This window comes from Lagenorhynchus albirostris, chromosome 12, assembly GCF_949774975.1.
Source record: "Lagenorhynchus albirostris chromosome 12, mLagAlb1.1, whole genome shotgun sequence".
Taxonomy (NCBI): Eukaryota; Metazoa; Chordata; class Mammalia; order Artiodactyla; family Delphinidae; genus Lagenorhynchus; species Lagenorhynchus albirostris.
In genome coordinates this window covers 92,667,748-92,739,836 of record NC_083106.1, presented here as the reverse complement: position 1 = coordinate 92,739,836, position 72,089 = coordinate 92,667,748, and the positions used below count along the sequence as shown (strand labels likewise).

The 72,089-nt window shown below is 40.9% G+C and overlaps 1 pseudogene; it reads left to right on the top strand.

Annotated features, from left to right (window-relative positions):
- Window positions 1-25,236: 25,236 nt before the first annotated feature.
- LOC132530516 (centrosomal protein of 78 kDa-like) lies at window positions 25,237-54,799 on the top strand (annotated as a pseudogene).
- Window positions 54,800-72,089: the final 17,290 nt, after the last annotated feature.

The following is a 72,089-nucleotide window of genomic DNA, read 5'->3' as shown; positions in this document are numbered from 1 at the left end:
CTTTCTCTAGTTTCGGCGAGCGGGGGTCTATTCTTTGTTGCGGTGAGTAGGCTTCTCATTGCAGCCTTCTGACCCCATGGGCTTCTGACCCCATTCGTCAGTGCTACTTCAGGTCCTCACCCCTTCCCTTCTGACCCTGGGCGGTGAAATCCTCTTTCTGCGGCTGGCGTGCGGCAGAAAGTCAATGAGGCAAGAGTAGGTTTGGAGTATCCAAGGAGCAGAAAGGATGTCAGCGTGTGGAAAACAGAGCGAGCAAATTGGAGAGGAGAACGAAACAGTCAGAGAGGAAACAGAGGCCCAGATTTCTAGGTCTGTGGAGGCACTCTGAGGACTTTGCATTTTCTGTGAAGAAGCCACTGAAGAAATTTGAGTGACATGATCTGACTTATGTTTTAACAAGATCTCTCTGGATGCCACGCTGATTAGAGACTGTAGGAGAGCAAGGACAAGCCCCAGAAGACCAACAGTTGATTCAAAGAAATGATTACTCAAACATGGTCCCCCTCCTCAGTGAAGACGCAGAGCAGCAATTGGCAAATAATGGCCACAAATCAAATCAGGCTCTCAGCCTGGATCTGTGGGACTGTGAGCTAATAATGGTTCTCACGTTTAGAAAGCTTGTTGAAGAGGAAAGAGGAGGAGAAGCTACAGAAACTGTATATGGCCCACAAAGCCTAAGATATTTAAAATCCAGAAAATGCTTTCCAACACCTGACGTAAAGCATGGGGCTGGTAGGAGGTCCTCAACCAAATTTGGAAGAGGAATACATGAGGCAGTTAGTTCCTGAAAACACTGTAAAGTGATAGGTGTCAAGAAACATTTACCCCTTCACCCTTAACCTTCACAAATGATGCCAGTTCCATTGAGCTATTGAAAAATACATTCTGCCTTTCAGAAAAATAACCCAGAGGACATTTTCTCACATACGCAAGGTCATAAACAACTGTCAAGTGAAGTTGAAATAGCAACAAATCAAATAATAACAAAAAACATTTTTACTGATTTTTAAATCTTACAAAGCATTTTCATGTTCATTATCTAATTTAATCCTCCAATCAACGTCATGAGATAGTTATTATTTCCCCATTAGAAATGACCACATATGAAATCCTGAGTGATTGCTCAACAAAAGCTGAAATCTTGAGTGTTACATCTATGAAGGCCATGGTTGGGTGTTTTCCCATGGGAACATTGGATGCTAAAATCCACAGGGATTTTCAGCTCAAGATGGCAGACTAGGAAATATATTTACTTTCTGTTCCTCCTGAAACCATATCTAAATAAAACTGTAGAAATACCAAAATGAATCAACCAATAAAAGCCAAGATATTCTGGAAGTCATCAACCACAGAAAGATTTCAACACATTTCGAGAAGGCAAGCAATGAAATGGAGGAGCCATGAATAAAATAATGGAGAAAAAAAGGCTGAGCCTAAGTAAGGTCTGCACAAAGTCACTCAGCTTTTGCTGAGCTCTGGTTATAGTAAAGGGCAGAGGAAAGAAGAGGGGCTGAAAACAAGGAGACAAACGTCATTTTAGGAAAAACACTTCATTTAATGAGCTCCAGGGAACACTCAGCCTGCTGCCATACTAACTCATGAATTACAATGGATTGTTGGTAAGCAAGACAAGAAAACAGGGAAGAAACAAAAGAAACAAAAATCAAGACACTGTTTCTAACTGAACTCTTCTCAAATGAGATCGAGGAATTATGGTTCAATGCCACAGCTGTAAATCATTTCTGCTCTTGGAGAGGTTACAAAGGGCTTATAATATTTCCCTTGTTTTCAGACAGAATTTAGGTCTGAGCAAAAGCTTTTGTGTCCTCCAACCCCCAAATTTATTGGGGATGGAAGCCCCGATTTGCTGGCACATACCATAAAAAGAATCTCAAGAGCAGAGGGTCAAACTGATTTTGGAATATATGAATTATGCCCAGTGTGAGTTTCAATAGGTTTATATATATATATATATATATACATTTTTACTGATCTATATGATTTTGGGTTCTGAAACTTCTACATGTCACATGCGTGATACATAACAGACAATGTCAGCCCCAGGAGGGAGAAAACACTCCAATGAAGCAAGCCAAAGAAACGAGTTTTAAGCAAGCTCAAGTGATGTGTAGACCAGGATTGTTCAATCCCTACATGTCATGCTGAAGCTTCCAGCGCCTGAATAACAACACATGCTTCCCTTGTCCTAGACAGCCAAGAGTACGTCTCCTCTCTTGGGCATAAGAATCCCTAGAGTTACATATGTGTAGTAAAGAGTGGACCCAGCTGTCATACTCACAATGACCAAATTGTGTTGATCGTACTTTATACCAATACATCGCTCCATGCTGAAGTTGCAATAAATGATATACTTGCTTTCTAGACATGAATGAGACGCCTTACTGGATATACTCCAGGAAGGCCAGAGAAGCTGGCTTCTAATCCATACGGAACAATTCACTGGTGAATTTCTTTCAGGATAGCCCATGATTTATCTAGAATATCATCGTTACATATCTGGATCCTTCAAACTAGACAAAGGGAAAATACGGGCTTCAAGCCTCAGTTAGAAATATGGAATGGTGCCATGCTGACAACTGGTGCTCCCTGACCTGTATCTTCTGAGATTAGAACACAGTGTGGTGGATGACCAATTCATGCGTTGAACAAAAGAAGACCTCCCACAGGGCAGTGTAGCTGTTCGTTACAGGTATGGCACTTAGGGCTAAGTACCATAAGGACTACAAGAAAAAAAGAAAAACAAGTAACACATGAAGCATATACGATAAGGAGGCACCACAGTCCAGAGCACAAGCTCTGGAATCACACAGGCTTGGATCGAATCCCGGCTAAGCCACTACCATCTATATACCCTGAAGGACAGGCCAAGGTTTAAATGTTCTTTTACCAAATTTCAAAAAGGAAGTGAAGAAAGAACCTATCTGCCAGGAAGGGACATCGTGGGCTGCAGCATGCAGTCGGATCAGGGCTCTGCATCTCCTGCTCAGAAACCTTGGCCACCTGGCTCATGGTGATGCTGGCAGCTGAGCAGCCCTGGAGAAGGCGATCCTGTCTCCAGGTCTCGCAGAGGAGCTGGGGAGGTCTGCGGACGAGGTGGCCCACACCCTGGTAAGCTCTGGCTGCCTCCTGCCCTCAGGTCTGAGCAGGCTCTGGCCTCTGGGCCCCGTGGTGGGGAAGGCCTGGCCGATACATACGCAGGGCTGAGGGGCCTGCAGAGCCAGTCCCCAGGCAGGGTGAGCTCTGGAGGAGGCTTCCACAGTCCCCAACAGTCTCCGCATGGTGGCCCATCTGGTGCCAAACACCTGCCACCCACAGCCAGAAGTCCCAGCCACTAGAAAGTCCAGAAGGGGCCCCGCCCTTTGCCTTTGGGCCGGGGTTAAGCCAGCAGCTGGGCTTGCATGTGACCCCTGCCTCACCCCCTGCCCCGCCCGCTCTTTCTGTGACACGTACAATGGATATGTCATAAAGCCAGGCAGAGCCAGTGCTATAAATTCAGAGGAGTTAGAATCTAGGAAGAGGCTCTCCCACTTTCACTCTCTGCTCTCAGATCAGGCAGGCAGTACCTCTAATATGGAAGCTATGGACACCACACCTCCTTCACACGCTGTCCTCTTCCATTCTGCTCCTGTTTTCCCCAGCACCCCATTTACGGCTTTGGCGGGCATCGGTGCTTCAGCAGGAAGCACGTCAGACCCCGAACCTATGGACACCACACCTCCTTCACACGCTGTCATCTTCCATTCTGCTCCTGTTTTCCCCACCACCCCATTTACGGCCCTGGCGGGCATCGGTGCTTCAGCAGGAAGCACGTCAGACCCCGAACCTATGGACACCACACCACCTTCACACGCTGTCATCTTCCATTCTGCTCCTGTTTTCCCCAGCACCCCATTTACGGCTTTGGCGGGCATCGGTGCTTCAACAGGAAGCACGTCAGACCCCGAACCTATGGACACCACACCTCCTTCACACGCTGTCATCTTCCATTCTGCTCCTGTTTTCCCCACCACCCCATTTACGGCCCTGGTGAGCATCGGTGCTTCAGCAGGAAGCACGTCAGACCCCGAACCTATGGACACCACACCACCTTCACATGCTGTCATCTTCCATTCTGCTCCTGTTTTCCCCAGCACCCCATTTACGGCCCTGGCGGGCATCGGTGCTTCAGCAGGAAGCACGTCAGACCCCGAACCTATGGACACCACACCTCCTTCACACGCTGTCATGTACTATTCTGCTCCTGTTTTCTCCAGCAACCCATTTACGCCTTTGGTTGGCATCGGTGCCTCAGCAGTCAGCACCTCAGACCCCGAACCTATGGACACCACACCTCCTTCCCACGCTGTCATCTTCCATCCTGCTCCTCTTTACCCCAGCACCCCATTTACGGCTTAGGCCGGCACTGGTGCTTCAGCAGGCAGCACCTCTAACACCAAAGCTATGGACACCACACTTCCTTCCCAGGCTGTCATTTTCCAGTCTGCCCTGTCTCCAATAGAACCACTACCCATTTCACACCGCTGTTCCAAGTTCTGGGAACACACCACCCAGTGATAGCAATGCCTCAGCCCATGCCTCGACTCATTTACCTGCAACGTGAGCCAACAGACAGACCAACACTTCAAAGTTATGACAGAAAGTTGAGTAAGTTTATACGCTTGGAATTTCATTTATTATTATTAACAAGCACAACTGTAGTGCTTAGACTATAACAAGTACTATTCTAAGGGCTTACCAAATATTAACTCACTTATTCCTCATAATGGCAACCCTAGAGGTAGGTAATATTCATAATGTTCACTTTTCTGGGGGCAACTGAGGCCCAGAGACGTTGAAGAGCTTGCCTAATGCCACACAGTAAGTAGGTGGCAAAACCCGGGATTAAAACCAGACCGTCTAGACTTTCATCACTTTGCTGTGTCGCCGTACTATAAGTTGTGGTTAGGGAAGGAACTCAATTGACAAGACTCTGAACTAAAAGGAGAAGGGAGAAATGAGAAAATGAGTGATCCTAGAAACTAGAGTAGAGTTAGGCTCAGAAATTTCTGGTGATGAGACCCGGAAGAAGAAGAACTTGGTTGGAATATTAACTTGGGGTAGTATCTGAATCCATGGAGAAATGGTTTTGTTTTCTGTAAAATTTAGAAAGGTCAGTTGGATGAAGATTAATGAAGACAAAAGTAGAAAGGAAAAGAAAAAGGTGCCTTAAGGGAGACATAACCGCTTCCCTCTACGTAGCCACAGGTGGGGTCCTGTGGGAAAGGATGGAGCTCTCTCTACCGGGTTGGTCACCAGGCTGAACAAGGAGAAACATGGCAACCATTGTACTGGTTTTGATGATCTCTCAAAACCAAGGCTTCAGTTTCCAAGAACGACCTACGGTAGCATAACTAGTGTGTGTCACACATGCCACTAAGTGTGTTTCCAGTCACACATTTTAATTGGAGAACTACTTCCTATGAGGTAGGCATCAGTTCCCTATGGCTGCTGTAACAAATGACTACAAATGTGCTTGCTTCTAACAAAACACACTTATTTTCTTATGGTTCTGGAAGACAGAGGTCCAAAACCAGTTTCCCTGGGCTGAAACCAGAAGTCGACAGGGCCATCCATCCTCCTTCTAGAGGCTCTAAGCGAGAATCTGTTTGTTTCCTCGCCAGCATTCCTTCACTTCTGGCCACATCAATGCAACCCCAACTTCGTCATCACATTCTCTTTGGAGTACAAATCCCCTCTGCCTCTCTCTTACGAGAACACCAGTGGTTATATTTGGGCCCATCCAGGTAGTCCAGGAGAATCTTCCCATCTGAGAACCATTACTTTCATCCCACTGGCAAAGTGCCTTCTGCCATTTAAGTTGACATCCACAGGTTCTGGAGAGTAGAATGTGGACATTTGGGGGCAATGGTATTATTCAGTCTACTACAAGGTAGATACTATTATCTTTCTCAGATGTAGGAAATGACGTTTAGGGAAGTAGCTTGTCTCAGGTCTACAATTTCCAGAGTAGAGACTTAAATTCTGCCACTGACACTTTAGGACACACCCTAAACAACTTGAATCTGTGTCCTTAACTACTGCATAATCCTTGGTTAAGAGTCACACTTAGGTATCAAGACCCAATTGAATACAACACAAGTACTGTCTCCTCTTTCACTATGTTTGCCTGGTGTACTGATGAATCTTGCCCAGAGCAGAAGAGTTCAGAAAATTGTTATGCAGGTTTACGAAGAGAAAGCATTTACTGTTTGACGTGCCTGGAATAACGGAAGGCTTTTTCAAATAAAATATGCCCCCAAATAGTCAAGTGTCACAACAGAGGTAACCCCGTGGGAGTCACGAGGAGACTAAAATTATCTCCAGTTGTGCAGGAGAGAAAAGTTTCACTGAAGGCAGGTGTAGTTCAGCCAAGCCCTACAGCACAGAAGTAGGAATGTGGGTATGTACGAATGGGAAAGAGTTTAATGCAGAATGGATGAGAAATATGCATTCGACCTATTCTAAAACAACTGGCTTATTAACTCAGTAAATCGATTTAGTCAGTCAAACTAGCTTTAGCTGATTACTTATCCAGGGAATAGCTGTTTAGAGTAATTTTTGTCATAGAACAGTAAATATGGTTGAACTATAGCTTTAGGCTTGCTAAGTGAAATAGATTGCTCTAGATGATTTTCAAGTGACTTACTTGGTAGTACTCACGAAATTGGGGGTTAACAATTGCTTAAGAAAACAAAGAGAATTGATTTTAAATAAAGTACTTACTGTGTGAACTATCTGTTCAGTAGCTCATGTTAAACGGATGTTTATAATCCCCATTGGACAACCAACTACTTTTTTGCAAATGGCAATGTGAATTGCTCTCGCATAAACTATAGCAATGACCACCTATCTAATTTGTTGTCCAAACCAGAAATCTTCTAACAATACTGGTGTCCTAATAAAAATAAGCACGAAGGGAACACACACTGGGTGTCTCCCGTGTGCCTGTGCATGCATCTATATCTCACTGAAGCCCCATAACAGCCCCCAAGAGAGGGACTCTGAGTGTCCCCATGCTGCTTGTGGAGAAACAGGCACAGGAAGGTTCAATAGTCTATCTACCTAATATCACACAGAGGGTGGGAGAGCCCGTTTTTAAAGCACCTGCCTCCAATTCCAGGTGCCAGGAGCCAGGCTCAGCCTACAGCTCTCTTCTGCTCGCCTGGAGGTGAAACAAGGTGTCATGATTAGTCAAATCCCGGTCTTCACTCATCAAGGTAGCTTGAACACCTGCACGTCCTCCAAGTAGCATGTAGCATAAGCAATAAGATGTTTGCCCCGTGATCGTCCAGGAACTTGGAATCAGCTGTGCCTGGTTAGGCTGAGCTGGTTTAGAGTGGAGAGGACCACCCATCTTCCACCTGGGCAAGTGCCTTTTGACCTCCTGCCATCAGAGGGCCGAAAACTCCAGCCTGAGAATGTGCTGAGGCCTGTAGCCTAGTTACGCCAGCTCAGAACAATGATGAGCACACGTTTTTCCAATCACCTTTCCTCATGCTCCCCATGCCTCATACTGCCCTGGCTTCTTTATTCTTTATCCCACAGATACCCAAAGCCCCTTGCCTTTGGGGAGGCGGATTTGAGACCTATTGTCACGTCACGTCCTCGCTTGGCTGCCCTGTGAATAAACCTCCTCTTTGCTGCAAACCTCAGCATTTCAGTGTTTTGGCTTGCTGCGCCTCAGACGGAAAGGTTGGGAGCAGTGGTACAGGACCCTTGCATGTGAGGGAAGCTGGTTCCTAGTAGTCACATTGCGGATGTTTTCTCCTCTCGGGGTGGGGGTGGGGCAGACATCCTGCTCTTCCGGAAAGGGAGAAACACAGGTGCCAAACCCTTGCCCTCAGCGTCACCGTCACCTAGGAGCTTGTTAGAAGCACAGAATCCAGGCCCCACCCAGAACTACTGAATACCAGCCTGCATTGAACAAGATCCCCAAGAGAGGCATACCCATATTAAAGTTGGACAGGCACCAAGCTGTCATCGTCTTCTCCGCAGCTAATGAAAACGAAGCAAAGATTCATCCCGAGCCGACTCTGCCTCAGTCACCTGGATATCCCATGAGCTCATTTAATCCTCCCCAGAACCTGCAAATGAGACTGAGGGTCAGAGTGGTCTAGCACCCAAGGTTCCATAAAAGGACATGACCAAGGCTCACTGGAGCCCAGACTTCCAAAAAAGAAGGCCCCTGAGCACAGCATGGCACCACCACAGCCCAAACCGTGGGCCTGGAGGGTAGGCCAGGCTCCCCACGCAGAGTTCACACCATTCGACAGATGCCCACAGCAGACCACAAGGCAATATGAGAAGTAACTTCTGATTGTGGAATCTCTGAATTTTGAGATTGAAAGAAAACAATCTGTTTTCGGGGGATGGTTAAAACAGTTCTACCAAGGAGTAAAGAGAGGGCATCTCAAGGCTCCTTCTGGACTAAGAATTTAAGGCCTACTTATTGAGAAATGCTCCGTGCATTTGCTCAGCCCTACGTCAAGATGAAGTTCTCTGTGCCCTAGAAGCTTAGGTTCTAAAAAGGCCACAGAAATGGGTGAGACCTAAAAAATGCCAGAACAATGCAACGGCCTTAATCAGACTGTCTTTGCTTTGCCTTGCTTACAAGTCACTGACTTTAAACTGAATATGGTGTCATGTCTTTATGTTTCTTGAAGCTTTTTTTTTCAAAAGATCATATAAAGATTTTCTTCCATGGTAAGACTTTTATATTGTATTTTTCTTAAACTGGACTGTGGTACATTTACCCTCCATCAGATGATTGCTTATAACTCACCTTGCTTTGTTAAGAATACCGCTAGAGGCTTCTATGTCCCTACTAAAGAAAATACAATTTCAGGCCCATTGAAACCAATGAAAATCCAAGATTTCAGAGCACAAGATAATGAAAATTCTCTCTATCCGCGTCTTTTACTGCTTTTAATCTGTTAACAGTCCCTAAGTGTGTCAGATGAAAGGTACTGTCGCGGGAATTGACATCATTAACAGCATTCCATACAGGTAAGTCTTGATTGTTCCAAGTTCTCAAAAAGTTGGACATATTTACTGCCTCTATGACATCTCTAGGGTGTGTGGAAGAAATATAAAAGAGGCCTGTACAATGTATTTCTCCAAATATACACACAAATAGTTTGCACATACAAACAGGGAAACCTTATAAATAACGTATGGGGAGCAAAGGATTGTCGGTAACGGAACTACTCATTTCGAAAGACAACACTGTCACCAAGTGTCCCCTCACCAAAACTGACTGGGAATTTTTAGGGGCCACCAAACCAGAGATGGAGATTTTTAGGCACATTCTTGCCAGAAAAGAGAGCCTAGGGCATAAACCACTCAACTTGTTGGCACGAATGCCAGGGCAACCCAAGCAAGTGGATATACAAGCCTACGTAACGCTTGGAAGTAGGAAGCTTTGGGGGACTACACCTGGGCTGGTACTGGCCTCCCTCCCCAAAGGGACAAGGAGAGCAGAAACCTGGATGGAGTCAAGAGAGAGAACAAAGAAAGGCAAGGCTGGGTATGGAGCAACGTGTGGATCCAGGAGCATGTGTCTCAGAACTGCCGGGGCTCTGCAGACCAGCTGCATCCCCATTCTCCTTGACCCTCATGGGTATAATGAACTCAGGATGGGCGCATCCCGGCTGCCAAGTCACTTCCACCTGTCCATGGAGTTGACAGTTACTTGCTCACAGTGAACCAACCTCTCTGGACCTAACAGCTACTGCAGGAGGCGGTAGTGGAGAACAAGGTGACGACAACGACCAGATGCGAAGGAGGAAGAGACGTTCAGCGGACCGACTGGGTGGACTGATGGTGTGGGGTTAAGTCTGCAGAGCTAAAGGGGCCAGATGTAGAAAAGGGAAGGGGAACCATGAGGATATGGTCAAGCCCCATCGTACGGATATTTCATCCATATGTTGTATGCAAATCCCATTCAATTTGCTCTGAGTGAACAAGAGAGAACAAAATTATCCTTTAAACCATGTCAGTGACTTTATTTACCATCTCATTTGATGAGCTCCTAGCCCAGGGTCAGAGGGAAATGGGAGCTGTGAGTCTGCCATCTCTCAGGAAGTCTCAGGCCTCAGAGGCCCCTCAGAGCCAAACTACCTCACCTTTTGCACTTTTCAAGCAACGTTATTCCTAAGTGTGAGTCACCCTCTTCATCAGGTTCTCCAAGAAACAGCAATCTCTCCCAATGAGAGAGGAAAAATGGGCTACTTTGGCTTGCTGAGGCACAATATGTAGTTCTCCAAAATGGTACCTGCCTGGGGATTTTTCAAGAAAATTAAGCATCAGTGGTGATTTGTTTGTCTTCACATAACGTATGACCCAGATGTGCTGAGAAATAAGAAAAGGACGAACGAATCAAGGGCGGCTGATCCAAGGAGGCAAGGGGCAACTTCCACAGCCTACGTGGAAAGCTAGAGGGAGGGAACATCCAGCTGGTGGGAGCTGAAGACAGGGGCCAGTCCTCCTTGGGCTCGGGATGCCACCCCCTCTTCCTACATCTTCATGCTCTCCTTCTCTGTGGCCCCTCCCAGCCATATTAAAGAGCCACAAGGAAATGCTCTCCTCCATTCCATTCTCCTGTCCTCCTATCCACCCCTCCCTTCTTTCCCTTTGCCATCAATTTCTTGACTTGCCCCCCATTTCTCCCCTCCCATCCACACTGCAGTCTGGTTTCTGCCCCACTACTCTCGTGAAACTGATCTCCTTGAAGCCCCCAATGATTTCTCCGTTGACAAGTCCAGGGCACTACTTCTCAATCCTTATCTTTGTGACCGCCACGCCGAGTCAGATCTTAAACAACGTCTCTGTCTTGAAAATCTCTTCCCTTGGCTTCCGCGCCACCTTTCCTTTTCTTTCCATGAGACCGATCACAACCAGTGCTGCGGATTCCATCGAATTAAGGAATGCTGTTGCCTACATGTGTGAATGAGCTCAAGTGAGTAAAGTACTGAAGTAGAGGACAGCGAAAGTGAAACGTCTTCATGAATGTCCACGTGGCTGAGCAGCAAGTTAACCTTTCCTGCATGTGCTAAAGAAGAAGAGTTGGGTTTTATTTTATTTACTTTTCCCTGGACTGTGTTGAATGACTATCATCTACAAGTTCAGGCTCCTTTTGGCTGAGGATTAATGCACTGGGAGAGCTGAGAGAAAACTGAACAATAGAGCTGTCTTTTTCTTGACCAGTTCACCTTAGTTTCCCAAACTCTAAGTCTTTCCCGAATTCTTTCTCCTTTTTAGTGTAGTAAAAGGAACATAACACAACATCCACCATTTGGATCATTTTACAATTCACCGTACCATTCAGTGGAATTTACTACTGTCACAATGTTGTGCAACTATCACCACTGCCGAGCTGCAAAACATTTTCATCAACCAAGAGGAAACCTACACCCATTTTAAGGAGTCATTCCCTATTTCCCTCTCTTCCAAACCCCTGGTAACCACTAATGTAGAATCTTTTCTGTGTGTATGGATTTGCCACTGCTGGACATTTCATATAAATGGAACCATACAATATGTAGCCTTTCATGCCTGACTCCTTTCACTTAGTTGCATCCATCATGTAGCATGTATCAGAAATCCACTCACTGTTATGGCTGAATCCTTCATACCCTTTGAATACAAAATTAAACATACGCTGAGAATGAAGCTCTGTTTTAATGGCACATCTATGAGGCCAATTCATTGAAAGAAGCTGAAGATGGAGATATTGTTGTGAAATGATAATCGTTGAGAAGCCTCAGCCAATTGGATAACGAAAAGTTTGGGAAATGTTGCAAAAAATTATCTGCTTTGTATTAAAAGCCTATTAAACAAGGATGCAGGAGATTGTCTTTTTCTTGCAGGTAACTTAAATGAGGCAGAAAGAAATAACTGCCCTTTAAAACACATTTTGAAAGGATTTTATTTATTCTTAATAGACGAATGGGAGTACAGGAAGTTCACATCCAATATGGACTCCCTGTCCAAACACTGTTTATCGTTCTAGCCACCACTATCGAATTATATTTCTTGAGAGTAAGGCAGCTCAATTCCTGCATATTACTTTCTAAAATTCATCCATCAAATCCATTAATACAGTATAAACAAGAGTTGTTCAAGTTTAAGTGCACTTCAAATATCAGGTATAAAGAACCCCCAGTAAGAAAAAGAATCCTATATCTCTTGCCAGAATGTGGTCAGCTCTGGGGTGCTCTGCTAGCTGAAAGACACATTCATTATTAAGGGGATAGAGGCTGTTTAAGTGGGATGAGAGCCAAAAAATTTTAACTACATATATGTGTGAAGAACAGTGCTAGGTTATCTCATATTCTATATCAGTCAAGGCTCACCATTTTACATACGTGAAAAGCAAAGTTAAAAGTGTATTAGTAGGGCTTCCCTGTTGGCGCGGTGGTTAAGGATCCACCTGCCAGTGCACGGGACACACGTTTGAGCCCTGGTCCGGGAAGATCCCACATGCCACGGAGCAACTAAGACCATGTGCCACAACTACTGAGCCTGCGTGCTAGAGCCCGTGAACCACAGCTACTGAAGCCCACGCACCCAGACCCCGTGCTCAGCAACAACGAGAAGCCACCACAATGAGAAGCCCGCGTACTGCAACAAAGAGTAGCCCCCGCTCACCGCAACTAGAAAAAGCCCGCGCACAGCAACGAAGAGCCTAGGCAGCCAAAGATAAATAAATAAATACGTCTATTTTTAAGAAAAGTGTTTTAGTAACTTACTAAAAGGCACGCAAGCAGGAAACGTGAGCAAGAATTCAATCCCAAATCTGTCACACTGAAGTTTAAGCTAATACTTGAGATTAATAAAAGCAGCACTAATTAAAAGTTCAGAGATATTTTTTATTTCATACTTTCACTAACGCTCTTTGGAGATAAATCATGTCATTTATATGGGCCTTAGTTTTCACAACTTTAATAGTTGGAAGCTTGACTAGATGATCTGTATGTAGTCTTCCAATTCTAAAATGTTCCACTAATTTGGATTGCTACAATAATTGCCCTTGCAATACATGCATGCTGCCACCAAGTAGCAGTAGAGACTACTAGTTCCTTTTTTACCCCTAGTGGGGGTGCATTTTGACAGCAGACTTATCCGTCAATAGTACAACCTGTTAGTATAACTATAAGATAACAAAATAATCTGGTATTCTTTCCTGTAAAAGAGAAGCTTTACATTGTGTCTGTGAATCGTACCAGAATCACCTGTAGGTTTTTAAATATAGAGGAAATCCTGAACCCATTGAATGAGACTCTTCAGAGACAGGACTTGGGCGTCTGGAATTTTGGGTTCCCATCATTTGTATATTTTATTTCATTTCATTTTTGCCTACGTACAATATTTGTCACGTCCTTTTGAATCTTTAAAACTTTCTTTTTGTTTTAAATTTTAGAATATTCCATAATCTTCACCTACTTTTCATAAGGTGTTATCTGTTATGTTTATTCGATCTCGTGCTTCTCCCGGTTAAGACTTCTTTCTTTCCTTTTTTTTTTTGTTTTTTTCGGGGCCCTGCCTCATGTCTTGCAGGATCTTAGTTCCCTGACCTGGGATTGGACCCCAGGGCCCCAGCAGTGAAAGCGTCATGTTCTAAATACTGGACCACCAGGGAAGTCCCAAGATTTCAGTTGTAAATGACTTCTTTCCCCACTCTAATTCATTCCTGGGATCAGTTTCATGTTTGGACATTAAAGCAACCTTGCATTGCCAGAATAAAGCTACTTTGATTCTGATATATGATTGTTTTACATACCATGGATACAGTTTGTGCTTCTCTTTACACATTTTGCATGCATGTTCAAAGGAGAAACTGGCCTGTGATTCTATTCTCGTAATATTCTTTATCGATTTTTTTGTTGCTGTTTTAAGATTCTATACTTTATGTTTTATTTATTTATTTTTGGCTGCATTGGGTCTTCATTGCTGCATGCGAGCTTTCTCTAGTTTCGGCGAGCGGGGGTCTATTCTTTGTTGCGGTGAGTAGGCTTCTCATTGCAGCCTTCTGACCCCATGGGCTTCTGACCCCATTCGTCAGTGCTACTTCAGGTCCTCACCCCTTCCCTTCTGACCCTGGGCGGTGAAATCCTCTTTCTGCGGCTGGCGTGCGGCAGAAAGTCAATGAGGCAAGAGTAGGTTTGGAGTATCCAAGGAGCAGAAAGGATGTCAGCGTGTGGAAAACAGAGCGAGCAAATTGGAGAGGAGAACGAAACAGTCAGAGAGGAAACAGAGGCCCAGATTTCTAGGTCTGTGGAGGCACTCTGAGGACTTTGCATTTTCTGTGAAGAAGCCACTGAAGAAATTTGAGTGACATGATCTGACTTATGTTTTAACAAGATCTCTCTGGATGCCACGCTGATTAGAGACTGTAGGAGAGCAAGGACAAGCCCCAGAAGACCAACAGTTGATTCAAAGAAATGATTACTCAAACATGGTCCCCCTCCTCAGTGAAGACGCAGAGCAGCAATTGGCAAATAATGGCCACGAATCAAATCAGGCTCTCAGCCTGGATCTGTGGGACTGTGAGCTAATAATGGTTCTCACGTTTAGAAAGCTTGTTGAAGAGGAAAGAGGAGGAGAAGCTACAGAAACTGTATATGGCCCACAAAGCCTAAGATATTTAAAATCCAGAAAATGCTTTCCAACACCTGACGTAAAGCATGGGGCTGGTAGGAGGTCCTCAACCAAATTTGGAAGAGGAATACATGAGGCAGTTAGTTCCTGAAAACACTGTAAAGTGATAGGTGTCAAGAAACATTTACCCCTTCACCCTTAACCTTCACAAATGATGCCAGTTCCATTGAGCTATTGAAAAATACATTCTGCCTTTCAGAAAAATAACCCAGAGGACATTTTCTCACATACGCAAGGTCATAAACAACTGTCAAGTGAAGTTGAAATAGCAACAAATCAAATAATAACAAAAAACATTTTTACTGATTTTTAAATCTTACAAAGCATTTTCATGTTCATTATCTAATTTAATCCTCCAATCAACGTCATGAGATAGTTATTATTTCCCCATTAGAAATGACCACATATGAAATCCTGAGTGATTGCTCAACAAAAGCTGAAATCTTGAGTGTTACATCTATGAAGGCCATGGTTGGGTGTTTTCCCATGGGAACATTGGATGCTAAAATCCACAGGGATTTTCAGCTCAAGATGGCAGACTAGGAAATATATTTACTTTCTGTTCCTCCTGAAACCATATCTAAATAAAACTGTAGAAATACCAAAATGAATCAACCAATAAAAGCCAAGATATTCTGGAAGTCATCAACCACAGAAAGATTTCAACACATTTCGAGAAGGCAAGCAATGAAATGGAGGAGCCATGAATAAAATAATGAAGAAAAAAAGGCTGAGCCTAAGTAAGGTCTGCACAAAGTCACTCAGCTTTTGCTGAGCTCTGGTTATAGTAAAGGGCAGAGGAAAGAAGAGGGGCTGAAAACAAGGAGACAAACGTCATTTTAGGAAAAACACTTCATTTAATGAGCTCCAGGGAACACTCAGCCTGCTGCCATACTAACTCATGAATTACAATAGATTGTTGGTAAGCAAGACAAGAAAACAGGGAAGAAACAAAAGAAACAAAAATCAAGACACTGTTTCTAACTGAACTCTTCTCAAATGAGATCGAGGAATTATGGTTCAATGCCACAGCTGTAAATCATTTCTGCTCTTGGAGAGGTTACAAAGGGCTTATAAAATTTCCCTTGTTTTCAGACAGAATTTAGGTCTGAGCAAAAGCTTTTGTGTCCTCCAACCCCCAAATTTATTGGGGATGGAAGCCCAGATTTGCTGGGACATACCATAAAAAGAATCTCATGAGCAGAGGGTCAAACTGATTTTGGAATATATGAATTATGCCCAGTGTGAGTTTCAATAGGTTTATATATATATATATATACATTTTTACTGATCTATATGATTTTGGGTTCTGAAACTTCTACATGTCACATGCGTGATACATAACAGACAATGTCAGCCCCAGGAGGGAGAAAACACTCCAATGAAGCAAGCCAAAGAAACGAGTTTTAAGCAAGCTCAAGTGATGTGTAGACCAGGATTGTTCAATCCCTACATGTCATGCTGAAGCTTCCAGCGCCTGAATAACAACACATGCTTCCCTTGTCCTAGACAGCCAAGAGTACGTCTCCTCTCTTGGGCATAAGAATCCCTAGAGTTACATATGTGTAGTAAAGAGTGGACCCAGCTGTCATACTCACAATGACCAAATTGTGTTGATCGTACTTTATACCAATACATCGCTCCACGCTGAAGTTGCAATAAATGATATACTTGCTTTCTAGACATGAATGAGACGCCTTACTGGATATACTCCAGGAAGGCCAGAGAAGCTGGCTTCTAATCCATACGGAACAATTCACTGGTGAATTTCTTTCAGGATAGCCCATGATTTATCTAGAATATCATCGTTACATATCTGGATCCTTCAAACTAGACAAAGGGAAAATACGGGCTTCAAGCCTCAGTTAGAAATATGGAATGGTGCCATGCTGACAACTGGTGCTCCCTGACCTGTATCTTCTGAGATTAGAACACAGTGTGGTGGATGACCAATTCATGCGTTGAACAAAAGAAGACCTCCTACAGGGCAGTGTAGCTGTTCGTTACAGGTATGGCACTTAGGGCTAAGTACCATAAGGACTACAAGAAAAAAAGAAAAACAAGTAACACATGAAGCATATACGATAAGGAGGCACCACAGTCCAGAGCACAAGCTCTGGAATCACACAGGCTTGGATCGAATCCCGGCTAAGCCACTACCATCTATATACCCTGAAGGACAGGCCAAGGTTTAAATGTTCTTTTACCAAATTTCAAAAAGGAAGTGAAGAAAGAACCTATCTGCCAGGAAGGGACATCGTGGGCTGCAGCATCCAGTCGGATCAGGGCTCTGCATCTCCTGCTCACAAACCTTGGCCACCTGGCTCATGGTGATGCTGGCAGCTGAGCAGCCCTGGAGAAGGCGATCCTGTCTCCAGGTCTCGCAGAGGAGCTGGGGAGGTCTGCGGACGAGGTGGCCCACACCCTGGTAAGCTATGGCTGCCTCCTGCCCTCAGGTCTGAGCAGGCTCTGGCCTCTGGGCCCCGTGGTGGGGAAGGCCTGGCCGATACATACGCAGGGCTGAGGGGCCTGCAGAGCCAGTCCCCAGGCAGGGTGAGCTCTGGAGGAGGCTTCCACAGTCCCCAACAGTCTCCGCATGGTGGCCCATCTGGTGCCAAACACCTGCCACCCACAGCCAGAAGTCCCAGCCACTAGAAAGTCCAGAAGGGGCCCCGCCCTTTGCCTTTGGGCCGGGGTTAAGCCAGCAGCTGGGCTTGCATGTGACCCCTGCCTCACCCCCTGCCCCGCCCGCTCTTTCTCTGTGACACGTACAATGGATATGTCATAAAGCCAGGCAGAGCCAGTGCTATAAATTCAGAGGAGTTAGAATCTAGAAAGAGGCTCTCCCACTTTCACTCTCTGCTCTCAGATCAGGCAGGCAGTACCTCTATTATGGAAGCTATGGACACCACACCTCCTTCACACGCTGTCCTCTTCCATTCTGCTCCTGTTTTCCCCAGCACCCCATTTACGGCTTTGGCGGCCATCGGTGCTTCAGCAGGAAGCACGTCAGACCCCGAACCTATGGACACCACACCTCCTTCACACGCTGTCATCTTCCCTTCTGCTCCTGTTTTCCCCAGCACCCCATTTACGGCTTTGGCGGGCATCGGTGCTTCAGCAGGAAGCACGTCAGACCCCGAACCTATGGACACCACACCTCCTTCACACGCTGTCATCTTCCATTCTGCTCCTGTTTTCCCCAGCACCCCATTAACGGCTCTGGCGGGCATCGGTGCTTCAGCAGGAAGCACGTCAGACCCCGAACCTATGGACACCACACCTCCTTCACACGCTGTCATCTTCCATTCTGCTCCTGTTTTCCCCAGCACCCCATTTACGGCCCAGGCTGGCATCTGTGCTTCAGCAGGAAGCACGTCAGACTCCGAACCTATGGACACCACACCTCCTTCACACGCTGTCATCATCTATTCTGCTCCTGTTTTCTCCAGCAACCCATTTACGCCTTTGGTGGGCATCGGTGCCTCAGCAGTCAGCACCTCAGACCCCGAACCTATGGACACCACACCTCCTTCCCACGCTGTCATCTTCCATCCTGCTCCTCTTTACCCCAGCACCCCATTTACGGCTTAGGCCGGCACTGGTGCTTCAGCAGGCAGCACCTGTAACACCAAAGCTATGGACACCACACCCCCTTCCCAGGCTGTCATTTTCCAGTCTGCCCTGTCTCCAACAGAACCACTACCCATTTCACACCGCTGTTCCAAGTTCTGGGAACACACCACCCAGTGATAGCAATGCCTCAGCCCATGCCTCGACTCATTTACCTGCAACGTGAGCCAACAGATAGACCAACAATTCAAAGTTATGACAGAAAGTTGAGTAAGTTATACGCTTGGAATTTCATTTATTATTATTAACAAGCACAACTGTAGTGCTTAGACTATAACAAGTACTATTCTAAGGGCTTACCAAATATTAACTCACTTATTCCTCATAATGGCAACCCTAGAGGTAGGGAATATTCATAATGTTCACTTTTCTGGGGGCAACTGAGGCCCAGAGACGTTGAAGAGCTTGCCTAATGCCACACAGTAAGTAGGTGGCAAAACCCGGGATTAAAACCAGACCGTCTAGACTTTCATCACTTTGCTGTGTCACCGTACTATAAGTTGTGGTTAGGGAAGGAACTCAATTGACAAGACTCTGAACTAAAAGGAGAAGGGAGAAATGAGAAAATGAGTGATCCTAGAAACTAGAGTAGAGTTAGGCTCAGAAATTTCTGGTGATGAGACCCGGAAGAACAAGAACTTGGTTGGAATATTAACTTGGGTAGTATCTGAATCCATGGAGAAATGGTTTTGTTTTCTGTAAAATTTAGAAAGGTCAGTTGGATGAAGATTAATGAAGACAAAAGCAGAAAGGAAAAGGAAAAGGTGCCTTAAGGGAGACATAACCGCTTCCCTCTACGTAGCCACAGGTGGGGTCCTGTGGGAAAGGATGGAGCTCTCTCTACCGGGTTGGTCACCAGGCTGAACAAGGAGAAACATGGCAACCATTGTACTGGTTTTGATGATCTCTCAAAACCAAGGCTTCAGTTTCCAAGAACGACCTACGGTAGCATAACTAGTGTGTGTCACACATGCCACTAAGTGTGTTTCCAGTCACACATTTTAATTGGAGAACTACTTCCTATGAGGTAGGCATCAGTTCCCTATGGCTGCTGTAACAAATGACTACAAATGTGCTTGCTTCTAACAAAACACACTTCTTTTCTTATGGTTCTGGAAGACAGAGGTCCAAAACCAGTTTCCCTGGGCTGAAACCAGAAGTCGACAGGGCCATCCATCCTCCTTCTAGAGGCTCTAAGCGAGAATCTGTTTGTTTCCTCGCCAGCATTCCTTCACTTCTGGCCACATCAATGCAACCCCAACTTCGTCATCACATTCTCTTTGGAGTACAAATTCCCTCTGCCTCTCTCTTACGAGAACACCAGTGGTTATATTTGGGCCCATCCAGGTAGTCCAGGAGAATCTTCCCATGTGAGAACCATTACTTTCATCCCACTGGCAAAGTGCCTTCTGCCATTTAAGGTGACATCCACAGGTTCTGGAGAGTAGAATGTGGACATTTGGGGGCAATGGTATTATTCAGTCTACTACAAGGTAGATACTATTATCTTTCTCAGACGTAGGAAATGACGTTTAGGGAAGTAGTTTGTCTCAGGTCTACAATTTCCAGAGTAGAGACTTAAATTCTGCCACTGACACTTTAGGACACACCCTAAACAACTTGAATCTGTGTCCTTAACTACTGCATAATCCTTGGTTAAGAGTCACACTCAGGTATCAAGACCCAATTGAATACAACACAAGTACTGTCTCCTCTTTCACTATGTTTGCCTGGTGTACTGATGAATCTTGCCCAGAGCAGAAGAGTTCAGAAAATTGTTATGCAGGTTTACGAAGAGAAAGCATTTACTGTTTGACGTGCCCGGAGTAACGGAAGGCTTTTTCAAATAAAATATGCCCCCAAATAGTCAAGTGTCACAACAGAGGTAACCCCGTGGGAGTCACGAGGAGACTAAAATTAGCTCCAGTTGTGCAGGAGAGAAAAGTTTCACTGAAGGCAGGTGTAGTTCAGCCAAGCCCTACAGCACAGAAGTAGGAATGTGGGTATGTACGAATGGGAAACACTTTAATGCAGAATGGATGAGAAATATGCATTCGACCTATTCTAAAACAACTGGCTTATTAACTCAGTAAATCAATTTAGTCAGTCAAACTAGCTTTAGCTGATTATTTATCCAGGGAATAGCTGTTTAGAGTAATTTTTGTCATAGAACAGTAACTAAAATGGTTGAACTATAGCTTTAGGCTTGCTAAGTGAAATAGATTGCTCTAGATGATTTTCAAGTGACTTACTTGGTAGTACTCACGAAATTGGGGGTTAACAATTGCTTAAGAAAACAAAGAGAATTGATTTTAAATAAAGTACTTACTGTGTGAACTATCTGTTCAGTAGCTCATGTTAAACGGATGTTTATAATCCCCATTGGACAACCAACTACTTTTTTGCAAATGGCAATGTGAATTGCTCTCGCATAAACTATAGCAATGACCACCTATCTAATTTGTTGTCCAAACCAGAAATCTTCTAACAATACTGGTGTCCTAATAAAAATAAGCACGAAGGGAACACACACTGGGTGTCTCCCGTGTGCCTGTGCATGCATCTATATCTCACTGAAGCCCCATAACAGCCCCCAAGAGAGGGACTCTGAGTGTCCCCATGCTGCTTGTGGAGAAACAGGCACAGGAAGGTTCAATAGTCTATCTACCTAATATCACACAGAGGGTGGGAGAGCCCGTTTTTAAACCACCTGCCTCCAATTCCAGGTGCCAGGAGCCAGACTCAGCCTACAGCTCTCTTCTGCTCGCCTGGAGGTGAAACAAGGTGTCATGATTAGTCAAATCCCGGTCTTCACTCATCAAGGTAGCTTGAACACCTGCACGTCCTCCAAGTAGCATGTAGCATAAGCAATAAGATGTTTGCCCCGTGATCCTCCAGGAACTTGGAATCAGCTGTGCCTGGTTAGGCTGAGCTGGTTTAGAGTGGAGAGGACCACCGATCTTCCACCTGGGCAAGTGCCTTTTGACCTCCTGCCATCAGAGGGCCGAAAACTCCAGCCTGAGAATGTGCTGAGGCCTGTAGCCTCGTTACGCCAGCTCAGAACAATGATGAGCACACGTTTTTCCAATCACCTTTCCTCATGCTCCCCATGCCTCATACTGCCCTGCTTCTTTATTCTTTATCCCACAGATACCCAAAGCCCCTTGCCTTTGGGGAGGCGGATTTGAGACCTATTGTCACGTCACGTCCTCGCTTGGCTGCCCTGTGAATAAACCTCCTCTTTGCTGCAAACCTCAGCATTTCAGTATTTTGGCTTGCTGCGCCTCAGACGGAATGGTTGGGAGCAGTGGCACAGGACCCTTGCATGTGAGGGAAGCTGGTTCCTAGTAGTCACATTGCGGATGTTTTCTCCTCTCGGGGTGGGGGTGGGGCAGACATCCTGCTCTTCCGGAAAGGGAGAAACACAGGTGCCAAACCCTTGCCCTCAGCGTCACCGTCACCTAGGAGCTTGTTAGAAGCACAGAATCCAGGCCCCACCCAGAACTACTGAATACCAGCCTGCATTGAACAAGATCCCCAAGAGAGGCATACCCATATTAAAGTTGGACAGGCACCAAGCTGTCATCGTCTTCTCCGCAGCTAATGAAAACGAAGCAAAGATTCATCCCGAGCCGACTCTGCCTCAGTCACCTGGATATCCCATGAGCTCATTTAATCCTCCCCAGAACCTGCAAATGAGACTGAGGGTCAGAGTGGTCTAGCACCCAAGGTTCCATAAAAGAACATGACCAAGGCTCACTGGAGCCCAGACTTCCAAAAAAGAAGGCCCCTGAGCACAGCATGGCACCACCGCAGCCCAAACCGTGGGCCTGGAGGGTAGGCCAGGCTCCCCACGCAGAGTTCACACCATTCGACAGATGCCCACAGCAGACCACAAGGCAATATGAGAAGTAACTTCTGATTGTGGAATCTCTGAATTTTGAGATTGAAAGAAAACAATCTGTTTTCGGGGGATGGTTAAAACAGTTCTACCAAGGAGTAAAGAGAGGGCATCTCAAGGCTCCTTCTGGACTAAGAATTTAAGGCCTACTTATTGAGAAATGCTCCGTGCATTTGCTCAGCCCTACGTCAAGATGAAGTTCTCTGTGCCCTAGAAGCTTAGGTTCTAAAAAGGCCACAGAAATGGGTGAGACCTAAAAAATGCCAGAACAATGCAACGGCCTTAATCAGACTGTCTTTGCTTTGCCTTGCTTACAAGTCACTGACTTTAAACTGAATATGGTGTCATGTCTTTATGTTTCTTGAAGCTTTTTTTTTCAAAAGATCATATAAAGATTTTCTTCCATGGTAAGACTTTTATATTGTATTTTTGTTCAACTGGAGTGTGGTTCATTTACCCTCCATCAGATGATTGCTTATAACTCACCTTGCTTTGTTAAGAATACCGCTAGAGGCTTCTATGTCCCTACTAAAAAAAATACATTTTCAGGCCCATTGAAACCAATGAAAATCCAAGATTTCAGAGCACAAGATAAAGAATATTCTCTCTATCCGCGTATTTTGCTGCTTTTAATCTGTTAACAGTCCCTAAGTGTGTCAGATGAAAGGTACTGTCGTGGGAATTGACATCATTAACAGCATTCCGTACAGGTAAGTCTTGATTGTTCCAAGTTCTCAAAAAGTTGGACATATTTACTGCCTCTATGACATCTCTAGGGTGTGTGGAAAAAATAAAAAAGAGGCCTGTACAATGTATTTCTCCAAATATACACACAAATAGTTTGCACATACAAACAGGGAAACCTTATAAATAACGTATGGGGAGCAATGTAATGTCGGTAACGGAACTACTCATTTCGAAAGACAACACTGTCACCAAGTGTCCCCTCACCAAAACTGACTGGGAATTTTTAGGGACCACCAAACCAGAGATGGAGATTTACAGGAACCTGAGATGTTTGAAAAATGGTTTTGGACGTCCTCCTCGAGGAACGCACCAAGCGCCATCCCAAATTGCAATAATGGCTCCAGGTTGACTCCTTGTGTGCTCACTCGTTGCAATGTGACATTCCAACTCCTCCCATCGAGAGGCAGAGTTGATCTCCCCCCCCTGAAGTTAGGTGACTGGCCACGGCCAACAGAAGGCAGCAGAGACGACGGTGTGCCAGCTCAGAGCTAGGCCCCACGCTGCTTCTGCTCTCCCTCTCGGAGCCCTGCTACCCCCAGGAGCACAAGCCCCAGTTACTAGCTGGGGCATGAGAGGCATGTGGCCCCGTCAGGCCCCCGGCCCGGCTACAGCCAGCCCCCAGCTGACCCACAGGGGTAGCAGCAATTCCAGCCATGAGAAGCAGGGTTGTGAGGAAGAATTAAGAGCATAAGCGTATGCTATAATTTATAAACCACTCTGTCAACCTACGACATTATTTTTCAAAAGCATTTTTGTTATTTTGAATCCCTGCATGGACATATTGAAAACAGCACCCCAAGGATTGCTGGAGAGCAAAGGACGCAACCTGAAATTGAGAGTAAAATATATTAGTTTATCCAGATTCACATATTTGTATAAATTACTAGAAAATCATCTGAAGAAAAACAGACCCCAAAGAAAAAACAGTCCAGGGTCAGCTGGGGAGTGGCTGTGTTTGGGAAAGTGGTCACACCGGGGACTCTCCAACAGGAATGGTAATGTTTCACTTCACACAGTGGCTGGAGGACACAGGAGTGTCTGCGATGTTATAATGTGAGCACGTTGCATGTAAAAGCCACTGCCGACCACATCTAGGGGATCTGATGCGTGGGAGCTGGTAGTGGGTGGAGGCATCCAGAAGGTGGTGGTAGAAGAGGAACGTTGTACACGTAACGCCTAAGGCCTGACCAGAGGACGACCACTGTTCTAGAAACTGGACACAAATCCAACTTCTACGGCCAATCTTAGAAGACAAACTGAGGCATATTTAAAGTTTTCACACTTTATGTGAGCAAAAATAGATTCAATTCAGGCACCACAAAGCGGAAGAGGTGAGGAGCACTCCAGCCACAGGAGCTGCAGAGATGTTTATTTTAAAAGGGCAGAAGCAAAGCAAGGAAATGACTGATTTGCTATGGCTTTAACGCCTAGTTGGTGGTTTGTGACTGGTTGTCCTCAGCGGTTTCGTCACCCTGAGGCGTTGACAGGCTTAGATTTGGGTTGGTTTACGTAAGCAGCCGCATCACTAGAGCCACTGCGGTCTAACGGCCTCCTTGCAGGGTTAATTTACTGACACCAATCGTCTGAGTCCTTCCTCTCACTCAGTCACTTCACTTCCTACGCCTCAGTTTCTCCTCTGTAAAGTGGATATTCAGTAGTAAATTCTCGGAGTTGTCAGTACAAATAAATAAACAAAGTGATTATTAGTAACCACGATCATGTCCTGAATGCATGGAACACGTCACCGTTTGCCAACCACCGTGTCAAGTCAGCAGAAACTACAGAAATTAAGGGCTCTCCGCAGAAATTCACACACCCGCGCACCAGGTAACGGACCACAGGCAAACGTTCACTCAGCCTTTCCTGTGTCCCTCACGAAGTGCACACTCTCTCCTGGGCGGCGCGAGCACAGACACTTAGTGGGAGTTTACTTTTAAAATGCGCTGATACAATCATGTCTCACTTTTGTTTGGATCAGTCAGCAAACGCGTTTTCGAAACCCCAAATTCTCCACACCTCCTACCTTTCGCGCCGTCCTAGTCTCGAAGTTCCCACCACTGCTCCTCAAGCCGGGTCCCCTTGGGAGGCGGGGCTGCGTGCTGGCGCACAGGGCGTGCGCTGACGTCCTCGAGCCCCGCCCCAAGGGCCCGCCCGGAAGTTTAAACCGCCGCGCCGCGTCTCGCGGGGCGTTGAGGCCGGCGCCAACAGCCGGCGATGCGGGGTCGCGGGGTCGTGGCATGGAGGGGGCCGGCGTAGCTGGGGCCCGTGGCCCTGCGTCTTCCGCCTGCTACGTGGGTCCTGCCCACGCTGCGGCGCCGCAGCCGCCGGGCGGTGGGCGCCCGAGGGGCCGGGAGGCGAGCAGGGACCGCCAGGCGGCTGTGGGCATCGTGTCCGCAGCCAGCGTCCCCGAGGCCACGCTCCGACCATGATCACTCGGTGAACCTGCGCCGCGACAGCGTGGCCGACTTCTGGCGCTGTGAGGAGCTGTGTGCGCTGCAGGACTCGCTGCCTCTGCCCGCCGTTCGCGCTTCCCTGCGGGAGGGCTGCTGGACTTCAACGCCGACCGCCTCCGTGGGGTTGACTGGACGCCGCTCTTGAGCACCCTCTGCCCGTGATCTGTATCCAGAGTTTCTTCCAGCCACGGCTTGGCGAGACAGGTTTGTAGTTCCCGCTTCCAGGGGCCCTCATGTGGGCGCTGAGAAGCGGGGTTTTAGATGGTGCAGGGTGGAGGGTGGGCACTAGAACCGGTGCCCAGTGCCCGGGTGTGCGCGCACTAGACGGGGCGTGCGGCTTAGGACCCCTGCCAGCTCGGTGACCCCGGCCGAGTGCTTTAAGGCTTCTAGGTCTCAGTGTTCTCATCTGTTGCATGGGCTTAACAGGACCCACTCTCTGTGGAGGTTACAAGGTCTCACTCTGTTAATGCTTGTAGACTCTACAATGTAGAACACTTAGCACAGTTTGGAGCGTCGTTAATGGTTGCACAGATGTTACCTGGTGTGTTGAATGACTTTGCCTGGTACAGACCAAAGCGATTAGGAAATTGATATATCCCAGCTTCATTTCCTTTCCATTCAAACAGGGCTCAGGAAAAAGAAATTTTTTTCAATAGTATCCTATAGTGGAAAGCGCACCAGTGTGAAGGCAGCTTAGGGTTTGAATTCCAGGGCTTATGCTCTCTGTGGCCTGGGCAGGTTTCTTTTGCGCTACAATCCCCACACTTGTAAAATGACATTAAAAACCACTCTTTCTGTGGGTTCTTAGAATTAATTAAGCAGGTTATGTGTGTAAAGTATCCTGGTACTTGAATGAGTTGTCAGAACCAAGGGCTGCTGGAGACGACGCTTCTGCCCTAGGTAAGCTCCCCTTCTACTGGGTGGCAAGTAAACACAAGCACAGTAGTCAGTGTTCTGGAAGAAGTGAGTTCTGGTGCTACAAAGCATAGAATCTCTTTTTTCTTTAATTTAATTTTTAAGGAGGTGCCATCCTTTCTAAGGATATGTAGAAGCTCCTGGGGTGGCAGGAGGGAGCAGTGTGTGTCAAAGTTTGAGAAATATAAAAAAATATGGCAAAACTCAGGTACAGGACTGGAACTCAGGGTTTGGGAAAGCAATGAGAGTTGATACTGGAAACCTAGTGGGGCCCCACAGAAAGGGGCCTTGTTTGTCATGTCAGAAGTTTGGATGTTTATCCTGAAGGCTGTGGGAAACACCAAAGAACAGTGAAATGGAATTCTGGTTTAGAGGCTCACTGGGACCTCCATGTGGAAGGCAGTTGATTGGGTGCAGCGTGAATTGTAATCAAAGGGTCCCACTTAAGTTATAAAAGGTGGGACTGGATTTTGCAGATCTGAGAGAGAATGGGTGAGGCCTGGTGACCAGTTAGAAAAGGGAGGGCAGCAAGTGTGGGTGACAGTTTACAGCTGCATCTTTTTGTGAGACACAGAGCACAGTAGCGAGGGATTGGAGGTGGGGAGAGGATCTTACTTGATCTTCAGTGCTTTAGAGGGGCCTGGTAGAGGGGCCAGGTCTGGGCCCAAGATACAGATCTGGGCTTTCTGGAAGGACAGGTGTTTGAAGGCATGGGAGAGACTTAGGTTATCCACAAGAATATCCAAAGAGTCATAGGTCTGAGAGTTTTTTAAGTGGGTATATTTGAGGATGTTTATAAGCTGAGAGAAAGTAGCTAGCAGAGGAAGGGTGTGAAGATCTAGGAAAGGAAATGATTGTTCGTTTGTTTTCGAAAAGCTGAATACTTATCGTGTGCCTGGCCCTTTACTAGGATCTGGGGTTCACACCATCTGTTCTCTCTCCTGCAAAGACAGTTCAATTCATCAAATTCATCAAATCAAGTCAGATTCATCAAAACAGTTCAATTCATCAATTCAATCAAGTCAGATTATTCTTTGCATCCCATTCAGGTGTAAGAACTGTTCTGTACCTCTGAAGGGACTTTACTTAAGCAGAGTAATAAGTTAGAAATCAAAAGAAATTAGAGCTGGAAGGGACCTTAAAGGCCACTGTACTTAATTTTGCCACATATTTTACATTGAATGTAACAAAAATTTATTGTTGAGCCCATTCTTTTCAGAGTTCCTTCACTGAACTTCCTTTATGTCTTGCATCCAGTGGGGCTAGCTTGTAGATTTTGGCCTCCTCTTAAATTTGCTTCTTCATCCATATTACATTTTGCCCAGACTATGGCAGAAACTCCTGGGTGGTTTCGCAGCTCCTGGGCTCAGCTCCTCTAAGTTCATCTGCCTACTCGGGTTGAGTGATCTTGTAACATAAAAAGCTATGCTTAAAATAATGCTGCTAATGGCTTGCCCACACAGAGTTAGTGCATACTAGCCACGCAGCGTTTGCCCTGCCTAGAGGCGTGTAGTCTGAACTGTGCTGGGCCAAGCCTCATGGGGCTCTTTTTTTTTTTTTTTTTTTTTTGCGGTACGCGGGCCTCTCACTGTTGTGACCTCTCCAGTTGCGGAGCATAGGCTCCGCACGCACAGGCTCAGCGGCCATGGCTTACGGACTTAGCCGCTCCGTGGCATGTGGGATCTTCCCAGACCGGGGCACGAACCCGTGTCCCCTGCATCGGCAGGCGGACTCTCAACCACTGCGCCACCAGGGAAGCCCCGTCATGGCGTTCTTTGGCCCTGAGGAAGGGGAACTTTCTGGGATCACTCCCTTTGTCTAATTGGTCCTTCAGCAGCGGGGCGCCTTTTTCTAATCAGCGGAGGCACCCTTACTCAGCTAGTGGTAGTCCCAGGCCTCGTCACCTGTGGGATAAAAGCCATGCTCTCTCCCAGGCTTGCTTCTGCCAGCATCTCTATTTGCCTTTGTGTCTCTTCTCACACTTGGACCCCTGGCCTTTAGTCGTCCCCGCCTGAAGTATTTACAGTGCCCAGCAGGAGTCAGGCTTGAGTGTCTTTTCACAGATGTTCCCTCTGCAGTTAATGCACCTCCTACTCCAACTCTGCGTAGCCTCATCTTTCTAGATTCTACTTCAGGGTTCTCATGAAGCTGTCACTTAGATATAACTCTTTGCCTCCATAGGCACCTCTGTGCATAAAGGTTATGTTTATTTATCTCATGTGATTGAAATTTTGAGTTTATACATCTTCCTCCTTAATGAAGGCTTTAAGGGCAGGAGTCGTTTCTAATCCTTAGCACAGAGCAGATGCTTTTTTTCTTTTTATTTAGGTGCTTTTCAATAATGATAAAATGTATGGTTTAAACCACTCATTTTACAATATTTTTGCTTTAGGTTGTGACAGAAATGAAGTTTACAGAAGTCGTGTTCCTGCGATAAGAAATAAAGATGTGACCTTCCAGTTGTGTAAAGCTCATGAAGGCTGTGTAAGTGCATCGGGTGCGCTAAGGAACCTGGAGCTAAGTGGGCTAGTTCTGAGAGAGAGAGACTTAACTATGTTGACAAAATTAAGCCTTCATTGTGTCCTGCCAACCTTTGATAGTTGCTTTTGGGGCAAACTAAAGCAATGAAATTTTAAACTGTTCCTCCCCATTAAAGGGATTGAATATTTGGCCACTTTGGTGAACCTGTGTCTTGCGAATTGTCCAGTTGGAGACGGAGGTTTCGAAAGTGAGTTTCAGTCTTGTTTAAGTCTCTTCCCATCGGACTGGTCTCGTGATTTCCTACACACCATGTCTGTCTACCTTTTCTTGGTGTTGTGCATGCGTGGATTGTCTCCTGTACCTGCTCAAACCTTGGTCCATTCTCATCTGTACCATGGAAGTTTGTCATGCTGGATACTGTCAGAATTAATCTTACTTAAGTTTGTGTTAAGCCACAAACCACACGTTTTGTATATTTCCTGTTTTTTGTGTTTCTTTATATTTTTATGGTTTCTCTTCAAGAAATATTATGGGACGGGAAATAGCAAGATGTAAAGAGCAAAAAAGTCATCATTCTCTTTAAATTGTTAGAACATCTATCTGCAATCATAATTATAATGCACTGTGGTATGTGTTCAAATAGGAAATATATGTAACGTCCCGTAGGAGCAGCAAACTCAGTGGTGTTGGTGAGGGTGTATGATGGACCTAATCACAAAGCAGGTGATTCTTGATTGGGGTCCTGAAACATTAGTGTACGTTCCCTGTGTCCATTAGTGGTCTGAAGGGGTAAGGAAGCCTGCCTTTCAATTTGAGGAAACAGAGGGTTTGAGGTCCTCCCTCTTCTATTGCTCTAGTATACTGCATAGCAGCTAATAAAATACTGGGTTTATAGTTGACATTTAAATCGCTGATTGATCATCAAGGTTGGCATGTATCATTGGAACTGAAAATCGGAAGAGTCTTATGCTCTTTAGGTTTTTCTTTTTTTTCCTTTGTCTCAAAAGTATGTAGTACTTTACTGAGTGGTTGGTAAGAAAGTTTGCAGTATCCAGTGTATTCAGTTTTAGTACTAAATAGAATTAAACTGTTGCTGTAAACTGGAATAACTTTGTTACTGACAAGCTTTAGAATGCATCAGTTCATCAATTACCTGTTTGGGAAGATTGTAGTTAATGATTTTAAGAATGTGGCTGTAAACCTCCAATTGACTCAAGAAAAGCAAATAAGTCAAGATTGACAAACGTATAGGCTCTTCATCTTACTGTGTGTGGGGGTTTTTTTTTTCCTTTTAGTTATTTGGCAAGGTGTAAATAACTCTATCACTCTTAAGACAGTAAACTTCACGGGGTATAATCTGACATGGCAGGGAGCAGATTACTCCTGGCCAGGATCTTAAAGGTGATTTTATGTTTAAACTTTCATGAAAACATATGTGATTGAAGCACATTAATACATTGACACAGATGGCAGTTAATTTTCGTCTTTTGATACCTGTGAGTGCATCTTTCGTTTTGTTGAAAGAATAAGACCAGTTTTCAGTTTGGGATTCTACCATTTAGTAAAGATAGTCCACTTAATTTTAGAAATAGGAGATTTAATATATAATACATAATAATACTTCTATGTATTTTTAGTTACTGAAAACATTGTGATGCTGTGAAGAAACTATTATAGTTTATAATAGTCTTTAAGATTTAATTTAGTCTTCAAGACTAAATTATAGTCTTCAAGATTTAAATGAATCAAGTGTCTATTAGCTGCTGTAGTTTATAAACTAATAAACATCACTACATCGGCAACTTGTAAATACAGTTTTTAAACTAATGCCTTAACAACTTTACAGTGGTTATAATTACTGTATTGAGGCCTAAGTTATTTAATAATTTGACATGAAGTCTTTTTAATAGTTTGGTGGTGCAGATCAGGGATAGGTAAACTATGGCTGGTGGGCCAGATCCGGCCCGTCGCCTGATTTTGTAAAGTTTTTTGGAACATAGTGGAACCCATTGTTTACATGGTAGCTATGGCTACTTTCAGCCTACGCCAGTGGGGTTGAGTAGTTGCAACAGAAACTGTATAGCCCACAAAGCTGGAAATGTTTAAATTTAGATTTTAGAAATTGAAAAATTCTTTGAGCCTATACAGGGCAAGTCCATTGACCCCTCGGGTAGAGAACAGTCAAGAACTTGGGTGCCGAAGCCAAATGGTCTAGGTTCAAATTCCCTTTCTCCCTTTTCATAGCTAGTGACCATGGACAAATCACTTAACGTCTATGCCTCGTTGTGAGGTTTAAATGAACTCATTTGTATAAATAGTGCTTGGCACATACTAAGCACTGTGTAAGTGATTGCTGTTATTTCTGCTTGGAGCTTTTATAAGCCATTGTTAATAGGAAAATGACACTAATGATTTTGCTTTTAGAGTGTCAAAGGCACTTTGAGTCTTTTATGTTTTCAAGAATGTAACAAGACTTTTTTGATTTAAAGTCAGTGTTCCCTGTTACCAAAATTGATTTCATGAATATAAAGAATTGAATGTCTTTAAGACAAGACTTGTGGTTAAATGTCAAACCATTATCTTCCCAAGGCACATCAAACTGGCTGTGCATAGTCCAGGCCTCTGAAGTTTGCGTCCACACCCTAGGTAGCATGTAAGATCCATTTTGTAAATATAGTTTTAAAAATAATGCCTGGGACTTCCCTGGCGGTCCAGCAGTTAACACTCTGCGCTCCCAATGCAGGGGGCCTGTGTTCGATCCCTGCTCAAGGAACTAGATCCCACATGCAATAATTAAAAGATCCGGCAGGCCGCAACTAAAGACCCGGCACAGCCAAACAAAGAAACAAATAAATAAATAAATACTTTTTAAAAATAAATAAAATTCAATAATGCCTTAGGAGTTAGGAAAAGAAAATACTAGAACCTATTTAGCTTTGTATCATTTAAAAAATATCTGTGTAGTTTATAATGTACCTAAATTATATGTATAGAACTTTGTGTATATAATTTGTTAAAAAATAAGATGCATATTAAAAAGTTTTCTTATGGGTTGCCCAGTCAGGTGTTTGGAGACCATTGGAGGACAGAATGATGAAATTTAGAGCCTCAGCAATGAGAGAATTTAGAATCAATTCCCTGACTTAGAAGATAAGGAAAATAATTCTTAGACTGTAATTGAGTTATCCAACTTTACATAACTGTTCAAAAACAGGTCATCCAGTGGCTGGAATCTAATCACTGACCGACTAGAATGTGGGTCACTGGACTCGTAAAGCAGAACTGACTGTTTAATTTCTCAGCTTGATTCTCCTGGCATATATGCGTGATGTGTGTGTGTGTAAATCTCTGACATAATAAGCCATGCTCAGTAGGCACATCCTGTTTCCTTATTGAAGCATCTTAATTTCATCCCATTAGATCTTTGAAGTATCAGACTACCAGAAGGCATGAAGAAACCTGAGCTGAGAGTCTTCGTTCCAGGAGACCTGATCTTGACTGTATGCCTGGTTTGAGGCACATCGCTCTGAACTGCAACAAGCTCATTGGTGACCTGGGTGCTCGTGCTTTTGCAGAATCTCTTAGTGAGGATTTATGGCTTGGAGGTAAATTCTTAAATTGAAAATACTGAATTTTTAATATAATATATGCTTAGCTTTTGGCATGATACTGTTGTGATAGGACTTTTTTTAAGGCCTCATTTTTCTGATAGCTTTTATGTTGCTTTTAAACTTTCTCTAAGAGTTACATATATTCTTTACAGAAAATACAGAGTAACAAGAGAAAAATTACCTATAAATTTAACACCCAGACATAATCACTGTTCATTTTGGTGTATATATTCTCAGTCTTTTTATTGTTTTCTATAAATATATTTGTACACTTAGGGATTACAAAAATAGAATTGTAGTATACTTGCTATTTCATATTCCTGCTTTTTTCATTTAATGAGGTATCATGTAGTGTTCCATCATATTGATGTCCTATAATCAGTTCTTTGCAATTAGATTGAGACAGTTTGCTTTTCCATGTCAGAAACAATGTGAATACGTTGTATATACATCTCTGTGTCCATCGGGCTTACTTCTGTAGAATAAGGTACTACAAGTGGAATGACTAAGTGTGACATATTTTTAAGACTTTTCATACACATTGCCAAATTACCACCCAGAAAGGCTATGCCAATTTGTAGTCCACCCCAAGAGTGGATGTGAATGAAGCCTGCCTCTCACAAACACTGGCTGGTAGCACTTTTAAAAAACTGTAAGACTACAAAAATGAGTACCTCTCCCTTTTTTATGCAAGTGGGATTACTCCAAATTTTATAACTTTTTTCAGTTAATTCAGTATGACCATCTTAGCAAGTCAGTAAATTTGCATCTTTTTTTTTTTTGTGTGGTACGCGGGCCTCTCACTGTTGTGGCCTCTCCCGTTGCGGAGCACAGGCTCCGGACGCGCAGGCTCAGCGGCCATGGCTCACGGGCCCAGCCGCTCCGCGGCATGTGGGATCTTCCTGGACCAGGGCATGAACCCGTGTCCCCTGCATCAGCAGACGGACTCTCAACCAGTGCGCCACCAGGGAAGCCTTACTGCATCATTTTTTTTGTGACCCTTCAGTGTTCCATTATATGAATATGCCACAGTGCACATAGCTTATCCGATCTTGTATAAAAGGTATGTCCAGTTTTTCAGTTACAAAAAGTACTCTGATATATATCCTTACCTATATCTCTGACTATTTCTTTTGGATCAAAAGGGTATAGACATTTTAAAGACTTCTCTTACAGAATCTTGGCTTAATCTGATAGGAGAATAACCACATTTTGTTTTATTTTGTATTCATTTGATTTACTGGTGAGTTTTACTGGCTGTTTGTATTCATTTGGCTAGTTGGTTAATTACACCGGGCGTCCCTTCTTCTGTAGTGACAGTGTGTAAGGGTTGTATCATATGCTGTTAGATCCATATGTCTGACTCGCTATTTCTGTATGTCATGGGGCGTTGAAAGACTCTAGTTATTTTAATGTGATGGTCCACTCAACACTTAAATGACTCATGATAGTTTCCTTTCATGTAATATTTTTAAATACCTGTGCTTTTGCGATGATCCCTTTTGATTAAATGAGTAGGTTGTTCAGCCCCAGAACTACTAGAATTCATGATCATTTGTTCTGGTTTTTGTCTGACCTTTTACTGCGAGAGTTCTTGACCATCATACTTTTCATGATAGGTTTTTAGTGTGTATTCTCTATACACACGTTGTTTGAATTTGTTAATTGTTTGTATCCTAGAAAACAGTACTTTTCTAATGTTGTACTTCCCTTATGGTTTGAGCAGATAATTCACTGATTAAAGTGATTTATACTTGTAAATTGTTCTTATCTCTACTCTGAATAGAGGTGAACCTAGATACTAAGCCTGCTTCCACCAAGAGCATTATTTGCTTCTTGTGCAACCTCTGAATTCTTGCAAGGAGCACTTTATTCACTTGTCAGTTTCACAAGGCATGTTTTTAATACCTTCTGTGTGCTAGATGCGGGTTTAGGCACTAGGGATAAAGCAGTGAACCAGACACACAGAAGTCTTGCCCTCGTGGAGCTTACGTTCTAGTGAAGGAGTTCAGATAGAAATGAGTAAAGAGATAAGTCATATAATTTTAGAGAGTAGGAAGTGCAAAAATATCTAAATGTAAGAAGAGTGAGGGGGGCAGGTAGGACTCCATTGGACAGGTTAGTTAGGGGCCAGCTTCACTGGAGAAGTGGCATTTGAACGGAGACCTGAATGAAGAGAGGAGCAAGCCATGGAAGATCTGGGGCAAGCACATTCCAGGACAAGGGGGCAATGAGTATGCAGGCATGTAGGTGGGTGGAGAATTTAAGGAAAAGCAAGAAGGCCAATCTGGGCAGAGTACTGAGTGAAGAAGAATGTGGTGTGACATGAGGTCAAGGAGCTAGCCAGGGGTCTGCTCTTGTAAAGTCTTGAAGGCCAGAGTAAAGATGTGGATTATTCTAAATGAGTAGAGGGTTTCGGACTGGAAAAAGGCATGATCCAAATAGTATCTGAATAAGGTGACCTGGTATAGAGAATGGACTTGGGAGGATAAAGAAGAGAAACAGGGAGACCAGTTAGGAGACTATCACAGGGGTCCAAATAAGAGATGTTTATGGCCTAGGTTAGGTTGGAAGTTTGCAGCAAGTGAAAAGTGGTTGAATTCAGGTTGTGTTTTCAGGGTGTAGCTAACAAGACCTGCAGATAGATTAGTTGTGAGGTATGAAGGGAATAGTAACAAGGAGACAAGTCGTTGATGATTATGTGTGCAACTGGGTGGTATCACTTAGAAAAAGGGGGCTGATGGGAGGAGCAGCTTTTGAGGGAATATCAGGACTTTGATTTGTTATCTTAGATGCCCTTTAGGTATCTAAGTGTCTGGACAGTGCTCAGACTGTACTTTCTATGCAAAGGTATCCAAAGCCACTTTAGATGCAAAATGTTTAAAGTTGACCTTTGTTGCTGCCAAAATAGTAGCCATTGTGGGCAGTCTGCAAGATGGCATCTTAGGTTTCTGAGGAAGAAATTAGAATACACAAAGGGGTATTAAGGGTATAATTACATAATGTAGATTTCATATTTAAATTTATGGGAAAAGCAATAATTAGTTGGCTTTTGGTTTTAAATGGAAATAGCCACTCATTGGGAAATAATTACTCTAACTTCAATTCATTTTACTTTAGATCATTCTGTGATGAAAGCAATTATCAAAAAAGTTCTCCAGATGGAAGGAGTGCCAAGTCAGACATACATAACATGTTTCAGTTCGCTCAGAAGAATTTCTCTTTAATGGCTTGTTTTTCTTTCTTTCTTAAAAGAAAATTATCAAGGTACTTTCTGCCATCTTAAAACTAAGTTTTTAGTCAAATCAAATGGCTTTTCTGTTTTTGAAAATGTTGTGTGATGCTTTAATTTAGGTTCCCAGAAATGCAGATTGAAAACCTTTTAACTTTTTATTTTCTGGAACATATTATCGTTAGTCACAAATAGTCTTTTTTTTTTTTTGGTGATAAGAATGAATAGCAGGAGCAGCATTTGTGAAACCAAATCTAATATGAAACTGACTCTTTCTTGTGAGTAAATTTGAACTTTGAAACAGCAAAACAATAAGGTTTGATATAAAGCAAAATAAATATTTTATGTTTATGATCTGCCAATTTCCCAGAAAGAGTTTTGTGGTGACTTTAGTTATATACCGGATACATTAAAATCACCAATGGACAACTCATCTTTTATTCAGGTTCCCTCTGAAAGTTTTAAAAATTTGTTGACTTAATATCACTGAACGGTTCACTTTAAAATGGTTAAAATGATAAATTTTCTGTTTTGTGTAGTTTACCACAATTTTTTTAAAATGTGTTGTTTGAAGATTTTTGGGTTTTATAAAGGTATTGTATTAGCATAAAAATGAAAAATTTAAAAGACCACCTCTAATTGCATTATCCTATCTAGCAATATTTACATTTTTATTTTCTCTTCCTGCTGTCTATAAACATAATTCCACATAACTTCAATATAATTTGCCATTCTTATCTTTTCATACTAAACTTAAATTCTGTGATTCATAGTTATACTTTTTAACATTGTATTCACAAGGTTTCATTGAGTTGGTCAATTTTTTAAATTGGTGAACAATTGGAAATAACCTAAAATAAACTATTGTAAACATCTTCATAAATACAGCTTTTTTTTTCTACTTAAAGATGTATGTTTTTGATTCTCTGTTAATCAACTTGCTTGGACAATAGTGTATGAAATAAGTTGTTAAGAGTGTTTATGAAGTCAAAAAAAAGCTTATGATTGTCTGCCAATTGTTATTTCAAGAGAGTGATATTTTAATAATCAAATAGTACATACAAAGAAGTTAAGATTTGTGGTATCACACTAATTAGATATTATTATTAAAAATTTATATCATGTGTACAGTATTCTTAAAATAGCTAAGTTGACTTTTGCTATGATATTAGAAATGGAAATATATATATTAATAAAGCATGTATATTAGGAATTCTGTAAAATTAGTACCTGGTGGTATATAATAGGGCATCATGGAATGAGAAGAAAACAGTTAAACGTTTTTTTTTTATTTAGCATGATGAAGCAAAGTGGAAATATAACTGCAATGTACAAACTCATTGAGCTATTTTAAGAGTAATTTTATTTCTTGGGCTTTTTTTTTTCTATTTGCCTCAGTTATTTGGAGACATAGAGGTAAGCCAATCAGTATCTGGGTATATACCTAGATCCTGGTGAGTGTAGGGTGAAATAATGGTGTGAATTCTGTCACATTTATATTGTCATGATGTATGCCTAAAAACAGATGGGAACTTTTATTAGAAATTTTTTTTATCTCCTAACAAGAAAAGTGTAATTTAAAAAACTTTTAATACAAATGTATTTGCATTCGTTTCTGAAAGTAAAGGAAGGGTATACACATACAAACCACATGCATACAAACATTTTTTTTGACCGTAATTAAGTTAAAAAACACAATAAAATAGCACAAAATGAACTGAGCTCCTATATATTTTTAAGAGGCATGTAAATCACACAGGATCGTGTGGTGATTATCAATAAGCTACACTCTATGAAATATTTGTCCTATATTACCACATACACTCCATTTTACCCTGCATCCTAATGTTGCTAAACTATAGTAGAAAGCAACAGCATAGCACAGGGAGATCAGCTCAGTGCTTTGCGATGGCCTAGAGGGGTGGGATAGGGAGGGTGGGAGGGAGGCTCGAGAGGGAGGGGATATGGGGACATGTGTATGCATATGGCTGATTTGCTTTGTTGTGTAACAGAAACTAACACAGAATTGTGAAGCAATTATACTCCAATAAAGATCTATTAAAATAAATAAATAAAATAACACAAAATATAGTAGCTTTGAAGGATAAATATAACCATTTTAACCTATGATGTTTGTTTTCAGTAAATTCAAATTAAATATTTAAATGTGAATTTTAATATGTGGCTTGTTCTAAATAAAATATTAACACGTAGGTCTAGTTTTTGCAACCAAATATTTCATATAAAGATACTTGCCTCTTTACTACTGAAATATAGGATAAGTCTCCACATTTCACTCTTTTATCCAGTGGGTTTCATTTGTTTTTTTGTGTGATTTCTGTATGAAATCAAAGGAGCAGTGAAGGTTGACAGGCTTATAGGAGAGTAACATTGACTCACCTACCACCCAGCAACTTGCAGCCTTATAACTTTTATTGTTTTTACATAGAAAAATTCATCTTAAATTGAAATTTTGGTCTAATTCTGAAGATTCTGTTTGGCAGAAGTCATGGGTGTATCTGTGTTTCTGTGTCCTTGAGATTCAGAAATGCCAAAGGTGTTCTAAGATTCAGTAAACTTGAGTGTTTCTGCATAATACATAAAATGTATCATACTTCGGGATTATTTTAAAAATTTATTTTTGCATTTCTGCACATCTCAATACTTTTGTTTTAGTTAAAATAACTTGTTACTGTAGAGAACTTATATTTTTTAAAAATGCTGGCTTATGTAAAACCTTTGTACAAAACGATCCTCTTTTTAATGGCCTTGGCATCATTGTCAAGTGCCTGTTTGATTCCTTTCAAAGTGTACACATGTGACAGTTGCTCTGTAGACCTTTGGTGCATCTTGATTCCTTCTTTTCATGCTTTGTCAAACATAGGCTTGGCCGCAAAGCAACCTGTAAGTAATGGAAGGAAACACTCTGCTGGTAAAGAATGTTATGGTCCTGAACCTCTACCACCTGGTGTGTCTGGTTTCCAGCCGTGGCATACTGCAGAACGTGCAAAAAGCAACAGGTAACGTGTTTGCATTCCCTGTCTTTTTCAATCATTCAGAGTCCTTTATTTTGGAACTTCTGTTATGTGAGCGGTCTCTGGTGCTTTCTATAGAGGAAAAAAGATAACTCACACATGGCTTCTGCCCAATGAGCCCTCTAAGGAAGAAAAACAAAAGGTAATTGGGAGTTTCAAGTTGTTTCTCAAGTGTCACAACAGAGCTAACCCCGTGGGAGTCTTGAGGAAACTAAAATTATCACCAATTGTGCATGTGAGGAAAGTTTCATTAAAGGCAGGTGTAGTTGCGTGAAGCCCTACAGCACAGAAGTAGGAATTTGGATATGTACGAATGGGCAAAAAGACATTTTAGACAGGGGAAATAGTTTAATACAGAATGGATGAAAATTATGCATTAGACCTATTCTAAAACAACTGGCTTATTAACTCAGTAAATCGATTTAGTCAGTCAAACTAGCTTTACCTGATTTCTTATCCAGGGGATAGCTGTTCATAGTAATTTTTGTCACAGAACAGTAAATAAAATGGTTGAACTATAGCTTGAGGCTTGCTAAGTGAAATAGATTGCTCTAGATGATTTTCAAGTGACTGACTTGGTAGTACTCACGAAATTGGGGATTAACAATTGCTTAAGAAAACAAAGAGAATTGATTTTAAATAGTACTTGAAGTAGTTACTGTGTAAAATATCTGTTCAGTTGCTCATGTTAAATGGATGTTTATAATCCCCATTGGACAACCGACTACTGTTTTGCAAATGGTAATGTGAATTGCTGTTGCATAAACTATAGTGTTGAATCCCCAGTCTTTGCACTTGAGTTTAGCAACTTTGTGGTTTCCTATCTTCTTCCTGAGACACTTAATCTCACATCCATCCTCCTCACACAGGGTGGTAAATTAGAGAATGATTAATATCACCATTTAAAGAAGTGAGACTGAAATCTCAAGCATCCTGAACATAGGAACTGAAGGGGCCTCTCAGCAGTTCAGAGAGTTATTACCGAGCCAGTCACCTGAATTCTGTTCGGTTTTCTCCATAGCAGAGCCCTCCAGGTCCTTGTTTTGAGCTTATTTATTTTTATACACAATTCTGTGTGGATACTGTACATAATAACTAAATAGTTGTATTAACTGGGTTTAGCTGGTGATGTATTTACATGAAGATCTAACTTCGTTTTGTTGATATCTTTTTAGGGGCTTTCCATTCATCAAAGCTCGTGATGTATGTAATCAGTTGCTGGTGTTTAGCTATCATATTTATGATATATAGGACTTGAATTGGGAAAGGTGGATGGTCATTCTCCTTGCTTTTTAAACTGACAGAGCCTTACAAGAAGCATTTCCCTCTCTGAAATAAATCCATGTAAAACATGTTTGGTCGCTCTCCCAATGCAACTGTGTAGTTGTGTGGATTTGGCACACAACTGGCAGCCTTGTGGTTATGCCTGTAAACAAGGAAGCCTGTTTTCCAGTCCGCAAATCAGCTGTTACCCAGTGAAACGAACTTGAGTGCCATTTCTGACCCCCTCACATGGAGCTCTCATACTGAAGAATGTTCACATGTTTTCAAGAAACGTTGTTTGCGGGCTATATGTACAAATTCCTGATCTGAAAGCCAATATAAAGCAACATCTCCCAAACCTCTGCTCTCTCACCAAGGCCACACACATTCCCTCGCTTATGGCCTCATGGCAAGCTAATACTGTCAGTATCAGATTCTCCTTCCCAGTGGTTCGGGGAGACTGCATAGTTGCTCTGTGAAAGGCACCACTGCTGAGGTTGAGAGAAGAGCACCGTGGGTGTCAGTCCTGCCCTTGCATGCCCAGAGAGAGAGGTGTGCACCTCGTTCTCCTGTTACGGTTTTCCTGTGCTGCAGGGTTTGCTGCTTGTTGTCAAAATGATGTCCTAGTGACTTGTCTTCTGCGTGGTTATATAATCCCAGCACGCTTCTTTATGATCTGTAGACTTTTATGGGGTTGTGGCCAGGTCAGGTTTTAAATGTTTGGAACTGTCCTATTGAACAACATTGCAGTGGCAGTGAATCTTGATGGGAGAATTGTATTACTGTTACCCTAGTTTTGGCTTAAGTGTGGTGAGAAGATGAAATTTTTGATGGGTTAGTTTTAGTTGTGTATGTGTATGTGATTTCTTTTTTAAAATTCTAATGTCTGTTATTCCCAGCTTAGATATGTTGACTTTCTGATTATTCATCAGTCCCTTTACTGATGTATTTTCCTCTGAAAAACTACATTTTCTTCCAGACTGTTTGTGTCTGATGGTGAAGAATAAATTTTTCATTTGCAGTATAAAGTTGATCTGAGAAAAAATGTTTACCTTGGCTCTTCACTTGGCTTCTGTGAAAGAAACTTAATAAAATAATATGGGCAATTCCCATTACTAATCCTAACCATGTACAACAGAGGTCTGTACAGTAACATAGCAAAAATAAGTTCCTGTAATTTTACTTAGTCATTGCCTGTTTTAGACTAAGGAGCAGTGAGAGACATTTATAAATAATGATACCTCAGATCACTTTTGTTAAATGTTCTCTAATATTTGGATATTTGGATTTGGCTTGTGTTATCTTTTTTTACAATCTTGTCTTCTTTCTTTGCACTTTAGTGTAACAACTCTGTGATTTCCTGTCTTCTTCTTCAGACACTCAGGTCCATCAGAATTTCCTGTGACTGTGACAGTAGAGAGTCCTTCCTCCTCAGAAATCGAAGAGGTCGATGATTCCTCAGAAAGTGTTCAGGAAGAGCCAGAGAAAATCCGTTTGAAACAAGAAGCACTGCTGGTACAAAGTTATCACTTTAAAGCTATAGAGAAGATTCTTTTTCAAATGGAAGCCTGATTGCAACACGCCACAGCTTGTGTGAGGGTTCTGTTTTCCCCTCCCATCTGCATTGTATCCCCTTGAATGGTTCCTTAAGCTTAGACCAAGGTGAATGGTGGACATTTGAACTCTAAGAAATAAAAATAAAAACATGTCGTTAGTAATATATTTTCCTTTCCTTAGAACCTTAGTATATTAGATTTAGGGAGAACCTTAGTGATCATACGATAAAGAAATTGAGTTCTGAATGAATATAGTCAGCTGATTCAGTGTTCTTGTTTTACAGATGAGGAAATTGACAGTTCTAGCTGATCTCTGTTTTTATAAGAGGAAAATATGGCCTCATTTTAAATAAAAGTAAAAAAAAAGTTTTGATGTTGATATTCTCCTTTCCTAAAATAAAAAATATCAAGAAGCTACATTCTGTTACCAACTAAACCTGACCTCTAATGTCATTCCATATTTTTGTTTGTATGGACAGAAAAGAAAAATTGATTTTCATAAGAAATTTTTGTACCTCAAAAATAATATATTTCTTTTTTTTTCAGCTTTAATGCAGAGCTGAACATTTCTAGTAAATAAAGGGACACCATTTGGGGGGACCTTGTCTTTGTGCTACAGAGTTCATGTTTAATTTTTAAAAATTATTTAATGTGATTTTCTTTTCATATGAAACATGAAACTTGACAGGTTTCAGAACTAATTATCCCATTATTGTAGGACTATGGGAATTACTCTGATTTTCAAAAGAGAAAGTTAGATTTTTATTTTTTTAATTAAAATTAATGATAATATAGAGAAATTTTAAGAAAAGAACTTAGAAAATTATGAAATGTTAGAGTAGGAGAAATCTATAGTTCGTGTAGGGTTACCCCCTTTCGTTTTATAAATGAGCACCTACAATTTGTAGCACGTAGTGGTTTATTAGTAAATGGCAGAGTACGACAAGACCCTAGAGCATCTAACCCGCCTTCCTTGTCATTTTAGATGTGATGTATTCATTTCCTTCACGAATAGACCAGGAGATTGTATTTCTAAAAGCAATGATAGACACTGGGGAAGACCAAGAAGTTTAAACACTGGACCACAGAATAGCAGATTCAGAAGGTACTGAGAACCCTTTTAGCTCTTCTCCGTTTTCACAAGACACTACAATGATGGTATCAAAGTGTTTAAGTATATAAGCCCACAAGAATCAAGAGATTTCAACATAGTTTTGAAAGACGGAAGACAAGTGGAAGAGTGTGAAACTGAAGCAGTAGGACAGAGGACAAGCATCACCTAGAATATGCACAGCGACCACCTGCAACTGAGGAGGATTCTGACCCCACCTGCAGAAGTAGGCCCATGCTCAGATGCGCATGTAGGAGAGAGGGTGGAGTTAGTTAAAAGTGTGACTGAAATAGGGGAGCTCATTGAAGGGTTGTGTTTGGAGGAGTGGACTCCCAGCCCCGCCCTCACACTCCTGAAATGAGATGATTTCATTTTGAAACCAGTGAAACTGGCAAGAACTAGGGCAGCTAGTGTGAGTTTTTACACCCTAGAAAATTGTGTTTGGGGGAGATCCTATTACAGTTACTCCCCGCTTTTTCCTGCATAAGAAACCAATCAATCGTTGACTTCAGGGAGCTTTCTGCACTCATTCTTAAATAGAAAATAACTGTCATTTGCGTGATAGTTGAGTAAAGCTTCCAACGTGAGAGGGGGAAAAAGAGTGAAAACGTATCCTAGTAGGGCGAGGGACAATTTAGGGAACAAAATAATTTAAGAAAAAACCCTAATTAGTATCCTGAGAGAGGTTTAAAAAGAGCTGTAAAAAAGCTATAAAATAAGATTAGGGTGTTAATTAAAAAGAGAATGGTCAGAAAGCAAGAGAGGTCTCTCGGAAATGAAAATATGGTTGCTGAAATAAATTCAGTAGGAATTTAAAAAATTTCTCAGTATATAAAAAAGAAAGACACAATGGAAAAAGTGATGATAGAAATATGTTAGAGAGGCTGCATCTGGGAGATCCAACATGTTACTATTAGAAACTCCAGACCCAGAACAAAAATGGAAGGAAGCTGTCAAAGGGCAACAAAATTCCCCACAGCTGAAAGTAGACATCAGGCCTCAGATTGAAAACAGTTACGCAAGATGAGCAAGAATAGACTCATACCTAGGCACCCTTCATTGTGAAACTTTAAAATACTGAAAAAATAAAATAGAATAAAATACTGAGAGGATACATCCATTCCAGAGAGAAAAATACTGGCCACCTAAAAAAAGGAGTTAAAATCTGACCTTATCATACTTGTCGTCAGCGCCATGGATCCTGGAAGGCATTAGAAAGATACCTCCAAAGTTTTTCAGGCACATGATAATTTTCACCCTAGGGGTTTGTATCCAGCCAAACTATCAGTCATAAGTGGAGGCTGAAGAAGATATTTTGTACCCAAAGAAATTTGAAAATTTGACCTCCTGTGCTACACCTTAAGCTATTTATAGAAATAATCCAGCAAAATGAGGCAATAAACCAAGAAGGAAGGTAATAGGGGATTCGGTGCAGATTGCAGCTAGTCTAGAGTGGAGAGGCTTCTATTGATTGTGTGATTGAGAGCTGAGAAACACCTTGAGGCGTATTGTACTTACTTGGTATTAGGCACTGTTGGAAGGGAGGAGGGAGAGGAAGAGGAGAAGGAACTTGAACTCCAGAGGACGAAAGGCTATATGGACATAAACATGAAGCAAACTAAACTATCATTGATTTTTAACGTACTATTGGTGAGGAAGAGAAGAATCCACTTAAACTTGACACTATAGATGTCCCCCTTTTCAGTGACACACAGGGGTAATGACCACCTGTCTAATTTGTCGTCCAAACCAGAACTTGTCCAGACTCCTTACACCTGAGTAGTGTAAGGAGGCGCTCTAATGCTGTGGCATCCGGACAACAGGTATAAGCTGGAAGAGCCCAAGGCGGCTTGGGGTATGTGGTCGCCCTGCACAAGGGCAGTGGCACTGGCACAGTATGGAGCAAGGTGTAGTCTGTACACAGAGACACAGTACATCTGCAGTGGGCAATATTGATTTAATTGTAATAATGGCAATACTGTCTCGGTTTGCAGCTCTTATCGTCAACTTGCATGTAATCACTAATAGCTAAAGTAAACTATACTTAGTGTGTATTAGTATTAAGTTGGTATGTACTGAAATGTATTGTGTACTAGTATGTACTTAGTATATGTTAGGCTCTAAGTGTTTTTGCATATATTAACTCATTTAATCCTCTGAGTAGCCTTATGAGGTTGGTGCTAATATCATTCCCACTTTTTTTTTTTTTTTTGGCGGTACACGGGCCTCTCACTGTTGTGGCCTCTCCCGTTGCGGAGCACAGGCTCCGGACGCGCAGGCCCAGCGGCCATGGCTCACGGGCCCAGCCGCTCCGCGGCATGTGGGATCCTCCCGGACCGGGGCACGAACCCGTGTCCCCTGCATCGGCAGGCGGACTCCGAACCACTGTGCCACCAGGGATGCCCCATTCCCACTTTTGAGAACAGGTAACTAAGACAGGGAAGGAACTTGCCCAGGCTGTCCCTATTTTAAGGTTGGATTGAGGCTTTGAGTTGAGGCTCTCTGCCTGTTCTCTTAAACCTTACTCCTTACTGACTCTCGAATAACAGAAGACTTAACTGCACATAGAACAGAATATAAATTTCAACTTTGACAACGTAAAAGCTAGGTTTGGAAGGTAGACAGGAGGTAGAAAAGAGGGAAGATGGTATGAATGTCCTCATTTTACAAAGCGTGACGTTGAGAGAGTTTATAGTTGATCAACAATGTAGGTTTTTAAGTATATCACTACAAGTCAAAGAGATCATGAGCAGTGGAATAACTCATGATGACATTACAGAGCAGTGTGGACACAGGAAAGAGTGTAAAGGAACTAAACCCTTACTTAGTAGTAAGTTAGAAAGTGAACAGATAATGCCTCCAAATTAGTGAGAAAATAGTCATGTAAGAGTATTACTTGGAAATGGAGAAGAATTCAAATAACAATAGTTGGACCTCCCTGGTGGCGCAGTGGTTAAGAATCTGCCTGCCAAGGCAGGGGACACGGGTTCGAGCCCTGGTCCGGGAAGATCCCACATGCTGCGGAGCAGCGAAGCCCGTGCGCCACAACTACGGAGCCTACGCTCTAGAGCCTGTGAACCACAACTACTGAGCCCACGTGTCACAACTACTGAAGCCCGCGTGCCTAGATCCTGTGCTCCATGACAAGAGAAGCCACCGCAATGAAGAGTAGCCCCCACTCGCCGCAACTAGAGAAAGACTGCACGCAGCAACGAAGACCCAACACAGCCAAAAATAAATAAATAGTAATAAAAAAATAAATAAAAAATAACAATATTGATGTAAACCTCATGAAAAAGGAAATCCAAACAGCCAGTAAACACAGAAAAGTGTATGACTTCATTAAGTAATAAGAGAAAAGTGAGTCAAAACCAAGGAAACTACATGCCAATCAGATTGACAAATACCTAAATATAGTCTGGTAGTATCAGGTATTGTAGACCTGAAGTACTATGAGAATCTTCTACCCTGTTTATACTGGAGTATAAATCGACACAACTACTTTGGAAAGCATTTAGCACTCTCCATCATCAACTGAAGGTACATAAATAGCCTGTGAGCCAGCAGCCCTCACCCCCGCCCTGTGTAAATGCACCAGAATAACCGGTACAGCAGGATTCCTGTCCATGATTTGCATTAGCACAAACTGAAAACAAACCAAATGTCCATTAAGAGTCAAAAATTAAATAAATTTTGTGTATTCGTACAGTGGGAAAACTATCCAGCAATAAAATTGAATGAACTAGAGCTACAGGCAGCAATGTGGATGAATTTTTTAAACCAACGTTGAGAGAAAGAAATAAGATAGAAAAGACTTCATATACTATGATCCTCTACATAAAGTTAGATGTTGACAAAACTAAGCTCTTTTGTTAGGGATGCATGCAGGTTAAAGGAAAGGATTGTCAAGAAGTGAGGATGGTGTTTAACCTGGAAGAGGGAAGGAGCTTGTGATGAGAAAAGGATATGGAGGGGGCGGTTTGAGATGCTGACAAGTATCAATACTTTCAGATTCGAGTAGTGTTTATGTGAGTATTCTCTTTTTATTTGTCACATTGACAGTTTTTTTCTGTGCACTTCTCAGTACTTCTCATATCGTATTTTACAATTAAAAACCTGCGTAAAGAATCGGTCACTTCTTGAGTGCTGGATGTGGGAGTGGGATGAGACCGTTTCATTTTAAGCCCTTCACTACTGTTTGCATTCACATGTTCATTCATTCAGCATTAATTGAACATATTCTATGTACCAAGCGCTCTTCTAATTTTATATGTGTTTTAACTCATGTAATCCTCACAAGAGCTCTGTGATATGGGAGCTTATCTCCATTTTATAGATGAGGAAGTTGAGGCCTAGAGTTATAGAACTTGTCCAAGGTTATATAGCTAATGGGTAGTGCCAGGCCCATTTGCCTCAGAGAATCTGAATTTTTACAATACAATCTAAAAGAGAAATTTAATTACTAATTATAAGCAAAAAAATTGCACATTAAAGAAGATGACACGTTTTCATCTATCCAGTTAGAGAAAAACACACAGTCTGTCTTTCACACACATACATCTTGTATTGGCAGGGATTTTCCTTATTAAGCAATCATTTATTGACCGTCTACGCTGTGCTAGGCACAGGTGCTGGGGGTAAACACTTAATAAAATACACCCCCTATCTTCAAATAACTTGCACTCTAAGTGAGGAAGTAAGCCAACAGTTATAGTAGAGGTTATATACCAAGTGATACATCGCTGATGGCAGTGTAAAATCTCAGAAATCTTTTGGAAAGAAGTTTGGAGACAGGTACCTCAGAGCCTTAAAAATGTTCATTTGCTTTGATCTCAAACTCATTTTTATGGATTTATTGTAAGAACGTTATTCTCAATATGGAAAAAAGCTTTCATGCATAAAAACGGTTATTGTCTGATAATATTGAAAAGTTGGAGAGAATTTAAATGTGTAAAATGGTTAACCAGTAAACCCACTCAGTGGAATATTTTGTAGCCCACAAAAAAAAATCACGGTTATGAATCCCCTGATTGTATGAGAAATGATTGATTTCAATGTTAAATGGAGAAAAGTTGAACATAAAATTTGATATCCAATATGATGGAAGCTTTGTCCCAGAAAAATCACCCTAGCCAGTGTACAGAAGGGAGGAAGGAGAGCAGATGACAGGAAGGAAAATTATTCCAAAGCCTTATCATTAGTCTTACTTAAGTAATAGAATATCAAGCAATTTTACTTTCTAACTTTTTTGGTTCCATATTTCCGTGTAAGGGACATGAATTATGAATACTTTGTAGGAGGAGGATACACTTTTTCACAAAAATTTAACACTTCTAACACAATTAGAAGATTGATTAAACCATCGTATTAAAAGTAGAGGAATTTTGCATTTTTTTTTCCTTTTTCCCCATTGAAAACTTGACTGGCTTTAGTAATGGAACATTAAAGAATTTGAAGTTCTTAGACTCTCAATTTTTTAAACATGTTCTGAATATAAAAATATATGCTCATTGAGCAAATGTTTGTAAACAATGAACAGCTTCTTGAAGGAAATAGAAGCCACCTCTGCATGTACACACACCTAATCTGCTCTTTTGTCTTAAAAAAGTATCAAAAATATTTTGCCATGTCACTAAATACTCTTCTACATCAGAGAATTTGATTGATTAAGCTTTTGCATCATCTCCCAGGAAAAACGCACAGATATATTATGAATGTAGAACTCCTGAAGCCCATTCATTAACTCTGGTTGAGACCTCTTGTCATTCTTTTCTTAGTGGCTTCATAGCGCATTCCTTCAGACGGTGAGCTGTTTTTCTTTAAACCAGTCCCAATTTGGAGGCTCTTAGCTTTCTTCTAGGGTTTGGTTATAAACAATCTTAGGACATCATGCTGGTAGATAAATCTTTGCCCACATCTTTGATTTCCTTAGGGTAAACCCCTGATGTAGGATTATTGTTAGGTACCAAGAGTTACTCTTCAGAAAGTGATACCAGTTCCTCTCCCAATGATGGCATATAATAGAGTTCCTCATTCTTTAAGTGATTGTTCAAAGCAGTTAAAAGGTATAAATATACCGTACTGTTTTCATAAGTATAGGAATTCTGATTGTTTATCGCTGCATAAGAAACCACCCCGAAACAGTGGCCTAAAACAATGACAGTCATTTATTTTGTTCACGAACCTGGAGGTTGAGTAGGATATTGATTCTTTTACTACACTCTTACTGACTGAAAACAATACCTATTTGACTAGCTCACAGCTCTGCAGGTCAGAAGTCCAGGCACAGCATGACTGGGTTTCCTGCTCAGATACACACGGGAACATGTGAGTTCCCTCCTGAGAGTGTTAAAGCACGTGAAATTTAAGTGTAAGACATTGAGCCCCAAACGTTGGATGTTCACCATAGTTTGTGTGGGTCACAGAGCTGAAATGAAGATGTCAGTCTGGCTGTGTTAGCATCCAGAGGCTCTGGGAAAGAATGGCTCCAAGATTCTTCGGCTCGTTGGCATAATTCAGATTCTGCAGTTGCAGGACAGAGGTCCCCATTTCCTTGCTGGCTGTCATTCGGGGGACAGTCTCAGCTCCTAGAGGCCTCTCACTTGCCTTCCCTGCCACACCATTGGACTTCCTCAGAGCCAGCAATGGAGAGTCTCCCTCTTGTCCCTTTTGTACTTCAATTCAGGAAGAGTTCAGGTCCTTTTCATGGGGTGCCTGAGTAGGTCACATCCACCTAGAATAATCTCCCCATCTTAAAAAAAACAACTGATTTTGAACGTTAATTCCGTCTGCAAAATCCCTTCACTGCAGCACCTAGATTTAGAGTTTGATTGGATAAGTGGAAGGTTTGTGTACTTCAGTAAGTAGGAGTCTTAGGGGCTCTGTTAGAATTCTGCCTATTGCAAGCAGTGTCCCCACTTCACGGACCGAAGTGTCTTATTTCCTGAAACTCCTAAGGGAGTTTATCAGTGTTCATTTTATTTCAGTGACCTTGGTGAATGGGAAGACTACCACCTCCGTGAGCAGGAATGGCACCCAGCTTCCTGAGTCCACAGTGTGGCTCTGCTACTTAGTGGTGTGACCTTGGCTGTGCTGCTCTACTTACTCTACTTCTCTGCCTCTGTTTCCCTCATCTGTAAAATAACATGGAGTTAGTGATTGTTCTTTCCTCGTACGGTTTGTTTTTTAAATAAATTTATTTTATTTATCTGTTTTTGGCTGCGCTGCGTGTTTGATACTGCTCTCGGACTTTCTCTACTTGCGTCGAGCGGGGGCTACTCTTCGTAGTGGTGTGCGGGCTTCTCATTGCGGTGGTTTCTCTTGTTGCGGAGCACGGGCTCTAGGCGCGCAGGCTTCAGTAGTTGTGGCACGCAGGCTCAGTGGTTTTTACTCGGGGGCTCTAGAGCGTAGGTTCAGTAGTCGTGGCGCACGGGCTTAGTTGTTCCGAGGCACGTGGGATCTCTCCGGACCAGGGCTCGAACCCGTGTCCCCTGCACTGGCAGGCAGATTCTTAACCACTGCGCCATCAGGGAAGCCCCCTCTTAGGGTTTTGATGATTAGATTTAATGCCCAGGGAACTCCAGGAACAGTGCTTGACTGTAAATTGCTTTAAAAGTGATCACTTTTGGAGCTTCCCTGGTGGTGCAGTGGTTGAGAGTCCACCTGCCTGCCGATGCAGGGTACACGGGTTCATGCCCGATCCGGGGAAGATCCCACCTGCCGCGGAGTGGCTGGGCCCGTGAGCCATGGCCGCTGAGCCTGCGCGTCCGGAGCCTGTGCTCCGCAACGGGAGAGGCCACAACAGTGAGAGGCCCGTGTACCGCAATAAAAAAAATAAAATAAAATAAAGTGATTACTTTAAAAAAAAATGCTTTTGAATCTGCAATTATGCAATTCAGGTGTGTTAAGCATGTTCATTAATAGGAGTTCCTACTATAAAGAGACCCACAAATAAAAATAGAACTTTTCTTTCTTGTTCTTAACTATTTATTTCTGACTTGCTATGTTATACGCATATGCCTTTTATGGTGGGCTGCCACAAATTTATGTTGGAAAAAGTGGAATTTAAATAAATCTTTACTATGCTAATTTGATAGATTTTGATAACTCATTTCACTAGCATGGTACGATATTACCAGTAGCAGACTAAAATCTGAGTTCACTTCTGGCTCTGCCCCTAAATCCTGATGAGTCCTATAGCTGGAAAGGCTTTTGGATATTATACTACGAATTAGTTATAACATTTACTCTGTTTAGGAAAAACTGGAGGAGTGCCTAAAGCAGTTAAAGGAGGAGAGAGTAATAAGACTTAAGGCTGATAAATGAGTCAATGAAGTAAACAATTTCTTATACTTTTGGGAGTGTTTTGGTTTTATTTCGATTTGATTTTAATCCATATACACATAGTTTGTAAACTTTAAAACTGTAATATGTTGCAAATTGGTTGTATCATCTGGACTTTTGCATTTACTGGTATTTAGTGATCATATGATCTATATTCCAGAAAGCATGTTTTTAAAAATATGAAAATCTCGTTGTGTGTGTGTGTATGTGTGCGCGCACACGCGCTTTATGACATTAGCTTATGATCTGTTCATGATTCTTTGATTCAAGAAAGCACTTTTTGTGCATATACTATATATACAGTAGCATAAAAGACATGATGAGACTCTCCTGGCAATGAATTAGGAAAGTGAATCATTTAAATAAATTTAAGATATTGGAAAACTTCTAAGAATGCAATGAAAGATAAAAATATATACTATAAGAATTACATTAGGTAATGTGCATGAAAGCAGGGCATAATCTAAAGAGTTCTAAATATACTTTATCAGAGGTTGAGCGTAGGGAGGAATTTTTCAAAGTGCATATCCACTGGATTGGCGGACACTCATTCAATAAGTGGAGAGCACCTGCTTATATAAGGCAAAAGGGGCATCATGAACATAACAGCCTTTCTGAGAAATACTGGAGTTGAGCTTATAGGGGGTTTTAAGTGCATAGGTGATGAGCGGAAGGGGAAGAGTGCACGGGAGTGAATATTTTGAAGGAGCCAAAGAAAACATTGGTGATCGTACATTTAATAAATTGGGTTGGGTATGATTTAGGACTTTTAAACGTAAGCATTAGATATTTTGTTCACTAAAGTTAATTCTTAACATTCAGCAGAGTTGTAATATGTTTTGTTCAGATCAGATTATATAATTCACTTTCTAATTTAAGGGAAACTTAAAGCAGGTAATTTTCTGATGTGGAATGAGGCTCCATTATGAATTGAACCAGTTAGAAATGTGATCTTTCGTGAAAGATCATTAATAAAACGATAACTTTGGTTTACTTATATACCACCTAAGCCTTATATAGGAAACTTTGTTGGGTGCCTGGGGGTTTTGGTTATTATGTGATAATGGTCTCTGTCTTTACTGGTGGAGAGTTAGGTTAATTACAGATTAATTACATTTTGAGTGTTTTAGTTTTGTTCCTTGAAACTAGGCAAGACTACTTTTGATGACAATGAGAAAAAAATCATGTCAGACATTTTCCGTCTTCTTTTATAGTTAGAACATGAAAATGCCCAGTTAAGAAATGTAACTTTCTCTTTGTCTGAAGCCCTTCATGTCCACAAGCATGATCCTGGATGATGAAGGTGTTTTGGGCAGCATTGAGAATTCTTTTCAGAAGTTCCATGCTTTCTTGGATCTCCTTAAAGATGCTGGGTTAGTTCATTTCTCTTCATGGCGTTCTTCTCTTTGCGACTGTAATGGTAGTTTGCTGAGGAACTGGAGCAATTCTCATCACTTACGTGGCCATATTTAGCCAAATTTAGTGTAATTATAGGTAATATAGTTGACGTTTTAAAAGGAGGAATTAAATTTTTTAAGAAATGCAAATAGGGGAGCCTGCTTTGGTAGAGTGGGGAGCCCATTATAAAAGAGTAACCTGTAGAGAGTAATTAGTAGGTACAGTTTTTTATAAAGACTAAATTGAAAGCAGTTTTCATTGAAAATATTCGGGAATGGATAAGAATTTTCCTATCTTTCATTTACTTTGCTTGTTTGATAAGTTTGAATTAAAGTTATTTTTGTCTTAGACATAAAAATTATTATTAATCTGCAGGGAAGATATAGGTCAGTGGTTCTCAACCGTGAGCAATTTTGCTGAAAGAGGGAAGTGGAGATTGATAGTTGATGGAGTGGTGTTTTGTCAGTGAATGAGCTGGTGTTGGGAAGGAAGGAACAAACACATTCTTGGAAACTGGAGGAAAGGTGGTAAAGAAGTGTGGGAATGGAGGTGTGACTGGCAGTGGACGGGGTGCATGGTACATGTTGAAGCTGCTAGTGAGACAGTGGGATGTCTCCTAGAGGATGAATCTGGAAAGGGCTGAGAATTTGGGGGAGAGAGAGGCTTGTAGTATGGAGTAGGATGTTGGCTTTTAAGATTTTAGAAGTATTTCATGATTGTAGGTCTGGGGAAATCTAAACTGCTCTTCTGTGATTATAATAACCTTTATCTTTTCTCCTTTCCTCCTCTGGTCCAGGCTTGGGCAGCTGGCCACAATGGCTGGTATAGATGATCAGTCAGATTTTCATTTACTAGGTCGTCCCCAGATGAATTCTACTGTTAGTAGTCCACCTAAAGAAGAAAAGAAGGCACTTGAAGAAGAAAAATCAGAGTCAAAGCAGAGTGCCCCAGGACCAACGCAAAATCTCCAAGTAAGTGGAGAGGACAGCACTTAAGGATTCTAAGAGTGATTAGCAAAAAGGAAATGACCAAGTCAGAGAGAAAATAATAATGGTCAGTCTCTAATAGTTCACATGCTCGGGAGCTAGAAGACTCTGGAGTCCTCCCCAAATCTGAGATTAGTAAATGTGGGCCCGTTTCATGATACTGTATTGTTGTACATAAGAAAACTGGAAGTTCTTTAGAAAGTGTATGAGTTAAAGCAAACTCTCCTTAATGAAGAAAGAAAACATTACAGAAAATATTCCAAATTTTAAGTTGTATAAATGTCTGTTCTATTCATATTTTATCTAGGTTTCTATTTGTATGCAGTCAGCTTAACAATGAAGGAACACTAATGGAGGTACACGTACTGATACAATTCTTAAAATAAGTAATCTTGACATAGCTGATACGTAAGGTATCACAGTGACTCACCTGGTCATGGGAGTGGGAGGGGAAACCTGTCAGCTTTTCCTCCAGCCTCACTTGGAGCCCCCTTCGCCCAGCTCAGCCAATCTCAGACTGGTCTTGGGAACTGACAGTCTGGTCACAAACTATATTATATACTGTTCACATGTGCCTGGAGGATAGCAAAGAAATTAATTTTCTTACAGAGTAGGGTTTTATTTTTCGTGAGGGGAAGGAAATGGGTAATAACTACCCCAGTCACCAGAGTCTGAAAATGTAGCGGACATAGCCTTGGATATAGCTAGGTTAAGCTGAGAATCACTTGGCAGGATATCATTAGAGAAAAACTGGCTCTGAAATCTTCTGAAGAATCAATTGACTGTGTTAATAATAAGATCACAGAGTAACACTGAAGTTTTGAACTCTACTTTTTAATGGTTGGCTTTGTTCATCACTGAATTTTTGTCTTGTCTTTTGTCTTTCCCTCCAGTTTCAGAAAATTACAGGTGATGCTGGGATTCCTTTGCCTGTCGACTCCTTCCATGTCTCAGTCTCTACTCAGGAGGCCTTAGAAACTTCCAAAGACAACCTGGGGGTCGCAGTCACAGAGCAGCAGCAGGAGTCTTTTGAAGATTTCATTGCTAGAACATGTTCTCCTTCAGCAGACGTCATTTCTGGAACTGGAAGTCAAAGAAAAGAAGAGGAATTACCTAGATATAGCAGGTCTTCTTCAGAGAAAATGACCAGAGCATAATATACCAAAAACTACTCTGCTAAGAAACAACCTGGGAAGGACCTGCATTCCTGCTCTGACTCACCTGTAAAGCAGAAAAGCAAAGGAATTGGGCAAAATAATTCTTTGCTTAATGAACCAATTAGAAGTGAGTCTTCGAAAAAACACATTTCTGTTAAGAAGGAGAGTACAATAGTGACTGTTTCTTCAAAGACAACTAAAAGTAAACTCAGTCTACTAGAACATTCTGAAAGTGATACTCTTGGATCTGATTGTGAATTTCCAGAAAGCATCCATATTCCATCACACCTAATATAGGTCTAAATATTTTAAAATCTTTTAAAATTATGTTTTTGCCTTCAAATTTTAATAAATTACTTATGTTTTTATTATAGCATATGGTGTTTTAAAATACTTGACTGGAAGCCATTAGAGAAAGATTTATCTATACTTTTTTATTATAATGAAAGTTTTGGTGTATTTTTCCTTGTGACAGTTTGCACCATTCATTCAGCTAGTGTTTACTGAGGGCTTCATATGTACAGTACTTTTCTGGGTGCTATTGCTTTCAGCAGTGAACAAAATAAAGCTTTTGCTCTCCTGGAACTAACACTCTGTGGTGGGAGAAAACATAAACAACAAAACAGGGTAAGGGGTAAAAAGAGATGGGAATAATAAATGGCATAGTTTTACCATTTGGTTAACTGTCAAACTATTATAAATCGTATGGCCAGAAGCCATTGACATATTTTAATTCACAGAGAGCATCAAACAATTTACCAAGGCACTTAACCGTGTTTATGGATTACAGCAACAGTATGAGGTAGGGAACTATTACCATCCCCATTTATAGATGAGGAGTCTGAGGAGACATTATGTGAGTTGCCCAGAATTACACAGCTGTAAGTAAGTGGGAAGCTGGGATGTGACCAGAACCCATGCTCTTTTTTTTTAATGTATGGACTTTATTATGTTTCATTTGTTTCTGATTTATGTGATTTTTTTAAAGATTTTTTTTGATGTCGACTATTTTTAAAGTCTTTATGGAATTTGTTACAGTATTGCTTCTGTTTTATGTTTTGGTTTTTTGGTCGCAAGGCACGTGGGATCTTAGCTCCCCAACCAGGGATCGAACCCTCACCCCCTCCATTGGAAGGCGAAGTCTTAACCACCGGACCACTAGGGAAGTCCCCCTTCTGTGGTGATTTTTATGGCAGTTTTTTTAAATTTTATTTTTTATTGACGTATAGAATTACAGTGTTGTGTTAATTACTGCTGCACAGAAAAGTGACTCATTTATACATTTATATACATTCTTTTTCATATTCTTTTCCATTATGGTTTATCACAGGATATTGAATATAGTTCCCTGTGCTATACAGTAGGACCTTTTGGGGTTTTTTTAAATACATCCACTTTTTAAAAAATAAATGTATTTATTTTATTTTTGGCTGTGTTGGGTCTCCATTGCTACACGCGGGCTTTCTGTAGTTGCGGTGAGCGGGGGCTACTCTTCTATGCGGTGTGCAGGCTTCTCATTTTGGTGGCTTCTCTTGTTGCAGAGCATGGGCTCTAGGTGCATGGAGTTCAGTAGTTGTGGCACACAGGCTTCAGTAGCTGTGACTCGCAGGCTCTACAGCGCAGGCTCAGTAGTTGTGGCAAAATAGTCAATAATTTAATGCTGAATGGAGAATTAAGGACTCTAGAGCTAACCTTTGGAGAAAAGTAAGAACAGAAAAGATAAGATTTGGAACAGAAAAGATAAGATTTGGAACACTCATTATCCCTGTTTTCATATAACAGGGTTTCTTGTCATCCAACTATTCGTTATCTACATCCTAATTTTAAGGTGTCTATAGATTCCAGCCCTTCTAAGTCAGCAAACTGATCATCCTGTTTCAGCAAATTACTCACTGATGGATTCATAACATAAACATAATACCATATAATAGAAATAAAATTCAAATCAACTTTAAAGTGGAATTCTGAATTTTAAAGATATAATATCATGAAGCCATTGTAAATAATACCAGAGATCTGCTGGGTTAAACATACAAAGCCATTGATAAATGAGGATGTGTAGTTAACAATTTAAAAAAGAGATACAATAGAAGTAAAAGAAAAAACAATTGAGTATCAAATAATTAAGAGAAGGCCTCGGAAAACTGTTGAATTTTTACCAGAATTAGCCTGTTTGAGCTGCTAACATTGAACATGCAGTGAAGGACAGTTTACTGTCCCATAAACCAGTTTTGCTGAAATAATCACTCAAAACAAAATGTAATTCTTTTTTTTTAATTGTGGCACTTGTGCTTAATTAAAATTTAACCTAAATTTTACTGGCTATAACAGAAAATATACTGGATTCGTTTATATAATAACATATTTTGACATAAATTTCAAATGAAAATTATTTTCAAATGTATTTTCAATTACTCTTCAGTCACTACAGATGATTTTAAGTATATGGATTTTTTTTTTCATGTACAAATCATCCTTGAAAAATAAGGATTCTTTTACTTGAGTAGGACTTATCTTAATCCAGAGATCAGATCTAGGTCCAATAGACAAAATTTTAAAACTTAAAATTTTCTAATAGTAAAAGGCACTTAAAAGGTTAGAACCTCCTAACAGACCAGCATTCCGACTATAGAATCAGCTGATTTATGGGTAGTGAGCATTTTGTTATCAAAATACTCATCCACAGCTGAGTGAGCCTATAGCATGGATACATGGTAGATTTCTGTACCAGAAATTGGATGAGCTTGTGTGTGGATCTCCTTCCAAATGCTAAGATTTCAAGGGCTTAACTGAGACCAGAACAGCATTTTCCAAAGTTGCTGGAAACAAAGAGTCCTTTAAAATGTTCCACTGACAAAGGGTTGTAGAGCCAAATAAAGTTTAAAAACACTTCAGACCAAACTCTACTTAACAGTGAAATTCACAGAGCACATTATAGCTTATTCCACATCTCAAAAGTCCTGCAGTCAGGAAACATGTTTAAATTTACCGAACCCAGGATTTCTCAAGTTTATTTTACTACAAAATCCTTTTTCTTACTTTTTTTTCTTTTTTGTTGACTTCACATTCACTAATGTCCCATGGGAGCATAGGTGATATTCAAAATATGTAACAAACTTCAAGTGAAGGCGCTAAACAATCAGGAAGCTGTCTGACTAATTAGACTGACCCTAAAACTAGTGTTCTTTGGATCACTATTTAGAGGAAAAATCTGGTTTAAAACTGAGATCTTAATTGATAATCTAATGCCATCAATCTGCAAAGTTGCCTTAATTAGTAGGGTTTTTTTTTCTTTTTTTTTTGGTTACAGTTGCTGGACTTAAAGTGTAGCTGATATAACGTAAATCATTTCAAAAAGGTCAAATGTATGATGTCACATGTTCTCTAGCATCAAATCCATTTCACTAAGTCTAAAATAATCTCTTTCAAGAGACGCAATATTTTTTTAACCCTGGAAGGGTCGGTTCTAACCTTAAAATAACTTAAAGACACTTTTCAAAACTAAACTAAAAATTGAAAAAATAAATAATAAGTAGAAAAGGGCAAGAGCTAAAGTAAGAGACATTTTCACTGGCCATTAAAAAAATTCTCTTCTTAAATCTGATTTTTAAAAATTAATAGAAAAGACTGGCAATTAACTTATTTTCCCTGGTGACTACTGCCTGTTTGGGGTGATACAAACATTTACCTAGATAACTGTGCTTTAGGAGTAATAAGAATTATATTTTTGGTCTCTGTCCCAGTTTCTGCCACAGAGTTTCTAACACCCTTGGTATTTCCTAAGTGATGAGATGATAATGGTGTCTTTTGTTATGTTAACAAGGTGATCTTTGGAAAGCACCTAAGGATGGGAGCGGGCAGCCTGTGGAGCCAACCTTGTGATTAGAGGTTGGAACTTTCAGTCCCACCCCCTTGCCCTCAGGGCAGGGAAGAGCCACTCAAGACTGAGCTCAATCGCCCACGGCCAATGAGTTATTCAGTCACACCTGTGTACTGAAGCCTCCATAAACCCCCAAGGACAGGGTTCAGGGAGCTTCCCAGTTGGTGAGCACATGGAGATTTGGGGAGGGTGGGCTCCATGCTTTCTCCCCATACCTCGTCCTATACATGTTTTCTATCTGGCTGTTGCTGAGTTTTATCATTTTATAATACACCGGTTAATCTAGTTAATAGAATATTTCTGTGAGTTCTATGAGTCACTTGGGCAAATTAATTAAAGCTAAGAAGGGGGTCGTTGGAACCTGTGATCTGTGGTACAAGGGTCAGAAGCACAGGTGACAACATATACTTGGTGACCGGCACCTGAAGTGTGTGTGTGCATTCCTGCTGGACTGAGCCCTTCACATGTGAGATCTGATGCTATCTGCAGGTAGATAGTGCCAGAATTGAGCTGAATTATAGGACACCCAGCCGTTTGAGCACTGCTACGCGCTCTCATTGGAAATGGGGTGCTCAGGACCACTTAATGCTTTCCAGGCTCTGGCTTCTGTGAATTCATGACAACAGTAACCTCTGAAACATACACATGTACCTTTGCCACAAAAAACTTCTGATAGACACGTAAGAAATTAATAAAAGTTGCTAAGAAAGGGGGTAAGGGACCTAACATTGGTTGGATGAGGGGGAAAAATATTCCAGAAGGAATTACTACTACTATCTATCTTTTGATAGTATGTGATTTTTAAATGTGTGATCTCATTAGATTTTCCAAATACAAATAAACAAGATAATTATCCTTTTTTTAAAAAAAAGGCTGAAGAAAATGTAGTTTTATATACTTCAGGAAAAAGAAAATTGAGGGCGGATTTGATTATAGTGTTCAGTAGGCCAAGAAATGTGAATAAAGAAAGAATTACTATAAAGGGGCCAGAAAAATGATTTAGGAGACAAGACTTTAGGAGACACTTTCTGATAAGCAGAGCAGTAACTCTTGCCCATTTCCTTTGTTTTTGGCCACGAATGGTTAAAGGCTCCTGTGAGAGGGCTTACAAGGGGACTAGTGTCCACATCAAGTGGATAGCTTAGATCCTGATACCAACTACTGGAAATTATCCAGGGCCCAGGAAAGAAGTACTGGTAAGCTGCAGTTGCCAGCACGGTGCTTGGTAGATGTAAATATTTGTGGGTCCGCTAAATTAACGGTAAGACTATAATTCATAATACCTTGCACACAAACTAGATTGGTAAGTTTTCAGTGGATGACTTTATTACCATTCCGAACTCAGTTAGATGGAACAGTACTCCTCAATGACTGAGAAATCAATCTTCCTCAATCTTCATGTATCACCATCTGCAAACATTGCTCTCTGTCACAGATTACCTGCCTTCAGCTATGGATGAGACAGTGAGATGCATTTCATTCTCCTCTTCCTGGACACACAGAACAATGACCTTTTCTAACCTCCCTTGGAGCCAGGCAGAGGTCAAGTTTTTGCATTCTTGTTGAAAGGGTATGGGTCTACCACTTTCAGGCCTGGCCAGGAGATATTATGCATGATTGCCCATGTTCCCTTCTGCTGTAGTTTAGGCAGTCATGCATTTAAGACAACACCTCAAGGTGGAGGGGGCATGGGTTCCTGATTCACTACTTGAAAGCAATCTGCTAAGAATGAACCACCTAATTCACACGGGTCTCTGACAAGAGAAATAAACATTTATTAAGTTAAGACACTTGGCTTTCAGGAGTGTTTGTTATACCACCTAGCATCAATTACCTTGAGTAATTCATTGCTAAACTGGTACACTGGTAATAACCACGGACTAGTGATGAGTCTACTTAATTCCAATCCTCTCCATTTCTCATTGATGATTTACTCTATACTCACCAGAAATTATTTTTCATAGGACTTCTTGATGACCATGTCAGTCTAGAATTATCCATAGTATCTCTGTCTATCTCTTCCTCCAATTCAACTTCCCAGTAGGGGACTGGCATTACCCCTCTGTGTAGATACAACCATGGAGGATCAGGTCCTAACGAGATCGTATCTAGAAGGGCCCTGTTCTACAAGGTTAATGGTTTATTTTGCTATACCTTGGATTCATACGTTGATTTAAAATAAAAAGTGACATGATTTTTGAAGGTTGAAGCTGAGTGGCTGAACCAAATTTCTATAATCAAGTTAACATATATTTTCCCCCTGAGTCTGTACTAGGTCATTTCTTAAAAATTATTTTTTCTATCCTATGAATCTATATGTTTACATGAGCATTAGTTATTATTCCCAACGTCTATGTTACGGACGGAAAATAGGATTCTTCTTGTGTCCCAACTCAAATCAAACAGTAAAGCACTGTTTACATTATACAAGGTTTACATTGCACAGGACTGTTTATATTCTACAAGCATCCTGAGGTCATGTCTAGACCCAATGGGGAAAAATGTCATAATAGATTAGTAAGGACTGTAATGAAGATGGAAGGGGAAAGTGGTGGCATATGTGCTAGGCATTTATTTCCCCAACTGAGGTCATTTCCTTGTCATGTATCACAATGCTACTGTAGTTGCTCATGTGCTGCAATCCACTGCCCACCCATCCACCCATCTAACATTTTTGAGGACTTAATCTGTGCCAAGGACTCTACTCTCTGCCTGAATGGCAAGTGAAAAGTACAACCCAGGTCTTTCCTGAAGGAGCACATAAAGGAAGACTGATCTCTGAATAGTAAGTGACACAAGATAATGGCTGAATGGGTGGTTGCTTTTATCGTGTACTTGCAGGATAGAAAGCAGAGAGAAAAATAGCTCCAAAGAGTTGGACAGTTATATTATCACTGATTTTCGAGTGACCACCAATTAAAGGGCATGCTTAGCAGCTAGAAATGAGGACCTCATTAGATGACTACAAGACCCAGACACTTTCAAAACTTTCCCCTAAACTCTCAGTTCCATTTTCATTTCATGAAGAGACAGCTTGGGAAGTCAGAGGTCACGCTCTTGTATGTCCACAACAGGGATGATTTAAGGCACCGGTAAGCTCCTGCTGAGCTGCCACCTAAGGTCATATGACTGTGAATCATGGCGGGATATAATGACTTGGGCAACATTCTTTCCTGCAAATACGTACAAGATGGATGATGAATAGTATTGAAGTATAATATATGGTGCCGATCATGAATTTAAATTCCCTCAGAAATGGAGGAGAAACAATTAGCAAAGGGCATTCTTGACTTCGTTGAGCAGCAATGCCTCTCTGACTCCCGAGACACTCATTTTCAGCAGTCAGGCCACAAGATGTGTCTTCAATTTCTGCAAAAGCTAGTTCTAGCTAGATTTGGGGAACTAATGGGAACATGATCTTAATGGACATCTCATGTTTCTCATGCAGTGTGGCTGTGGAATTTTATGGGATGGAGTCAACAAAAAAGACAGGTCCTTTTTTACAGCATTCTTTATATCTGTTCAATCTTGTCACTACCATAGTGTCCTACTAAAAGGACGTTTCAGGGACTGTGTGAGGGCTGGTACAGTGCGTTTTTATAGTCAGAGTGGGTCAGCGGATGGAGAATCACATGAGAGAAAACAAGAGGATGAGGTGCTATTCCTGGCTCCAGCTTCACCTCAGAGAATGACCTTGGCAGAAGCACTTAACCTCACTTTGAATCTTTGAACCTCAGTTTTCTTATCTGTGAAATGAGGAAAGAACATCTGCCCCTTTGCTCCCTCTCAGGATTGTTGGAGGATTAAACAGATCAGGGCTATAACCTGAAGTACAGTGAACTCATGAGGAAAAAAATTAGACATCACTTAACTGTATAATATTCTTTTTAATCATTACTAATTTCCAAAGGTGAAGAAAACCTTGTTTAAAAAAAATATGTAAGCTGATTGTTTTTCTGGAAACAAAATAAAGGCTCAACTAGCAACCCTGCATTATAAAAGAGAACCTGAAATGCACATTCCAAATCTACTTCGAGACAGAAAGACCCCCAAATTCCTTCCAGTTTCCTAAGATTTTTCCACTATAATTTTTTTTGTTATTGTCTTCTTCATAAAATGTTAGTTATATTTTGGGCTTTTGCTATTGCATAGTTTAGCATATATAAGGAAATCGTCTTTCCAATTCACTAATAAAAAAGGGAGTACAGGAGAGAAGAAGGAAGAGAGGGAAGACGGAAGGAATAAATAGAGAACAAACCCACGTGGCTAGAAGAAACTGACCTGAGAAGACAAAACAATTCATAATTTAAAATACTATATAATACAAATGAAGTTAAAGATGTGTTTGCCCAGAAGAGGACTGACTTGAAGTAAACTGATATGATTTTCTGGATAACACCCTGTATTTCCCTGCTTTAGTGAAACAGTCGCTCATAGAAGAGCTCTATCTACAGGGAAATTATGAAAGAAATAATCTTCATTTCTCCATGATTCTTTAAAACCAAATTAGACTTTATTCCTTCTTATTTCTCTCTCAAGCTCCACTCTTTGACATAGAAAATAGCATTCTGGAATGACTTAGAATTAGAGATCAGTCAATATTTCATGATTTTAAGGTTCTTCATTATGAACAATGTGAATTTGGACCCAATAATCCTAATCCTAGCTTTTTCTTTAGTTCTATAGTTCTATTAGGCCATGTTGTTAGAGCACTGTTTACACTTATTGCCAATAGTCTCTGGATTGGAGGTCAAACTGTTACTTACCTTCTTCAGCATACCCTTCAATGATTAAATGCCCCCAAGGACTTTTAAGAATCATTTTCATCTTGTAAATATTTTTAAATTGACATCTTAACTTTATAGTTGCTTCCCCTGTGAGGGAAAGAGACTAGGGTGATGGAGGGTTTTTGCTTCTTACTTTGTATTTTTTCAAGTACTTATTACTTTTTAAATTAAAATCAAGGAACCAGCACAAGAATGCTAGTAAGGTGTAAGTGAGATGTAATGCTTGGTGTGCATAAGGGTTCAATAGTCCACTGTGAGAATGCAGCCTTTTGAACAACCTCAGTGATAAGTGGGAACCACTTGTCCACGACTATTTTATTTAAGATGCAATACTCATTTCTATCCCCTTCAATACATTTTAAGTACCCCAAGCTAGAATAATGGGGCTAGAGGTGCAAGAAGAATATTATACCAAACAGGGGCAATATAAAAAAACATTACAATCAAATTTTCCTTATTAAAAATATAAGTCAAAAGCCTAAATACACTATTATTCCACGGAGTTTTAAGGTATATTAAAAACATTGTGATAGGATGTTTCAAAAATTATGGTACAATCCCCTTCTGACACCCTCATTCCTGAGTCACCACTTCAGCAGGACTGGGCTTTGGCATACTCAACCCACATGATGAGACAATAGCAAAAGAGCTTGATGGCTCAGTTGCCGAGGACTAGCCCACTAGGTTCTGAAGACAAGTGGACCAGGTGCTCCCACTGTCCATGCCAACCACCAAACCTGTGAGTGAGGCTGTCTCAGACCAGCTCTCACTCAGCTGATCCATCAGTTGACTAAAACTGCAGGAAGGAGCCCAGATAAAACCAAAAGTAAACACTACCCAGATGAATCCAGTCCCAAATTGCCAAGTAATTGCTATTTTAAGCCACTAAGTCTTTTGTTGTTTTGTTTTTTATATCTTTATTGGAGTATAATTTCTTTACAATGGTGTGTTAGTTTCTGCTTTATAACAAAGTGAATCAGTTATACATATACATATGTTCCCATATCTCTTCCCTCTTGTGTCTCCCTCCCTCCCACCCTCCCTATCCCACCCCTCTAGGTGGTCACAAAGCACCAAGCTGATCTCCCTAAGCCACTAAGTTGTGAGGTGGTTTGTAATACAGCAAAAGCTAATCTATACTCTAATACGATTTGGTCAAGTGGGTTTATCCTTGAGAAGGCAAGGTTGGTTCAGTATCAGCCAATCAATTCATGTGATTCACTGTATTAGTTAAAAAAAAGGAGAAAATCATATCATCATTCTTTTTAGATACAGGAGATAAAAAGCATCCCATGAGGTTCAAAATCTATTGGGTAGGGTAAATTTTATAAAACTAGATCCAAATAATAACTATCTTTCCTTGATAAAGGCTATATACCAAAAATACATGGCACATGTATACACTAACAAAAATTATTATACTACTAATTTTTTTAAAAAATTAGCATTTCCTTTAAGGAGAGAATTGAGATAAAGATTTCTAACATTACTGGTCTATTGGAACTGACCTTTTTGGAGCTGTGTATTGAGAGAAATAGAAAGAGAGAGAAGGTTTAGAAGAATATAGATAAAAATGTCATATTTATAGATTGTTTTGATTATGTATTTCATTGGAAACACAGGAAAATCAATAAGCTATTAAATCTAAGAAAAGAGCTCAACATAGGGGCTGGAAAAAAATTAATACACCAAAATCAATTGTGTTCCTCCATAGCATCAATATCTAGATACAATACAAGATGAATTTACCATAGTAACAAAACCTATAGAGAGTATGGGGTTTCACCTAATAAATTATGCAGAAAATCTTCATAATGAAAACTTTATTAGAGGACACATGAGTAAAAGAAATATATATCACAGGTACGGATGAGATGACTTGCTATAAAAATATAAATGTCCTTATATTAATCTATAAAATTAAATGCAACTGTAATAAAAGGCCAAGCTGTTTTTTTTTTTTTTTGAGGGACAGCATAAAAAAGTGATTCTAAAAGGTATCTGGGGGACTTCCCTGGTGGCGTAGTGGTTGAGAATCCGCCTGCCAATGGAGGGAACATGGGTTCAATCCCTGGTCCAGGAAGATCCCACATGCCACGGAGCAACTAAGCTGGTGCACCACAACTGCTGAGCCTGCACTCTAGAGCCCACGAACCACAACTACTGAAGCCCACGAGCCTGGAGCCTGTGCTCCGCAGTAAGGGAAGCCACTGCAATGAGAAGCCTGTGCACCACAACAAAGAGTAGCCTCCTGCCCCACCCCTCGCTGCAACTAGACAAAGCTTGCACGCAGCAATGAAGACCTAATGCAGACAAAAAAAAAAAAAAAAAGAAAAGAAAAAAAAAGAGCAGATTGTTCTATCTCCTATAAAAAAATTAAAATAAAATAAAATAAAATGTATCTGGAAGAATAAAGTTCTTCATACAGCTAAGGTAGTTTTGAAAAATAAGCTCAAAATGGAGAATGTGCCCTATACATTAAGATATATTGGGAAGTCATGATAGATAAGAACTGTGTGATGCCCTTGGAAGAAACGGCAAACGAAAACAAATCAAACAGGTGGCCTAGAAATAGAGCTATATACAGATAGGAAGTTGGCACATGAAAGAGATGGAATCATAGTCCAATGGAGGAAGCTGAATTACAGCTTTTGGGGAAACAGTCTCATTTTATTTTTTTTTTTAATTTATTTTTTTTTTTTGGTACGCGGGCCTCTCACTGCTGCGGCCTCTCCCGTTGCGGAGCACAGGCTCCGGACACGCAGGCCCAGCGGCCATGGCTCACGGGCCCAGCCGCTCCGCGGCACGTGGGATCCTCGCGGACCGGGGCACGAACCTGCGCCCCCTGCATCATCAGGCGGACTCTCAACCGCTGCGCCACCAGGGAAGCCCAACAGTCTCATTTTAAAAAGAGATATGAGACTGGATCTTAACCTAGTGATATCACTTATGTTGTACCCAGTCCTATATAGCTCACCTAATCTTCACAAAAAAATCCACAAGGCATAAACTATTATCCTCATTTTACAGGTGGAAAAACTGAGGTATGAGACATAAAATGACTAGCCTAAGAAGTACATGGTGGAGCTGGAACTTAAACCCCACAGAAATCATTCTATTAACCATTATGTTATATAATTCCACCTAATGTACAAAACTAAAATACAATAGTTTTAATATCTAAATGTGAAAAATAAAATCTAGAGAGAATAAAAGAAATTGCAAGGTAATTTATTTGTGATTTCAGGGTAAGAGATGAAATAGATCTTTGAAAAATAAAGAAGCATACATTGTATGAAGCAAAAGTGATGAATTTAACTATATTAAAATTATAAATTTATTAATATAAAAAATCTGATTTAAAAAAATGGGCAGAAGAGCTGAAGAGACATTTTTCCAAAGAAGACATACAGATGGCCAACAGGCACATGAAAAGATGCTCAACATCACTAGCCATCAGGGAAATGCAAATCAAAACCACAATGAGAGATCACCTCACACATGTCAGAATGGCTATCATAAAAAAGAACAAAACGAACAAGCCTTGGCGAGGATGTGGAGAAAAGGGAACCCTGGTACACTGTTGGTGGGAATGTTAACTGATGTAGCCACTAGAGGGGTGGGATAGGGAGGGTGGGAGGGAGACACAAGAGGAAGAAGATATGGGGACATATGTATATGTATAGCTGACTCACTTTGTTATAAAGCAGAAACTAACACACCATTGTAAAGCAACTATACTCCAATAAAGATGTTAATAAAAACAGAAACAAAACAGAACAACCATATAATCCAGTAATTCCACTCCTGGGTATATATCTGAAGAAAACAGAAACACTGATTTGAAAAGATGCATGCACCCACATCCAGTGTTTATAACAGCATTGTTTACAATAGCCAAGATATGGAAGCAACCTAAGTGTCCATCAACAGATGAATGAATAAAGAATGCATGCCATACATACACAATGGAACACTGCTCAGCCATAAAAAATGATTAAATTGTGCCATTTGCAACAACATAGATGGACCTGGAGGGTATTATGCTTAATGAAATAAGTCAGACAAAGACAGATACCGTAATGATATCACTTATAAGTAGAATCTAAAAAATAAGACAAATGAATGAATACAACAAAACAGAAACAGATTCACAGATATAGAAAACAATCTAGTGGTTACCAGTGGGGAGAGGGAAGCGAGAGGGGCAAGATACAGACTGGGAATTAGGAAGTGCAGACAACTATGTATAAAATAAATGAGATACAAGGATATATTGTAGGGCATGGGGAATATAGCCAATATTTTATAGTAACTTTCAATGGAGCATAATCTATAAAAATATTGAATCACCATGTTGTACACCTGAAATTAACATAATATTGTAAATCAATTATACTTTAATAAAAAATTAGAATTTTATGTACAATAAAGGATACCAAAGTCAGACTGAAAAACAGTTGATGGGTAGAAGACATATACATTATCTAAAACCCAATAAAGGACTCAACATCTGAATACAAAAACTTCTACATCTCTAAAGACACTGAATACTCAATAGAAAAATGAGCAAAGGTCATGATAGGCAATTCACAGAATGGAAAACATGAATAGCAAGAAAGTATACGAAGACCTAACTTTCCTAGAATCAGAGCAATGCAGAATTAAAACACCTTACTTCCTATGAATCCACACATGCCAAATTTCCAGAAGTTAAAATGCAAATTATGCCGTGGAGCAACTACGCCTGCGCACCACAACTACTGAGCCTGCGCTCTAGAGCCTGGGAGCCACAACTACTGAGCCCGCGCGCCTAGAGCCTGTGCTCCGCAACAAGAGAAGCCACTGCAATGAGAAGCCTGCGCACCGCAACGAAGAGTAGACCCCTCTCGCTGCAACTAGAGAGAGCCTGAGTGTAGCAACGAAGACCCAATGCAGCCAAAAATAAATAAATTGATTACTTTTTAAAAATGCAGATTAACAGCATGTGGTGACAAAGGATATGGCAAGAGAGAGATTCCAAGTATTGCTGGTGAGGGGAAAATGGTACAGCTATTCTGGGGAGGAATCTGTGAAATAAGGCATATATATGACTTCTACCTCAGCCATTCCACGGCTGCACTGTTACTCTGCACTGTTACTCAAGAGGACATGTGGAAAGAGTGTATTAATGCTTTATGGTGGACATAAAGTGTTGAAAATAGCCTAAGTATGTATCACCAGGGTAATGGATAAGCAAAACATGGTATTAACATATGGTGGAATATTAGACAGTGGCCAGAAGCAATAATTTCTATGAAGCAACATAGACAAATTTTAAAACAATAATTTTGTGTAGAAAAAATAAAAGAATAGGATGTGATTTTTAGTCGATACTACTTTTACAAAAATTAGAAAATACAAAACAATTCGGTATTTCAAATACATACATATGTTTAAAATAACTATGAAAGGTGAGTTGGGAAATTACATATTAAATGGCCCAAATGGTGCTATATAGGGGAAAATAAAGGAAATAAATCTGGCAGAGGAACATCGGGGCCAAAACCAATCTTAAAAGTATTAGAAAACAGAGTGACCATACACACTGATGATAGAGTGACATGAACTGAGGCATATGGTCCCTTTTGAGTAAATGCCTTAAATACAAACTAAAAAAATAATGTCATAAGATTTACAAGCACTATAAAAATATTTAGCATTATTGCAGTATAGTAGAAATATATAACCTTTCAACTTAAATGAAAACAAGACTGATGAAATATCATCTTTGTTCCCATGTCATCCATGCAAAGGAAGAAATAATAAATCAGCTTTTAAGATAGAATTTTTTACAATGAAAGATAAAAAAACAAAGAAAAAGAAACCCTAACTGTTTATCCCATGAAGGGAGAAAAAAACAATTTGAAAAGTCAGAGTAGAACTCTCTGAGGACAATATTTAACATCAATTTTTGTAAAACAGAATTTTAAGAAGCTGGTTTTGAATTGTTTATAGAGTTTCTAATTAGCATGCTGAGGAAATACAGGGTCCATCTTAATCCAGAAGCAAATAAAAAGTTCTGACTCTTAAAATTCTAGGCTCTAGAGTAGGTGCGTGCTGGTGTGTATGTATGTGTGTGTGCACATTTGCTGTGTGTTTTCAATAAACTCAAGAGTACATAACGGTGTATGTTATTACATTGTAACAATTCTTGAGCAAGTCTAACTGAAGGTCAGTAGCAGACAAGTAGATGCCGCTTAGGTGGCCCCCCAAACTCTCAGGTAATGCGCAGATCTGGCTTGGCAATCATGTTCTGCTTTTAGACATAATGCATTTTTATGTTCTTGTTAGCACTGAAAGACTAACTTGAGTATTCTGCAACTGACGAAATGGACAACAGAGCAGTAACCTAGAGTTTACAAGTATTTGGGGCAGTAAAACTTTAGTTCTAGATTTAACTTGGATTTTAGTCCTAATTTAACTTGGATTTTCTACAACGCATTTTTTTTCTATAAACTGGAGGTATATACCACCATAATCCTAAAAAACCTGTGACTTTGGGCTTCAGGGGTCTAAGCCTTCTCTCTAAGTGACTGAAAGGTACAACTGGATATTAGACCCGTCTAAAAATTGTCCTTTTCTGCCCTCACATAAAAGGGTTCAGCTTGATTTTTGGATAGCTGTCATTAAAAAAAAAAAAAAATGTGCAAAGAGCTAATGCCTTTTGCTACAAGACAAAACAATTTCTCCTGGACATGCAGTAATAGGAGGCAATGCCATGTGTTGGAAGCATGCACATATTTTATGATAGATATTAATCTGGAGGTTAACAGCTAGGTGCTCTGGTTGAAGTAGTTTATTTCAAACATACATATAATGTTAACCCACTTTGTAACAAAGCCTTCAACATTTCATATGCAAATTCTTTTTTCTTTCTAGTTTAAGCCCAAGGAAATCCCTATAAATCTTGTCACCAAAGAGAAAATATAAAGAATTCATAAGATTAAACAGTTCTTATCAATTGTATAAAAAACTAGAAATGTACTAACTAGACAAAAATGTAGATGTCTAAGAGAACGTCCAACAAACAGAAAAGTAGAGGACTGCACTGAGATTGCAATCCTGAGAAAAATACATTATTTCTAAATGAAGAAGTAAAAGGAGATAGTATAAATTGAAGCCAGAAGAAAAATTTAAAACCTACAAAAATACGAGTCAATACAAAGTTAAAAACCCATTAATTTTACTATATACCCAAAGGCTTCACAAAAGATCTCATGAATATCACAAATTAAAATAAAACAAACAAAAGCCAGAAATATTGTTTTCCCCAAATTGTACTACTACCTGCTTATTGCTTCAGTGGTAAGAAGAAAAATTATCTTCAAATAGTTAAATTGTATACCTACTTATATTTTAACTCTTAGGTGGATTTGTTATATAATATATATGATCTTTAAAGAAAACTTGTTGATTGTTTATTTTGGCATCTGTTAGGAAATTCCTATTTAATTAGATAAATCTCCTTAGATAACTCTTAAATAAAAATAGATGCAAATATAGCATGTTTCGTATCATTCATTTTAGACCTCTGAGAGTTGGAAAAGCTCAACCTGGAGAAGAAACTAGTTTTATTGAGGGAAGAAACTACTTTCCAGTTTAGAAGAGGAGGGATTATCCCATTTCTGTAGAGGAAGCAATCAGGAAGATACAAAAAGAATGATCCTTGCCTAGCGCTAAGGCCAGAACTGCTGTGCATATTGTACCAGCTCTTGTAAAAACAGCCACTGTGCTGGCGCTCACAGGCCCGGGTCATGGTGTGTTCAACGATAAAACTTTGTTCCGAAGGACGGAACTCCTTCGGGCCAAAAGGCTTTCACCTGCATTACTCCATTAACCTCACTGTTTTGTTATGGGAAATGTGTTTATTTTTTGAAATGACATTGAAATATATCCTTAAAAGAACACTTTAGGTCTCAACAAGATTCTCTTCTCTTTCAGCCAACACATTACCTTTTAGAAATCAACAGTCTACTTCTTTCTTTAAGGCATCACATTTCAAAGCTGTAGCAGCTAATAAATGTTAATATGATTTTTCCAAAACTGCAATCTCCCTAAATTTCTATGCTGTCTTCTTTATCCTGTCTTTTCAAGGTAAAGGTATCTTTCCAGTTTTCTTAGCATTATCAGGATTATGGATTTTGTTCATTGTTAAAGTTCGTTATTTATGGACATAAGTTAATGTAAATGCAAAAATATCTCATATTATTCACAAGCTGGCTGACTTAAACCACTCGCTCTTAAAACAACTTTACTGCTCTCCAATCTGTTCAAATGCACGGAAATATAAATTCAGGATGATGTGGCTTCTCTGCAATGCTTTCTTTTCAGGCTGCAGTCTACATGACAGCGTTATATCTTATCCTTGCTGCTGTTGTTGTTCAATCTATAAAATCTCTCTTGAAGACCCCCAAAACAGCTTGTAATTTAAACTTTTACTTTTGGTGACTCACTGTTTTCAAATTGCCATCTCTGACCATATCCCCCTTCCAGGGGAATTTATGCAGACTCTTAACCCATAATTGCTTTACTCTTTACCTCTATTTCTGGGTTCTTAAATTAACTGTTACATCAGTGTGCTTCATTACTCAAATTATTTTTTCTTAGGAACTTTTCCTGGAAGTAAGTTCATGCTATTTTTGACAAGCAAACATTTGACTTCTGAAAGAATTCTTATGGAAATGGGTTTATATCCCAAATGCACCACCACAAATCTTTGTGACCTTGCATAAACGTCCCTTACCATTTCAGGTGCTATCTTTACTTGACTCCAAAGTGAACTGATTAAAACTATGAGCATCTAGCTGTTATGCACTTTTGTCTCAGTTTGGTCAGTGAAA